Here is a 72,089-nt window from a genome sequence, read left to right on the forward strand (position 1 = left end):
AGGCGCTGACTCAGTTGATAGTCAGCGCCTGGTCTGTCTTCTTCTGGGCCGTCGCCATTTTGCGCCGTTTTCACCTTTCTTCACGTGCCACTCTGCTCGTGCGCTATCTTTAGTGGTGCTTTCTTTTACACTCTCTTAACCACTCTTTATAAGCTGAGACACGGATCCTAGGAAGCCGGCCCAGATATGCGTTTTCAAAACCTGGTTCGGAGAATGACCGGAACCGTGCATGACGGGAGATACCTCGTCTGCCGTTCGCGTCTTTTCCCTATTTACGGCGGTTACCACTTTTGCCCATCTGCCGCGACATTCCGTCATCAATTGGTTCAGCATCGCTGTCTTTTCATATACATCATCCAATCAATAAGAGAATATAGAAAAGCATCCTGGTTTTAATATGTTCGAGTGCACCACCTGTTTGCAACTGGCCCGTTCACGCGGTGCCGCTTCCCGCGTTCCGTTGCGTTACGAAAGATTACGTCTTTTTACGTCGGGGGTCACCGGGAAATCCGTATTCACTGGAAACCATATTTGAGGGCGTTGTTTAGAGCACATGCTCAAAGCGAGCTCACATTAATAGCCTGCAAAGACCGGCAACCTTGATGGTGTTAAATGCACGCTCCAAAAGGATTGCGGAAGCTTGCCGTCAGCACGCAATCAGCTGCAGCGCGCACGGATATGGCCGCCAGTGAATACTCCCTATACAGCGTGGCAATTAGTTCGGGGAGTAGCATTGCACGCGGCATTGGAAGCACGCATGTCCCCGTCACTCATATAACGTAACATAAGAAAACGCCAGCAAACGCTCCTCCTTGAATAAGCCTTTAGGCGAATCGTTTGGAATGCTTTCCTATCGGTACGGACTGTAAAATTCATCAAGTCTTCACTGAACATAGGATTCCTGTGTTCTGAAGCGCGAACTCTTGTTCCCCGTGCTCCGAGGTGCGCATGCTCTGCATCCCACCGGCGTGTTACAAGAAGCACGCTCTCAGCAACCAAGGCCACCACAACGCACGAGTGTCTTATAATGAATCCCATCCGGCATTGGTACGCGTTTGCCTGCACTATACGTAGACGACGGCGTCTTCGCCGACGTTGCGCACTTGTCTCTTCCTCGCGCGGGCAAGCCGGCGACTGTCGGCGCCACGGCGGCGGCAGCCCAACCCCTCGTTGCTTTTACCGATATGGGGCCATCTATTATGCAAGCGACGGCTCCTCGCACCGGCGCGAGATGAGCGCGTCTGCCTCCCGTGTCCGTCCTCGTTGCGAGTTCGTCACGGCCGCCAAGACGACGCGACCGCAATGTACACGCCAGCGCTCCAGGAGGACTCATCACTCAGAGTCATCGTTGGGAAGAGGCTAATGCCTCCTAGAAGACAAAGGCCTGTGCGTGACGTCATCGTTAGTGGAGTCCCGACCCGCCCTAAGCGTAAAACGCGCTGAAGCTTCACTAGAGTGCGACGCGAAGCGGGAGACGCGAGCGACTTGGCGTTCGCGCGTGCTTAGCGTCACGTGCATTGTGAGACGCAGCACGACGTGATGGCGGCGACGCTGATGCGAGGTAAGTGGCGCTGCGCGGAGCCACTAGTTATGACGTTTGTAGGAGAATCGGGTAGGCCTTGTCTTCTGAAAAGGCGCCGCGAGCGAGGGGCTTCCGATCCACCACGGCCTGGTTTGCTAGAGCGCTTTATTTATTCATCTACACACCACCACTTCTGTTCGCGATGTCGTGAAGCTACCGCCAGTGATGTTGTCCGGTGTTTCGTCGAATTCGGCAATTCATCGATCATCGGTCCCGCGGATGCGTTGATCATTTGTGTGGCGTAATTCGACGAAGAGGCGACCCCGTCAGATGTTGCACTTGGTCGAATTGATTCGGGAGTGAACCTGTGAATTACACAGAGTGGGCAAGAGTGTCGTACAAGGGATTTGGTATTCGAAAAATATAGGACGTTTTTTGTTTGAATTACCATAAATATCGATTATCCGTCACCGCCGGCTCAGTCTTCGCCAAAACGCAGTGGCCAGAGGTTGGAACCAGATGTGAAAATGTCAAAACTTAACGTTATCTGGCTCAAAAGTTATAAGCAAACTCCGAAACCCTTTTTTTTTTTTTTTGTAACAAGAAGGCCTTTAGCGGGTCTTTTGAGTATATAAAGATAAACGGCGTTTGTTACCAAAAACGGGGCCCATTTTATCGCTAAATATTTAAAATGTCGTTTAAAAAAAAAAAAAATACCGGCACGTGGTAAAACGCCACACCGCTAGCACTACATTTGTTGCAGACGCAACAAATGTAGTGCGAGTTCGCACACATGTAATTTTTATTTCGCTGTGAGAGAAAATGAAAAATGTTTACAATTCTCTGCGATGCCGAATTAGAGCGCAACTCGTGAGGAGGAGGGGGGGGAGGGGACGGAGAGGAGGGTATGCCCCTCCTCCTCGTCTACCCTCCATCCCCTCACTCCCTCCCCTCCCTCTTCCGTCGCGACTCTAGTGACCTCGTGATGTCACTCGTGACCCTAGTGACCCTCGTGACGTCACGTGTGATGTTATTATGGGAAACGTGCCATAATGCAACGCGCGGTTACGACGACGGCGACGGCGACGCCGACGCTGCTCAAGCCGGAAACGGGTGCCTAAGAGCTGCTCTCTTAAATCCGAGTTTTATTTTCTCCCAAGCACCCGGCACACTGGAGGGCCCTTCAATCGTACAAGAGCAGCACACGATGTGACAACTTTTTTGGAGGCCCAAAGGGGAAACATGGGCCGGGATTACACATATGGGAAGAACAAGAGGTGGTTGTCTATATTATATCTTTAAGCCTGTGTTCTAGCCCAGCCCACTTTTCACACGCTTTTTTCCAGGTAGGCCGACAGCTTCTAGATGACGCTGGGTCACCGCGAGATATAATTTGCCTTTGCATAATTTTGGTCACCGCAAAATTTAATTCCCCTCTGTGGAGCGAGCGAAGATAGCGTTCGTAGACGGCTCGTCTGCTAACGCGAGCACAGAACGCGGTTCGTTCGCTACGAAGGGTCATTAGCAAACGAAAATAAAACGAGAAACCGGCATACGTCATCTTCTAACAGACCTCCCCCCCCCCCCCCCCCCATTAAAAAAGAAAGGAAAAGAAACTTGATTTGGCAGTGTGCGATCGGACGCGGGCCAAATTTGTCATCGTCTGCTATTTCCCGTGGAAATTAAGCCATTGACAACTCGCGTTTCTTTAGCGAACACACAAGCTGACATCGACGGGTGGATAAAGGAGTAAAGGAGAAGCCCATCAGAGGCCGCAAGACCTTTCTCGCTCCTTGGGAGTTGGTTAAAGGGAAGCTGAAACACTTCTTGAAAAAAACGAGTTAGAGGTGAATTCTGGCGTATTTTTATCCCGTGAATCTGAATATCACTTTTGTTTTCCCCGAAGATGCAACTAAAAGCGAGAAAAAGCGAAAAAACATTCGACCAGTCGTGACGTCATACTAGGATCTTCGGGCCTCCAAGCGCGTGTCGCTCGTGTGTTCAGCGCGTGCAACGGCAAGCTTGCCAGGTATATTTCCCCGCACTGACACCAGTCGTGACGTCTCTTTCTGACCTTTCTGAAAATAGCAAGAGTGCGCGTGCATAGCTTTGACAGGCGCTGAAGATGCGCGAGAGCAGATATTCTGAACGCTCCTAGTGTGACGTCACGCCCCGGGAAGGAGGGGCTTCGGCGGTACTTTAAAAATTAATTTCTGAAGCCTCCGTGCACCAAATTGAAAAATAATCTTGATATTCCTGATCCTGGAGGTAGAATGAAGGCCAATGAAATGTTTTTTCTCAAATAGAGAACCGCTTCAGTTTCCCTTTAAGCGTTCTCACCAAAAGTTGTTTGATTGGTTCCGTTAGTTGATCGGGCGCAAGCCCTGACGCCACATCCAATCAGGGACCGAAAATGCTCTAGCTCTCACCTCAACCAAAGTCTAACCACCTAAAATGTATACATAATCTTGAAAAACGGTATCAGGGCATGGGCGCTTGTTACGGGGTTCGATTTCGTTCAAGGTGCGATCGTGAAACTTCGCGGCAGTGAATTGGACGGGGTGCCACGTGCAGGCTGCGCGTAATCAACCAATGAGACGTTTCTGAGCCGTTAGCGGGTAGAGAATTGGGCAAAACTTGGGAGAGCGGGGGCTCTAAACCCGTCAAACACAAAGTTGGGATCGAAGTTCACGGAGCGCGCCGATTAAACTATCACGACGATGACTTCGCGCTTTTGTCGCCAGCGTCTAATCGGCGCTCTCCACGAACTTTCGGCTCCTCCTTTGTGTTTGCCGAGTTTAGGGCCCCTGGTTTCACCAACTTACAAACAGCGAGAAATGTCTCCCTGCCTCCAATGTGATTGTTCTTTGCGCTCTTTCGACCGATATCAAATAGTGTACGGCAGCAGAACCACTCAGGGAAGGCAGACAAAGCGCGGATTATCAATGGCTTACAACACTGAAATAACAGACGACCAAACTTTCAGCCTGCGTCCGATTTCACTTCGCCGCTGCACTGGTTTCGTTGCATATCAATATTTTCCCCGGTCGGTTCAGATACGACGTACGGCGTGATCGTTTTTTTTTATATATATATAACAGTTTGCAAATGACGTTTTGTAGCAAACGAACCGTGTTCTTCGCACACGTTAGTAGACGAACCGTCTACGAACGGTCTCTTGGCTCGCTCCGTGAAAGTCAAATGAGATCTCGCAATCACCAAAATCAGACTCCACAAATTGGACACGAGCACTTTGTCAACGTTCGACGAAGACTCGTCTCCTCACTGATTGGACCCGAGTGCCAGCCGAGCTCCGACAAAGCCTTCGTGTCCAATAGACTACTCCCGTAAATCCGTCACAGCGCGCGTCGCATCCTGAGAACCTGTGGGCCAGGAGCGGAGCGAGTACCGATTTAGCCTTCCACTGACTCCCGCAACGCATTATAACGTGGTATTACGCCGCGCTGAGGCGCTTTGAGTACCGAAAGTCTATTCATGTCCCGCGTTTGCCTCCTTAGGTGACGTGGAAAGTTCAGCCCTATGGCCTTGAAACCTATGTCCGCCGACAACTTTCTGTAGATTATGAGAGTCCCTGAAAAGTACTGCTTGTCTTTGAAGCTCCAGTCCTCTAGCACGAACTCCATGCCTTCCGTGGTGCATGAGACGCCCAAACGCTGTCCAAGGCAGAGCGCTCGCGGTGGAGGCGAGAAAACTTAAGCTCCTTCCTGCCATTCTTGCCTTGTATGTGACTATGAGCCCGTCCTTCTCGGCAAGGGGGAGCTGTAGCGTCCACGAGACGCGAACACAAGAGAGACGCCTCCGCTAGCGTCCGTGACACGCGGATCCACGGGCGTAAAATACAGCGTATGTCAGCGTCCCTCAGCGTCTATTCCCGGGTACTGGCAGAGCGTTTGAAAGGACGAAACGCGATGCACAACGGAAACACGACCTAAAAAGATATACGATTTTGCTCGCCAGGGGCGCTGCTCAAAATTTGAGATCTACAATATACCTTCCCAAGCAAAGGCTTCTGGCCGGTGCCATTTTCAGCGTTGCTTTGCTCGATTTGCGAAGCGATGAACATACGCGTGCTGGGATGTGGACATCGCAAGCTGGGCCGTACGCTTTGTGAATATGAAGAATGCTCGGGTGCACAGCCATGATGGCGCTCAAGATGTGGAATCTTGCGTGCGCCTATGGCTCTGAGTGCACAGCAGCTGAAAACTTACATGCGCGAGGGCAGCAAACAACAGCTCTTTTTGGCCATCTCTAGAAGAGGCATGAGCCTCATGATGGTGCATGTCCGCAAACCTATGGGGTGGTTGCAATGCGAGGCTCGACCTAAAATGGGCCGTAAAAATCGGCACCTGCACGTATCATTCCAAATTTTTAGTCAAAGATGTATTTCACGGGTGGGTTTTATTTTGTAAAATTGCAAGACGTGGCTTTTTTTATTGTAAAAAAAAGAGGGCCCAAAAAAAACTTGCCAGGGTCAACGGCAAACGACGACGCAGATGACTGATTATAATGACGGGGTGCGTTTGGCGCACGTATTGCTAGATAACCTGCTTGTTCCGGCCAAGATTCTCATATAGGAAAGCCAGGGTTGACCGTTCATCGGTCTCGTTCAGCGACCGTTCAGCGTTCAGCGCGGCGGCACGTGGAAAACAGGCGTGCAACTCTGGCTTCCGTAGGGAGCGTATACAGAAACTCTATTTCCGTCTTACTTGTAAAATAATATCGAAACTGCCCGGGTCGACCGTGGTCTATTAAAATGAACATAATATTTTTGTAATGTGTATTTGGTTTAAAATTAAATGTGGACAATCATAGCAAAATTTGAAGTAACAAAAATTGAACAACGACGGCGCTCCTGCTGCCAACGAATTTCGTCTGCGTGTCGTCTGCTTTTATATCGCCGATGGGCTACACCTTCCGACGGTGCTCCCGACACCATCTATCACTACGTGCGCCAAACGCGCCCTGCCACTCGACTCGGTCGTCTGCGTCGCCGTGCTCCGTTGAAACGGCAAGTTTTCTGACCCTATTGTTTAACAAAAAGAAAGCTAGGCCTTGCAATATTAGAAGGTAAAATCTACCTCTGAAGTACTGAAGCACACCCTTGACAAAAGGTTCACATTGCTACGTGCAAGCGCCGATTGGTACTGCCCACTTCAGATCCCGCATCGGCATTTCGGACACCCTATATTTTTGAAGGCTTCTGCGTTACGGCTGAACTAATGTTTGAGATACGGTTCATTCCTGTACTTTGTCATAGTGCGGGCAAAAACAGTTGTCAAAATACAAAAAAAGACGCCACAGGTTTTGAGTAAGCACCTTTATTAACTGAGCTTTTGGGGGGGCATGATTTGAAAGACCCCAAATTTGAAGATGGAAATTTATGTATAGTATCACTTATGCCCTGGATGGGGACTTTGTGTGTTACTGACAACGTAAATAATCATTCCAATGCATTTCGTCAGCTGACTATCCTGACTTGCTAAACTTGAGAGGGAAGAGCAAATATTGAAGAACAAAGAGAGTCAAATCTAAAGCCGGTGTCACACTGCTATGCATCGCACAAAAGACAGTCCGCAAACACGGGTCACCAGAATATCCGTGGTTCGAGTGCGGCATTTGAAGCACGGATCTCACGCGGACTCTAGTTCGAATCTGTATAGGGAGTATTCACTAGCGGCCATAGCTGTGCGCGCCTCTGCTGAGCGCGTGCTAATGGCGAGCTTCCACAGTTCTTTTCCAACGTGCATTCCATACCATCAAGGTTGCCGGTCTTAGCAGCCTATTAATGTGAGCTCGTTCTGAGCATGCGCTCCAAACAGCACCCACAAATATGGCGTCTATTGAACCCTCCCTATACGCAGACTGCCTTTCGTATACGATGTATGGAGCTGTGCGGCTGAAGTTTCGCAGCGCACATGTAGCGCCGCTGCTCCCCCTGGCGAGGCGCGCCCATACTTGTTTGAAGTACAAGGCGCAGTCTAAGCGGGAGGCTGGTGCGCTTGTCGTGCTGACCTGGCGCTTCGTAAAATAACGTACCGTGCGCAAAAGGGGCCGGGCACCAAGTATTAACGTGTAGTCAAATGTCACAGCATCGCATTAAACAGGGAAATGATAAATGGTTCAAGAAAGATCGCCAGAAGCAGGAATCGCCAGCTGTGCGGAGGACAGGGTTAATTGTTGTTTCTCTATCTTCTCGCATAAGTGCAGCTACGCTTACTTGTAACGTCAATAACGACTTTTCGTAGATCGAACGCAAAAGCATCCAAGAGCTTTCTATTACTTGGGGTAGCCGTCACTTTAAGGGCGGACTAAGCCCGCCCTTAAAGGACCGCTCACACTCTTGCGACCGAGAGAGACCGAGAGAGACCGGTTTTTAAGCCTCTTGCGATCTCTTAGGACCAGCTCCGCTGCATCGTATCTGGTCCTAAGAAGTCGAAGGCTTGAAAACCGGTCCGGTCTCTCTCGGCCGTACTGGGTTGCAAGAGTGTGACCGGGCCTTTAAGCCCTCAGAGCTGACGTTTACGATAAGTACCTAATGTAATAGCTACGATGGTTTTTCGGTGTTGTGGACAAGAGAAACCCGAATATGCATTTACTGTTTTACAGCGGAGCTGTTAAGGGCTAGTTTCCCCAGGATTGTGTCTTCCACAAAGAAATTAAACTTAATTTGGCCTAAAGTGCATTTGGAGCTGCCAAGAAACGATATTCGGTTTGAATCTTATTCAACTTAAATGCGCATACTGACGTAAGTATACACTCATGCCCTACGTAAATGAGAGAGAAGCTTCTCCGTTGAGGTGTAATCTCGAAGATAGAAGCGAACTATCGGCGATTTTCGTCGCGTGTTTTTTAAACCTACTTTTACGACTTTGTCTTTAGACCACCAGGAGCTGTGAATATTGCTGACGACGCCTTAATATGCACAAATAAGCAGCAAAACATCACCTGTAAGGTGTGTACGTTGTTATTCTCTGTCTTACTTTGCAGAAAAACACCGAAATCGCACTTGACAGAACTATAGCTTACAAGCGCTCGAGTAACCTCAGCTTGTCGCGGCAAAACGAAGTCGCCTAACCCTTCGGCTTCTTAGCTTCGCTTGTGAAGCCTCCATAGTGCGCCGCACCTAACTCGTAACACCCCTTTAGCCCCTTCCCAAACAGGCCAAGTGCCACCCTTTTTCGGAATAAATTTGTTACTACTACTACTTTCTTTCTCTCCTTTTTCGTCGCTTTCTTTCTCATTCTTTTTCTGGGGCCGAAAATTTCCGCGCCCCAAGATTTGCCGCGTTTTACTCCCGTTTTTCCCGCCTGATCGAGGTTGTGCCGGCGTATCTGTCGGAGCAATTCATTACGCCGGCGAACCGATTGCTTCAGCGTCGCCTTGTCCTGGTTTCTAATAATTGCCAAAATTCTAAAAAAACAAAAAAAAAAAAAAAAAAAAACACGCTGCTGGCCGTAGTTGTATTTTGCCCCCGATTTTTACGGCTGAAACCATTGATTACGGCGCAACTGACCATTTTAAACCTCGGCTGAGCGGGCGAACTACAACAGTGCGAACACGTCCCTAAAGCTCACGCAAAAAATTGCATAAAAGCAACGATTGCCTCCAACATGGATTCCGGCGGGTTCCGGTGAGATTTACAGAGCCGGTAGTAGCGTTCCATCATGGTCTCGTGCAAGAACCATGTAGACAATGTGGGGGAAAGAGAGAAAGTTAAACGACGCTTTCTGTTTGAAGTCATCAGAACACTCAAGGAATGCGCTTTTTCGCTAACTAACGTCAAAGATTGGGGCGGGCGTCCCAAATCAGGCCTTCTAAAAATATTTTATTTTCTCTGCAAAAACGCGCTTCTTATGCTTGATATTTCTAGGGCTATCCCTGGGAATCATGTTCGATCGTTTGCAACAATAAAAAAACGAAAAAGAGAAACAACTACCGGTGTTGGAGTAAACACGTGACATTGCGGTCACGCGTTTTGCACGCAAGTGCGTTTGAGCAAGGTCTTACGACGCATTGTTAAGCGACAAGCTGCTTCCTGTTTCTACGGGTACCCAGCAGAGAAAGCGGACGGCCGACAATAACCGAGCCCGCCGTAAACAAAGCCATTGTTTGTGGTGGCGGGGCTGTGTTATCGACAGTGCCGACTGTACCGTCAGCTCGCAAGCACGGAGCTCCTCTTTTGTCTGCAAGGATTTTTGAAAGCCCTTATTTCCATACCGCCGGTTTTCTTTTGTTTTCACCGATAGATCGTGATAAACATTCACAGACAACCAGAATGCAAAGAGCACTACAAAGCCCCGAAATATTGGTTACGAAAGTAATCCCTGGAGAAACGAACAAGGGGACAAAGGACAGACACAAATTTTCGTCACTTTTTGTTCAGCTCGCTGGCACCTTTGCATTTAATTGCATTATAAATTGGTTACCCCGTGTTAGTTCTAACTTGGAAATAATGTTTCACTCCATATGACGCAGATATCGACAATTTTCGAGATTTCTAAAAGCTCAAATCAGCATCCTTTTTCTCGTTATATACAATGCCAATTTTTTTTTTTTTTAGATTTGCCCAAAAAAATGAAAAAAAAAAAAAAAAAAAAACCTGGATTAGAGGACAGCAGGGTGGATGACTAGAGCTAAGATAACAGCCGTAATTACAAACATTTAACAAACACACGTTTTCCATTCAATTTGAAAGTCGTCTCGTTCATTTAAGTAAAAGTTCTCGCCATGCCTGTTTTCTTTTTCGTACTGATAAAAAAGAGACATTTTGCATTAGTAAGTCTTGAAAACGGTAAATATACGGATTTCGATAAAATGGAAGTCCAGCTAAAAAATGCTTTGTTGTCCCTATTGCGTAAATCATTCAGCATATCTTTACCTTGTCGAGTTCTGCCAAAGATCTCCTTAAAAACAGAAAACTAAAAAACGAAATTTATGCGTGTCTTCGCACACACAAAGAACGCCTCTTTGATTCAAAAGTAGCATTACCCATGTAATGCTACCTTTTTTTTTCAGTCACCTAAATGTGTTTTACATGAGACCTAATAATTCCTCAGAAAGGAGAATAATAATTAATATGGTCCGTGACAGCTCACAAGAGAATCGCAGAGCGAATGCTGGAGATGAGGCAAGCTTCTCTCCAGCGTTCGCTCTGCTAAAATAGAAAGAGGTGGAAAGAGCTTTCCCTCAACTCCTGAGGCTGGTTCACACCTTTGCAACAGTTTGGTTCGCATGCAACCGAAACAACCGTAAAGCGGGTTTCACATGAAGCGATTTTGGCCCTAGAGCGGCGCGATTTCTGCCGTCGCGGCGCTCGTGCCGCAGAATTGCTGGTGCTGGCCAGAGCGCCGCGACGGCAGAAATCGCGCCGCTCTAGGGCCAAAACCGCTGCATGTGAACTAGGCTTAAGGACGAAAACACCCCAACAACCGTGACTCACGAATTGTTTCGCCTAAGCTACCCCTTGCATCGCTTGCCATGCTGTGTACGGCGAACACTTGTCCCGGTGACTTTGTGGGTACGGTCGTTTTGAGTTACATGCAAACGCAACCAACGCAGATGTATGAATGAGCTAGGGTGCCTCAATGTCCTTATGTTTAGGGTGATGCCACCTTTCGTAGTACCCGATGACGACAGCACGCGCTTGCGGGGAAATTACGAAGAAATCGAAGAAAACAAAATGCCGCCGTAGCACCGTCAGCGCCACAAACGCGTGCAGGGGCACGTTCTTCACGCGCTTCTGAACAAGGGAAGAAAAATAAAAGTGTGAGACAAAATGGCCAGATGTCTCCACCCTAAGCAAAGCGCACATGAAGGAACCCTAGAACCAGTCTTTAAACTGTCATCGACTTTAATCCTCAGCACGCTGGTTAAAAATGGTTGTCCTGCTTAATCATATTAAATATCAAAATTAAATGTGCAGGTAATAATTTCGTCTTTTTTCCCCCGAATGATATTGACCGTGTTTGTCAGTTTACTGATGTACAAAGCTTTATATGCAACTGCATTGCATTACCTAGCTTAATTTAGTTGCGAGCTTTTTGAGCTTCTTTCAGCTCTTTCTCGTATGTCCAATTTTAAATTCATTTTTTGGAGTGAATGAAACTTAGTTCATTTATAGACGCTTTGCAGCAGCTGTGCATGGACGCCGCCATAACTGACCTTCAGTTTTTGTTTCCTCTTATTTCGTTCATTTCACTTTATCATTACATTGGCAGGCCAGGTTACTGCCATATTAGATTCAACTGTGTCCTTTGCTAAAGCATCGGCCTTTGTAGAGGATCGTCAACTACCGTTTCAGTTGCTCGACATCTCGGTATGACAAAAAAAGGTCAGCAATGGCGGCTGTAATTTGGCGCGTGTGTAAAGCGTCTATACACAAGCGCTTCGACCAAGTTTTCTTTCGTCTTCTTTTTATGATAACCTTATCGCCGATTATAACATTCGCGTAATAGGATCGCGCGTTATTCACGTCTCCAGGTGGACGCTCGCGCTCCCGCTCAGCGGGCACGGCGAAACTGCTCGCGATCATGGCTTGCAAAATGTCATTTCCGAATGCAAACAACATTCTTCACTGTCCCAACGTAGTGCTGCTGGCGGTGTGAGATTGTACCTTACTGAAGAGTTTTAGTATTGCGCATAAAATGCGTAGAAGCCAACGCAAGTTGTGTGCGTTTGCGTTAGAGTTGCGTGCCCCACGTTGTGCGTGCGCCTCATCGCCAAGCGCCATCCAAGACTGCAATTTCGTGCTTTGCGCAGGCGCAGTGTGGAACAAACAAAGCTGACGTCATATTTGTTCGCGCGTTTGAAATTAGATCATACGCAACCAATTATATTAAAGCTCAAAAATTACGTATTAAAATATCTGAATTTTAATATTATTATTATTAATACAAATCACGGCAATGTATGCCCCCCCTTAACGCCAAGATCACGAAAATACGCCATTTAATCATAATAGTCTTTCCAGAAAAGTATCATTTTTTCAGCATATGAAAAGCTCTTGACACAGTTATCAAGATAGACAAACAGTCAAACACTGGATGTAATATAACGTCCTATGCGTCACGCGTTGCTATAAAAACACACACACTTCAGCTGTCTCACTCGGATTCCGTATTTTGGTTGTTGCAGTGAGAACCAACGTTTATTAGTTCATACGTTTTGTGGACATATCGTAAAAATTGAATTTATTTTCTTATTCGTGTGGTGGGGATAATGTTAAACCAATTAATCATCTAAATAGCCAAAAACTCATTAAAAAGCCCGCAGGTCATTATTTTTCATGACAATTGTCCGAGCGAGAAACGGCAGCGAGAACGCACAAATAGCACTGATTTGTTCAACAACTACAAATATCAGCCTGGATTGAACATGTATGTCACAAAATAAAGTTTCCGCGAACAACTTCTCTAACTAAATGATTACGATGTGAGACACATCTTGAGTTATGAAAGAATTCGAAATTAAGACCTCTACCGAGAAATTAAATCCAAAATAGAGGTTGGTTTCGGTTTCGCTCCAGAATTAAAACGCGCATCCTTGCATAAATATTACGCTAAACACCGTTCTTGTTTTCAGGATAAAGAGGTGACCTGCGCTCATAACACCTTAGCTTCCTCGTATTATTAGAAATAATTTGTGTCGCTCAGTGAAGCCAGCACACAAGGCAGGCTCAACAGCGGCACGCATCTCCGACCCTCACTATAACCGTCATCTTGGAAAATGAGTGGCGCCACCTATAGTTAGTTGGAGTCGCGAATAGGGGGAGAAAAAAACTCACTACATACGTTGTTGTTTTTTTTTCACGAAGAGTTTGTTTTAGTAAGTTCATTTCAGAAATATTGAACTGTCTATTTGAAATTTCAACGTCGGATGCCGAGTCTGATGACTGGTAATTCTACGCCCCGTTGATCATCCATAAATCCGCTGTCACACTGGTAATACTTCAAAACCAAATACAGTCAGCAGTCACCACCTGAAGCGTGTTTCTGCCACATTGCTCGCACAAATTTGTATGTGGACATGTTCTAAGCACAGATATATATGAAGGAAACCTGAATCGAATACTTTAGGGTCGTCCGCAAGTAATTTTGTGATGTTTACAACAAACACCGTTTTTTTTAATTATTATTTTCCTTTTGCACGACGTATGAACGATCTGATTACTGCTAAAGAGAGGTCTGAACATTGCTTAGAGTAGTCACGACCATTAATCGCGCGGTAGCGGAACTACGATTTATATATCGAGCTGTTCTTTAACATTCGCCCATCTCCTCAATCTCGCACACGATTTTGTAACGGAGGAGCCTTCGCGTTTCTACGGGATCGCACCAGAAACTATCTTTCGGGCGCGATGTCATTTCTTGCCATCCTTTCGAGAAGAAAAAAGAACAAGAAAAAATTATGTCCGTGGTTCTGTTTTTTTTTTTTCCGTTTCAGGGAGTGCGTGACGCGGCTGATCGGTAACGTCACGCCGTCGTTCGTCCCTCGGCTAAATGGGAACCGACGCGGGAACAGCGCGACTACGCGCGGTGACGACGGACGGTCGATGCACGGAGCGCCCTCTCGTTTCGCACTCCTCCCGGCTCTCGCGCCATCCACGCGGTCCTTGAGCCTCGTCCTTGAGCCGCACATCGCAGCGCTCGTACGCGGTACAAAATACAGTGACGTCACGCCGTCACGGGCACTGTGCCACGCAGACGTTGAAACCGTGGCCGTTACGTCAGCTCACATGACGTCACGAGCAGGGGCGGATCTCAGGGAAGGGGGGGGGGGGGGGCACGGGGGCGGCCGCCCCCCCAAACAAAGTCGACCCCCCCCCTCCCCCTTTCTCGGAGGGCGCTTTGACATGGGTGGACCCCCTGGTGCACACGAAAGAATGGAAGAATAGTATCCTTACAAATTTTCCGCCCCTCCCCCCCCCCCCCCCCCCCCAAAAAAAAAAGAAGAAAGAAACAAAAACAACAACAACAAAAAACACAAAAACAACGGAGTTCTGGATCCGCCGTTGATCACAAGGCTAATCAGCTGGCGAATAAGGAAAAAAAATTACGAAAACCCATTAGTTTTCATTCGTTGGATCTCTGAATACGCCCGTTTGATCGATAGATAGATTCGTGACTCAAGCCAGGGACGTTTTGTCGCGAAGAACGCTCTATGGAAGCCTAAAAACGCTGAACTCAATGGAGCCAATATGGGGCGAAGAACCGACGAACTTCGTTCGGCAGTCCGTTCGCTTGGCGCGTGGCGCAACAGGCACTCTTGAATTGAATTCAATTGAATTTATTTCCGACACATTAGTGTCGAAGACACCGGACAGAAAGTTTTCATGAGGAGACTTGACAGGGCCTGGTGGCCTTGTAGGTACATGACATCCTTTTTAAATGAAAGCAAAAAGGAAACAAGAATATGTATCTAAACGAAATAAACACAGTGATTTTTTTTTTTTTTTTTTTTTTTTTTTTTTTTAGCGGGCATCGCGACACGGTCTTCGCTGCAGGCATCGCAACAGGGTTTTTTTGCGGAAACGTTGCGAGCATGTTCTCAGCATGTTTGTTTCATGTTTGTCTGCAGACAGTTTTGGATGGCCAATGTCACACGAAGAAACATACCGCGAACATTATCCGTAGACTGTCTTTCCTATGGTGTATTACCAACGCGATCGCATTTTTCTCTTTCTTACCAATCATAGTTTAAGAACTCTGTTAAAACTCGTTCGCTTTCAAATTGTAGCTGCTCACTAATATAATTCGTTTTCCTTCTCCGGATTTTTTTTTTTATCATTTACTAGTTCCCCCTCCTAAAAAAAAAAAAAAAAAAAAAAAAGAAAACGGCAATTTACAATTGAACGTGTGCACCAAATTTGAGGGAGAAAACATAAAATATCTGCATACAAAACGGCGTAAAGGAAGCTTTAGGAAATTTAAAGTGCAGGTTAATTAAGCGTGCTGGTGTATGTTAAACATGACCCTAAATCTTGGGACTGGAATGAAACAGACAACACAGAGGAAGAGACAGAAATCAACCAAAAGGAGTGATGTTGTATATCCCACACCCCTTTTTTTTCTATTCCCCCTACTACGCTTTCTGCTTCACTCCAGATTCAGGGAATTATTAGCGTGTTAAACAAAAAAAAAAAAAAAAAAAATGAAAAAAAAAGTAAAAAGAAATTTAGGCTGAGCGACGTTGCATTTTGTTTACCGCACCAAGAACGACAAAACTAGGTTATCCATCGTCACCTTACGATTCTTCTTCTCTCTGTGTTTACGTAAATACTTCCATTTTGTACAAAATTAACGAAACGTGCAAAAAAAAATTAGAAGACCGATATTAAACATCTGGTCTGGAGTCTTGGGCCGGTATACATTAGTGATAGAAAATAAGAAAGAAAAAAAATCAGCGAGACGATACCGACACCTGTAGCATTTTCTTTTTGTTTTCTTTTTTTTTTTTTTTTTCCCGGGATCTCCCGTGAGCTCCTCCGCGTTCCCGTGGCTGTGCGTCCCAGACGGAGTTAGCGCGAGCAGTGGAAGCAACGTCCGCATCTGTCTTTCGGACAATTAGGCCCCCGTCTCCCGCGGTGTACCCAAGATGGCGCTGATGACCCCGCCTGCTCGACGCGTGATTGCCCTAATGCCGACCGCGCTTATTACCACCGCAGCTTTCGAGGGGGACCCCGAGACTTGCACGCGGGCCTCATATTCGCCTCCTCTCATCTCTCTTATCTCTTTTTTTTTTTTTCTTTTCTCTTACCACCTTACTGTCTGCCTAGTCTGTTAGCACCTATTTTTCTCTTCCACAGCATTTATATATTGTTGTACTTCTCAGTTTCGTTTCCTTTATTTTTACTGCTCATGTCTATCGAGAATTTTATCTGGATATATTTTGCTAGGGAGAAAACATTCCGCTCCACTCATTTGCATCAGACAGTGCGCCTACAACGCCAAATCTCCGCCTAGCGGTGTGGGGACGCAGGGAGAAGACTGCCGCCTGCTGACAGAGATACCGGGTTCTCCGAGGCAGCAGAGACGGCTTTCTTGACTGACACTCGAGACGCCCACGGCGACAGATGGCGGTAGCCATCGCTCTTCATTAAAGGGGCGGTGCAACGATGTTCAATTGGAATGTTTTTTTTTCCCTTTACACGAGCACTAGGGAGACTCAAGCTTACTGACACGCAACACCACTGACCAAGAAACACCCTTGTGGCGGTGTAATTTCAAGGAGAAAACCGAGAGGTTTATTTCCATCTCTTTTTCGCAAAACTTGATGGCGTAGCGTGGGGTCGCAGTATCCCCCAGTGACGGTATTTGGACGTGGCTTGGACCCGAGCATTGCGTGTGGACTCGATTTGGGCTCGTGATAATCGATAGATCGACAAGCACTCGGGTAGTGGCTCGCTTTCAATCGCTGCAATGGCGACAATAGCCGAACCATAGCGATGTCTGGAACTCAGCTCCTGTCCTGTGCTTTGGCAACCTCAGCTATGGTGGCTATAAGGGGAGGTGTGTCGAATAGAAAATCGATAGCATGCCACTTGTTCATGACGCCGATGGCACCGGTACCCTGCGCCTGGTGCCATCGGGCGGCGCACAATGGAACCACGCGTAAAAGCGTAAAAGCGCGTCTTGTATGAGCACGCGTAGAACGAGACGCTCTCGTGCCCCGCGCATTCGGGTACAGCACTTGACACACTTTATGTTACGCCCCTTCGAGCAGAAATGCGCCGGTATCTATCCTCTGAAAAGTGGCGCCATTCATTGTTGTGGAAATGCTGGAGACACGTGCCGCGCACCACTTCTGGGAAGAACATGGCTTCTGAAATCTAGCTCAGTGCTGCGCTGTGCCGCCATGATCTTCCCAAGGGCTGCACGTTGCACCTGCCCCGTGCATCGACGCACCTTGCGCTACTTTTAAAACATGAAATGGCTTTAAAGCACTTAGCAATGACCGCCAGTGGATACTCCCTATAGGGGTGGTCACGACTCCTGCAAAACGGGTGGCACCTAGTGGGAAAACACTGAACTGGCCGAAACAGGTCCTTTCGCGATTTCTGCTCGTCTCTCGTGGCTTCTGTGATTACAGGTCGTCGGTGGTTTGCGCGATAGAAGAGTTCTCCAGGTGACTCTGTCATAGCTGTAGTATCAGCTCCTTACCCAGGTTGCTCCGAACGCAACCTACGTAACCGCGTGAACCAGGCACTCTGCGTTCATCATCGTTCACCAGCACCGTGGAAGGACAGTAGGCGGTTCTTTCGTCGCTTCCTCGAAGAAAGTAAAGCCCCTAGAAGATCGCTTACGCCGATACATCGGCGCAGGTTCGAAATGTGGAGGACAAAACTCTGTGCAAACCACTTTGACTCCAATGCTTGCTTGATGATGCCGCATCGTTGTGCGTTGAGCTGGCACATGTCACGCCACGACATGTTTTAGACCGCCATATTTGCCCGATAGGGGCATCCCTTATAAGTGGCTGGAGTGGTGAATTCACACGGGAGATCCTTTTCAGGAGGGAATGTGCGTGACTCGAGAGACATGCCAGTGTTATCAGGCGCATTTAGCGGTCGAACTCTTGTCAACAGTGTTCGGTGCACACAGACGAGAGTGGAAAAAAATAGAGGCTTACATGAGACGGTGAAACGCGAGTATGGCAGAAACTCTGTTAGATGCAGAAGGTGACGAACCGCTTACACAGGATGCTTCTTGACTGACGGCATGCAACACAAAGGACGTGGAATCAAATATCAGTATTATGAGGAGCGGCTCGTGGACGCATCGATGAGTATCAAAGGCTCCTTCGGGTGCCTCGGACGAACTGCTCAAAAGCGCAAGTCACAACAAGTTGCAATCCCGATGCCACCACCGGCATCTCGCTGAGCAAAATATGTAAAGTTGCCAGACACTCGGTCAAAATACCGCCTATTGCAAAGAGGTCCCACGCCAGTGCGAGGAGCGTTTGTGCAGCCCGAGCAAAAGCTTCCCATTTCCCCAGGGATGTTCCCATCAGCGCGGCTCCGCGCAAAAAAGCGTGACGTTGTTACCATGGGATGTGCCATAGCCTCCTCTATACTCAGAAGGCCTGGCTGTTCGACGACAGAGCCATAGAGTGCCCGGTCGCAGATTTTGAGCGCGAGGATCTGGTAGCAAAGCATGAAAGAGCCGTTTCTCAGGGAACCCAGAGCTCCGGGGGAACCTGGACGTGAGCGCACAGCTTTTGCAGCGGCGAGTTCCCGAAACACACTTGTTCACTCGGCCGGACAAGTGTGTTTCGCCATCTCGCCGCAGCGGGGCGCCTGTCAGGTGGCTCTCCTGATGCCGCAGCGTTGAGAGACAACTAGGAATTTTCTTATTAACTGATGGCAAGGGGGTTTTATAGCCTCACTTTCTTTGCAGTGCGGAGTGAATATAGATTTCACATTTAAGTATTCTAAGCTTAAATGGTAAAACAAAATGGCTAGGTGGCGTAAGCTACTGCCCGATCCAAAGGGCTCAGCCGTATTCATCCATACATCCATCCATCCTCTTATCCGTTGTCTGCCGCTTCACCTTTTCCATTTCGGCGGCCGCTTCTTGTGGCGATCTGTTAGGCTTTGTCAGTATATAGGTGGCTATGGATGTGCACCCCGAGGAGCAAAGAGGGAAATATCACCCTCGTGTGAATACCCCTTAACCAAGAAACTCGAAGCGTGAAATTCAACCAAAAACGTTGCTTCCAAAAAAAAAAAAAAAAAAAAAAAACTCGAAACTGGTGCACGTTCAGCCGTTCCAACTACGCAAAACTCACCGGCTCTAAGGCCATCGGAGTTTCGCGAGTGAGATGTATTCGCTTAGTAAAGTAGGCTCGCAACCTCTCCCCCATACAGTCAATCCATTCTTTTATAGCAACTGATAGTTTAAGAAATGCAGAGCGCGGTGAGACCATGTTATTATCGGACTCCAGCCAATGACTACAGCCAATAGCAACGTTGAACGACCAATCACAAAGCCGAATTCGTCAAGATACGAAGCCGGGCGCTGCGTCGCACTGATTATACGGCACGCAAGTTCGCCTGCTCTTGGCGGGCCTTGTGCGTTTGTTTACCTTCAAAATGCGTCACAACTGGATTTTGCGTCTCCAAGGTCTCAGCCACTGACAGCTCGGCTTGGCCGCCTCGTTCATCGTGAAGTCTTTATATCGGAACTGCGATTGGCGTTCCTCTCTTTTGCGTTCCAATGCGGCAAAAAATACGCTTTTGGAAACATTTTTTTTCGTCAATTTTTTATCTCTTTTGCGGCATTCACGTCCTACAGTGTTTCTCCATTTACCTTCTCTCTTTCTCGTTCTCTTTCTCTCTGTGTCTGTCAAACGTGGTATCTCTCCCCCTTCCTCCTTATTTTTCATTCTCCTTAACTCAGCCTCCCTCTGTCATACTCTCGTCGCGGCTAAAGTGGAGTGACTTCATTGGCTCTTTATAGCGTCTTTGCTGCCGTGGACGAATCGGTTTGGACCAATCGCGTTTGAGTTGAACTGGAACATGTCGTGATCTCTTCCCCCCCCCCCCCCCTCCTCCCCAATTCTTAGATATTCGTCGTATTATTTTGAAGTACTCTCTAAAAAAATGAATTATGCGCGTTTCTTCTCCGCCCAGCGCACGGATAATGTGTTGTTTGATGCGTGTCGTCTCTATAAAACACTGAATTGAATCAGCACAATCTGCCGAGCGTGCGCAATTGCGTGATTCGAAATGGCTATCCAAGCAGGACAAGTCGCAAAGCGTATCATGCATAATAATAATAAAAAAAAAAACCCACAAGAAACGGAGAAGGTACCGAATAAAACATAATAAAAATACGCTGTTTTTTTTTTTGGTAAAGAAAGTTTAACGATTGTTAACTCGGTCGGCTCACTACCTCATGTGTCCTTTGTCCGCACTCGGATTCCGTGTTCGAGCCAGGCCTTATTTAGAGACTCGTTATTTGCTTATCGTGGTTCGTGGATCGCCGTGATTGGTATTTCTCGCGCTCTGGGAAGAAATAAAGATGACGATGTTTTTTTGTTTCTGTTCTTTTAGAGTGCGAGTGCGATATTTCACGACTGCAATGTGAATCACCACGTAGGTGAGTCGGCGCGTCATAACCCCCCCCCCCCCCCCCATACTGAAAAAACCAAAACAATAAACATGGAGACGATGAATACAGACGACAGATCACCGTCTCGACTGTGTTCATTGTTTATTTAGCTATTTGTATTCTAGATTCGTTGCCCGTCTATGTTTTTTTTATTTATTTCCAGTGTGGCGCTGGTGTTCCCTAAACAAATTAGATGTTTACAAATCTCTGTAATGCGAAACTAGAGCGCAGCTCATGAGGAGGAGAAGGGGAACGTATGCCCTCCTCCATAACCTCCTTTCCTCCTCCTCCTCTTCCCTACCCTCCTCTCCTCGACAGTTTCCCCACTAAATTTAGCTGGAAAATTGACGTCTGGTGACCTCAACACCAATTCAATTTTACGCTAAATTTAGCGGGCCGGTTACGCTGACGGCGACGTCGTTATACGCGGAAACAAACGCCGAAAAGCTGCGCATTAAAAACAAATAGCGATCGTTTTGGATAAACTATCTGAGGTTTCTGCAAGCTCTCTAAGCCGTGGTGACACAGCTAATAATACATCGTACGAACGAGAAGTCTGCACACAATGTTTAAGACGTGTTTCTCTCTCGTCGGACGGTCACATGTCATACGAAAACTGTCTGCGCGGACATGTTACGAACATGTTCGGTGCAAACACGAAGCGAACATGCTTCGAAGGTGCTCAAGGCGTGCCGGCGGACAATTCTGTCGTCGTGTCTGCTGCGAACACCGGATCGTATCCGCCAACATCGTGTTCGCCGCGTACGCGTTGGTGTGGCGTAGCTTCGGGCTGTTCGCGCGAAACAATAGAGAAATCAGGACCAGTGCTCGAAAAAGCATCGAGTCTCCTCGTGGAAAGAACTGGGGACTCGAGCGATACTGCGGAATTCAATTTATATTTATTTCTATCGTGTTCAGGCAGTTTTAGAGCGCAGCTCTTAGGCGCCCGTTTCCGGCTTGAGCGGCGTCGGCGTCGGCGTCGCCGTCGGCCTAACCGCGCTGTGCATTATGGGAAACGCGCACGTTGCATTATGGGACATTTGGCATAATGCACGGCGCGGGAGAGAGGAAGAAGGGGAGGGGGGAAGGTGGGGAGGAGGAGGAAGGAGGAGCCGAGGAGGAGAGGAGCACGGGATGAGTGAATGAGGAGGGAGGAGGGGGTACGGATCAGGAGGAGGGGCATACCGTCCCCTCAGTACCCTTCCCTCCTCCTCCTCCTCAAGAGCTGCGCTCTAATTCGGCATTACAGGGAGTTGGAAACGTATTTTATTTTTTACCCTCCACCTTTTTTTATTTTAATACACAAAACGGATAAGAGGAATCGTGTAACAAAGCTCGGTGACCGCCGATGTTCTGCCAGATCCGATTCAATTTTGGCTGCATTATGCGAAGAAGCATCGAAGTAGTGCCGCCCCTTCAACCAAAATCGGTACCGAGAATTCGAATGCACCATCCGGACGAATCGTACTACTAACACTGTGACCGAGGATAACAATAAAAGGGTCGTTAGGACGAGCGCGGGAACGCTTAACGAGATAATCCGGAAGCCAACAATCGGCTTTCCGTTCGGGTAATCCGATGCGCAATTGAAAGAAGAAAAAAATACCCCGCGTGTGCAACTTTTGAGCGAGATCGTTGGCGGAGACTCGCAAACAAGCTTTGCTCGGACCCGAAACGAAGTTGCTTGGAAGCAGCAGCGATATGCCGCTCGGGTGGATATCAGCCATTCTGCGAGAAGAAAAGCGAGACGGACAAAAACTGCGGGTCGCAGAAGAAAAGAATGAATCGCTAACCTCGTAACGATGATTAGATTCCAGCGATGGAAATATTCCAAGTACAGTCACTAACGTAGTTTCTGCTTATAATGAGGCTAGTAAAAAGGTACTCTTTATGAGTCAGGAATATATGTATACGGCAGGCATGTTGAGCGACAAGATTACGATTTTCTAAGTTTGTTTCTTTGTGTATATATTCGTATATTTATTTATTTATTTAGGGCAATACCCTCTGGGCCAACGGCGTTACAGAGGGGAGTGGGATGTGCACGAAATTATAATATACAGGGTGTCCGCGAGAGAACCGAACCCTGTTTTTCGCACCGCAAAAGTAAACTAGACATCGTGCGGAGAGTTCAAACTCCGTTAGAACGTAGCCCTGCCGTTCGAACAAGATGCCAAAGTTTCAGCACCAACCGTTACCTTATGCAAAAGTTACGAGTGATTTTCTGAGATCTTCAATGGACGAATGGGGCTTATTTTCGCCCGTTTTTTGTTTTTGCAGCCATATAGAGCACTGTGTATTCGAGAGCTCAGTCGGCCGCCATTTTACCATTGAACTTTTCAATGTGTTTCAGGGTTGCCAGATATTTGGCGGCAGTGTGTTGTGTCGTAGTAGGGGATCCCAAAATGTTTGAAGGCAGGGAATAGTAAGCGGCCACAAGCGTGTGAACCAGCCTCGGGAACGCCAGACACGTCCGAATGGTCAAAAATGGCTGCTCGCAGATGGCTACTTTCTGGAATGGTATGCATATTCGACACAAATATGAATGGCGGCAACTATAATCGGAAATATGCAGATGAAGGAACCGTACTTGATCGAATGAACTAAAGTTTACCGAGCAGTCGAAAGATAGAATCTTTGACGGAGCTAGGATTTGAACTCCGGGTCTCCTACTATCCCGTCGGGTATGCTAACACCTACACCACTCCGACTTTTTAATGATTAAGAAAGCACTTTTTTATATACGAGGATTAAAAAAAAATCTTCTTCCAGAACTTCACAAAAGGAGTCCACATCGTGCGGGATAACAACATCAACCTTGCACGCTCTTTATTATCAGTAGTACAAATCCCGAAGACATCTAACCGTGACGACCGCGATCGTCCAATAGACTCCGAACCAAGTCACCCTCTCACTCACCTACATACATTTTGGGAAGAAATCACTGTCGCATTCACAGTGGCCTCGTGGCTCATCTTTGCCACCGTGTCTTCAATGCGCGCTTACGCGTTAACGCTCCAAGATGCGCCCAGCCGTCCAGAACTTCGCTGCTTCGTCGCGTCTACCAAACAGCTGACATGCACGAAGCCGTCGCAGAAGCGTTGCCACGCGAGTTTGGCTTTTTTCTCGAGCCTCTAAGTGGTCAACTCTAGATCGCTAAATCGCATAGAGGTCCAGCAGGACCGAATGTTTCCACGTCCCGCTCGCAGCGTGGTCGCCAAAATGCAAAAACATCGCGTTTTTCCATACCACGTAGAGGTTCATCTGCAGTTCTACTGGCACTTCTGCCCCAAAAGGCTCCGCGTTGGTACAATATAGAAACACGTGCTGTATGTAGCGTTTCTGGCGTGGTACAAGGCAAACAGTTCGTTAATCATAGCTCGTCAAACCATTTTTTTAGGAGCCACGTCTTAACGGGCAGCGATTCAAAATAAAAACGAACAAAAAAAGATCTTGGTCGCGGTTCTGACGGGGTACCTTCGAAGCGCCAGAACACATCGCTAACCACCAGCACTTCCCCAAACAATACAGTACATCGGTGGTGGCATTCGTAAGTCCAGGCTGTTCCAGTAAAGTGTCTTCCTGGTGAGTTTTAAAAAAAACTCTTCTGAAACGCGGTCATCGAAAAAGACTTTTGCCACTGCTATTTCTCTGTGAAACTTCAAGACACGTGACCGGGAGTTCCCAGTGTCTCCTTCTAGCCACGGACCCAGAAAACTTCCGCCAAAAAATATCAAGCGAAAGAAGTATCAGCAGTTTTTTTTTTCTTTGACAAAAAAGGAAACGCTGAAACATCAGCTTGTTTTCAACATTTACCAGATCTAAGCAGCCTTCTCTATTACTTAAAAGGCAGCTTGTCGCCCCTCACACGCTGAAAACAAAAATTTGCTGGTGCAAAGAAGAGATGCTCTTTCGCAATGCCACTCTGGGAGCTTGGTAGCATTTGCGCCGCATAGCAAACTGTCGAAATAAAAACGGTGCTACAAATAAATGCACGATTGAACAAAAAGAGTTACTTTGCGTCGTGGCCCAAAACTTTGCTTCGGATCGGCTGAATGTCTAAGCCACCGCTCCTCGCGTTTAATTCTTCATAGTTTAAACGTATAAGTAGTTCGTCATACCCGTCATTCGGTTCAATCCAAGGTAGGTCTCAGGCTTGGTGTCCCAGTCTCCGAGCCACGCACCTGCAGACTTGTCCGAGTGTATCGCCGCACCTGAAGCACCACAAAAGCCCGTAAAGTGCTGTGACCCCGCGCGCACTTGCGTTCGCGTAGAGCACACCATCGCCACATTGTCCGCGAGCACTTTAAGCGAACCTGACGACAAGGTCAGCCCCCTGATGCTCGCGTCACCGATCGTCGTCCTGCACAAGGGTTCCAGGTACAACGCGATACTGTATCGGCGGCGACATTGGGCAGCCCTGACGAACGAAGCGCCGCCAGCGGAATCTTGAGCACCTACACCATTTCGCACACGATTCGTATCGCGTGCAGGTTGGTGCCCATGGTCCGTCCCTTGATTCTGTACGCCTGATGTTCTCCGACGACGTCCCACGGGCTTCATTCAAGCGCTTTGCCACAATCTTGTCAACGATATTTGCAATCACTGGTCAGCAAGCTGATGGGACGAATGTGGTCAACTTTCGGGACTCCCTCGGAGTTTTTCTTCGGGATCAACATCGTGACCGCCTGGCGCATGGACGGAGGCAGAATAGCCCGCGCTTAAACACGTCGCCGAATACGTTGCGCAGAATCGGGCTTAGCTGGGTTGAGAATGTCTTACGACATCACTCCGTCTTGTCTTTCTGATTTTTCTTTTAGAGCGCAGCTCTTAGGGGCCCATTCCCGGCTTGAGCGGCGTCGGCGTCGGCGTCGCCGTCGGCGTAACCAAGGTCACCCCAAGGTCACGCGACCCCCCAAGGTCATCCCAAGGCCACCCCAAGGTCACGTGACCCCTCCCCCAGGGTCACGTGACCCCCAAGGTCACGTGACACCCAAAGTCACGTGACCCCCCCCCCCGAGGTCACGTGACCTCCCCGATGACGTCATCGTCACTGATGACGTCACCGGCATCCGCATCGTCATCATCACGGATTACGTCATCAGTGACGTCACTGATGACGTCACCGACATCCGCATCGTCATCGTTATCGCTGATGACGTCATCGGAGTCCGCATCGTCATCGTCACTGATGACGACATCAGTGACGTCACTGATGACCTCAGCGGCATCCGCATCGTCATCGTCATCATCACTGATGACGTCATCAGTGACGTCAGTGATGACGTCACCGGCATCCGCATCATCATCGTCATCATCACGGATGACGTCATCATCGGCATCGTCACGTGACCCCCAAGGTCACGTGACCCCCCCCCAGGTCACTTCACCCCCCCAGTACCCTTCCCTCCTCCTCCTCAAGAGCAGCGCTCTAATTCGGTGTTACAGGGAGTTGTAAACGGCTTTCACTTTTTTTATATGTCTTATTCATGCACCGAAACAAAACGCATCCAGGTGTTCTGGAAGCGCACGCCGCCTCGGGGAACGCGGTACGACGTACGCTTGCTGGCACTCGCTACGTGCTCGTTGGGCTCCAGAACTCCTCTCACTGTTTGTCTCGATCGTCACGTGCACATGTATTTTTTGTTTATGATCTTTGGAGGCACGGTATTATCATCATCTGCCAGAATTTTGGGGGTACGGAAAATGAATGTTTTCACTTATTTCTTCGTTTAAACGCGGTCTACGTTGTGCCGGCAGCCCAGAAATACTGGCCTAGACTAGTGTTTTGGAGCTGCAGGCAGAGCAGTCAGGAAAAGTAATTTTAAAACGAGCTGACAGATTTCAGGATTGCGTCTGCAGGTGGCGGTCTGTGTATCCCTGTGGGAATGCCGCCACGTCGTGAGTTCCTAAAAAGCCGCGCCTGTCGGCGGAAGTATGCCACTTTCAACACCGTACCTGGTCTCTACAGGGGAACATATTCGGAAATATGGAGATAGATGAATCATACTCGATCGAATAGATCAAAGTCCATGAAGCCGCCGAAAGACAAAATCTTTAGCGGAGCCGGGATTTGAACTCCGGGCCTCCCAATATCTGGTCGGGTATATGCTAACTACAACACCACTCCGCCCATGAATTTCTCGTGTTTTCTGCCTGTCCTATTAATGTACCGAAACAAAGGTACCCAGCCAGAGGTATTCTCAAAGCACACGCCGCCGTGTGACTCACTGTTCGTGAACCAATACTGCGTTGTGTACGTCGCGGTACGATGCCAGGAACGCGTATTAAGGTCCTATGCTGCACGTCGGGACCAGGCGAGACCTAGCGACCGGGACAACGTCGTCTGCTTCGATTGGTCCACGGCGCTCGGAGCAGACGACATTGTCCCGGTCCATAGGTCCTGCTCGGTCCCGACGTGTAGCACAGGGCCCTCGTACAGATGCGTTTAGCATCCGATACTCCCACAGATCAAAAGTGAACCAGAAGGGGCAACAAACGACGTCACAGAAACCGGCGTGTCATGCTGTCAGGCGTCGCGATCCTGGCGGTTGGTGTTGGAACCTGCGGCAAAAAAGTACGAGCGAACGCGAAGGCCGCTGCCGTCACGGCGTCCCAACTTCTGACTGCCGAAGCTTCCGTGGTCTGTCAAGTTGGAGAGTGAGCTGCAGCAGAACAGGCGTCTGCCATATTCACCTCCGCTGCTCTTTCAACGCCACGATCGCAGCAGGCAACAACCTTAAACCATAGCCTCTTCTATACTCACAAAGTCCGGCAGTTCGACAACGTATCCAACGAGTGCCCGTTCGCAGACTTGGAGCGCGAGGATCTGGTAGCACAGAGCATCAAAGGGCCATTTCTGCGGGAACCTGGACTTCAGCGCACAGCTTTTGCAGCGGCGAGGACCCGAAACACACTTGTTCGCTCGGGAGAAGTGTGTTTCGGCGTCTCGCCGCAGCGGGGCGCCAGTCACGTGGCTCTCCTCTCATCCGTTGTCTGCCGATCTACATTCATCATTTCGGCGGCCGCTTCTCGTGGCAATCTGGCAGGCTTTGTCAGTATATAGAAGGTTATGCTCAAGCTTTTATGACGTCATCAGGGGGAAGTCAATAGAGCACTTTTTATTTTTATTTGACGCGGTATACTCGTCAGTCGGAGGCGAGTTCCACGCGCAATATTTCTGGCAGGTGCTTGGGGCGGTAGTGATCCGCCGGAAACTATAGACGGCAGCGCCTGGGGGCCGGAGGTCGTTTCACGACTCGTCTGCTCGCCATAAAAGAATCACCGTACCCGAGATTGATTTCATTTGACCACTCGGGACCTGCGAGGTAGGAGCGGCCACCCCCGTTCATTGATCAGTCCGACACGTGACTGTAGATAGATGATTAAAAGCACTAAAAGACGAACGACAAGTAGAAGGACAACGTACACCCTAGAGTGCTACTTTCACCCGGTTAATTTAGACCATTTGAAAATAGCGCTTATGTCGTTCTTTTAAGCTTCATGGTGATTTTATAGCGCTTTAAATTCTCTACAATGTACAACCAACTCGCCCAAATTAATCACATCGACGCGTGATCAGCGGGGCAGTGCATGTGCTAGTTTATTTGCTGCTTGTAAGTTGTAACTGTTTGCTTACTTTTCAAAAGGATTATTAAAACTTGGAATGGTTTTGACGTAACCACCTAATCCCATAAATTTGTTCTCCGTCCATCCGTGCGCGCCTTTCCCTGCTAAATATAGCGGACAAATGAACGTCGCTTACCCTGACGTCACTTTCACGTGACGTAATGGCGCGGTGTCACGTGGTAATGCAACGTGATACCATGACGTCACGACATCAGGTCACGTGACATCGTGCCCTGAGACGCAACCGACGCAAATGTGTGAACAAGGCCTTATACATCATATAAGAGACAGTCTCAAAGCATCAGTTACCGCGATATCCGTGGTTCGAACGCCGCGTGCCAAGTCTGTCCTTGAACTCGTTGCCATGCAGCATTCGAGGCACATATCTCGCGGTGACTTGCGTTCGAATCTGTTTGCAGACTGTCTTTTTTGTGATGAATAAGCGGTGCGACCCCGGCTTAATGCTAGGCCAACACTCGCCGGACAGTCTGTTCGTAAACATGAGGACGACACCTTGTAACAACATTCATGGCACTTCCCTCCCATTCACCACTAACAATCATACGCGCTTGTGAACAACCGATGTCGCTCAACAAAGACCGGGTTGCCCAACGAACATTTCGTTTACGCCTTCAAGCAGTGTTGGTGTCATGTTGGGCTAGTCCAAATCGGTTCTCAAGAAGACGTGCTCACGTGCGAGCAGCGCCACTCTCCTCCTAAGGACAAAAATGTCTGGCAGCCCCCTCTTTCCTTTTTTTATTATTTGAGAAGTGCTAGAAAAAAAGAAAAAAAAAAGTCGACTTGGTGCTTGAGTGCCGAGGTTAAAACACTTTGCCTTAGACCACTTGAAAAGCGGTGGTACGTTGGACCAAACTCTGGTAACAAAGGGGACCCTAAGGAGGATGACGGTCTAAACCTTCCCCCCTCCTACACACACACACACGAACACACGCACACACACACACACGCACACACACACACACTCACACATATTCACGCGTTCCCTGCTTAGCGAAGCTCAAAGCTGAAGAAGCCAACAGCGCGTACTCGTCGCAGCAGATAGCGACGTGCGCATTCGTAAAAATCGGGGAAAAAAAAAAGGGAGACGCGTTCACGACTGAACGAGGTTCGGAAACGACGTGCTCAATCGATACCCATCGGCCCGACAAATGGATATATTTTTCTTTTTCTTTTCTTTCCTTCTTTCATCTTTCTTTTGCGGAGCAAACAAGCAGGAAGCCTCCGGTCCGTGCGCGCAATCACCAGGCGACGGGATGGAAATGGGGAGTCAAGGACCGTTGCGAGGGAAGGGTGGCGCAAAAGGGGAAAGGGCGAGTGACGCCAGGCGTGACAGAGCTTTGCATCCGACTTCCGGAGCGCGTCTCGCTCGCTCGCTGGCGTCCCTCATTTTCCCGCGACCGAATCAGCGGAACCGACGCGAAAGCTGCATAATAGATACTTCCGCTTCGCACGGCCCCTCGTATAGTTCGGGGTGGACAGAATCGCAGTGTTCTGACCTTCGAATTCGGGAACGGAGTGTTGGTGTGTGTGTGTGTAGTACGTACGGGTCAATTCCTGGGCGCCCGTTTGCTTTCAGTGCTCTGCAATACAGTACCGGGATTTTTTTTTTTTTATCTGCTTGGAAGGGCACGCTCCAGTGAGCCAGACAAATATGTAATAAGGGTAAAATGCGGTAGGGCCTTATTTTTCCGGGTGATCTGTCGGGAGAAGGTTCTTCAAGTCGAAATAGTGCTGAACATTGAATATCACAGTCTGAATCGGCTTCGCTTTGTGTCCGGAGAAATTGAGCTCGATATTTATTCCTAGAATGTATCTCTTAGTTTTGTTTAGAGAGATACCCACATGATAGTTAGCCTTTCTGTGTGTGTGTATCTCTGTTTTATTTGTAATTTCAACAAAACAAACGCAGTGATGTTTCTGGCCTAAGCCGTTTTGGAGCACCTTCTGGAGAAACCAAAACAGAGTTTTGGAGCAGAAAAACTGGCTTTTGGAGCAGCTAAAACAGTGCTTCGGAGCATCGAAAGTGGCTTTTGGAGCAGATATTCTTTAAAAAAAAATATTAATTTTAGGTGGTGGACAGACGAAGGACACATTGCTCGCCGCAATCAACCAATTGTTGTCAAGATAGACCACTAATGACATAACACATTTTGGAATGCTCCAGTTAAATAATACGAATATATCGGACGAAACTGCACATATTAAAATTTATTTGAAAATGACCAGCTTAGTAGTAAATAGATAGCTTTAGTAGATCGTTTTCAAAGGCTCCCGCCACAAATAGCTCCCACCACAAATAGCGTGACCCGAAAACACGATCTACCGAAGCTCTCTATTATCACATCATTAGGTTGACTAGTAATATAATAAATGGAAGCAGTCTGTAACTGATGCAACACCTAACTACTGCCGTGCAATGCGAAATTGTCGCGCGAGCGGAGATGGCTGTTCGATCGAAACCATTCCACTCTGCTCCGTCTCCAACTAATTCCCAAAGTTGTATGCAAAATGTAACTGTCCAACATACGACAAAAAAAAACAAAAAAAAAAAAAACAGTCTAGCGGCACGTGATTTCCAGTCCGGCGGGCGAAATACAAGCTAAACACAGAAAAAAAAAAAAAAAAAAACTTGAGCGCATTGATGCAAGACATCGCGAGTCAGGGTCAAAAAGTTCTCGGAGCGCTTTGTGCAACGACTGAACTCGAGACAAATAAGCACGCTGTGCGGGTTCAGCATGCGGACATTGCCTTCTTTGCTTTATTTCACTTTTCTTCTCCAACATCTTTCGCGGCCGATTTCTCACCTACCGGGGTACGTCTCGAAAGAAAGCCTACCGATAGAAACCTAGGCAATCAACACTTCGACGTAGCACCCTTACAAAAATATGTATGGACACTTCTAGGACGTTCTATAGAGCAGCATCCATAGGCAGAACAAAAGGCATCTATAGGCAGAACAAAAGGCATCTATAGGCAGACTGCGACCTCTGTTGCCTCCGTGAAGTCGTTCTATGGCTGCCCTATAGAATAATGGCCAATGGACGTTCTATGGACGTCCTATTCTAAGGATGATGTATGGTCGTCCTGTACCCTCTCTATGGCAAGACGCCATATAGAGTCCATAGGGACTGTATAGGGTGGATACACAGGGTCTTTACGGTGTCTATAGGGTGCCTGCAGAAATCCCATCTGAAGTCTACGAAAAGTCCCTCGGGAGTTTACAGGGAAGCCAAACAAGGTCTACACAGGGTCCTCATGGGGTCTGCAGGAAAGCCATACAAGGTCTACAGGGAGTCCCTACAGGGTCCGCAGAGAAGCCTCTCAGTGTGCGGGGGTCTGCTACGGGGTCCGCACCGACCAACGTTTCTAGAGAAAGTCATTTGGGAAACTGCTAAAGAGCTTGCTCTGAAAAAGCGGCACCCGATTTGTACTCGAAAACCAAACTATTTGCGATCGCAACGCCACCATTCCTCCCGCAGCAGCCACACGGATAACTGCACGACCGCGTGTGCTGGTTTGGGACTATCGATATTCGACAGCGTGTGACTGTTCTGCTTTGGCTTTAAGCAGCCATTTTGGCGCCGAAACATATACGGCAGAAGAGGGGTTTCAGGGACGCCAACCCCCGTCTCCAAGGCGGACGCGCGGCGAATTGCCACCGAAGTTAGGACGCGCCCAAGTCGGGACGCGCTACCTGAAGTCGCCGGTGAGGCATGGCTGTAAAAAAAATAATATTAATTGTGCCGCAAAACCCTGTAAGCTAAAAGTGTACGCAAACATCACGCTCTTGTTATTTTGTGCTGATCTCCAATAAAAGTTTCTACAAAAGGAGCTTTTTCCAATTCGTTTTTACGCGAAAACGTGCTCTGTAAAAGTCATTTTAAAGAGTGTAGGGTCCTTAGGGGTCTGCAAAGAAGCCATACAAGGTCTATAGGGAGTACGTACGGTGTTCACAGGGAAGCCATACAGGGTCCACAGGGAAGCCATACAGGGTCTACACGGGCTCCTTCTGGAGTCTGCAGAGTAGCCATACAGGGTCTGCACGGAGTCCCAACGGGGTCCATAGAGAAGCCACTTTAAGCGATGGTGGTACCGCGGTGTGAGAATCGCATTCCCTAACTCCTGGATGATTGGCCTCATAATAAAATGGCTTGCCTACACTTTACTGACGTGAAAAAAAACAAAGTGAGGCTTTGATATTGCGCGTATATAGCATAACTAGAATTACTGACGCGTCGCGCGCAGACCCTGCCTAGTATACCGCTGTTTTACCACGATCATCCAGATGACCGTAATTTTGATAAGCACCAGTGCGCCCCCTATGGGCTGTCAAAGTTGCGAATATCTACGGGGCCGCAGCGACCCACATATACCTACCTCCCACTGAGAAAGTGAAAATATTATTCCGGCACACACTGTCTTTAAGCTAAAGGGATGTTTGTAGTAGCGAATTAAACAAGAAAAGGTTGTTGATGAACATGCGGCAGTCCTTGCGTTTCAGTTTGGAAAGTGCCATATAGCTGCAGCGACGTGGGGATGGCAACACCCGACGCCGCGCGACCATGGTGGCTGGCAGGCAGGGACCAAATATATTTTGGCCACGGCCGTTGCTTTCAGGAGCGAGCGCTTCAGCCCATAAAGTAACCCCCGCCGCGCAAAAACATGGTTTCGTTTCACAGTATGACGGCATGGCTGGTGCCCAGCACGCTAGCGTCGGAGCGTCCACACACGTCCACGTCTATCATTGAAATTTTTTTCTAAAAAGACGCGAGGCGAGAGACGGCGGGAAAAATCATGCAGGACCGGATGAACGATTGATGCAGGGTACTTTGTGTCGGATGGCTGCTTGCACCACCTAGATCATGTGTGCTCAATTACGGTGCTCAGTTTTGTTTCAGTTTTCAAAGGCGACCAAAATTGGTCCTTTGGCGCAGGCTTGGCGCAGATTACCCATATCTTGGCAAAATGTAGCAGGATGTAGCAGGGTTAGCCCCTTGGCGCAGTTTGGCGCAATTGGCGCAGCAATCACATCACTGCAAACACAAGAAGCAAAAAAAAAAAAATTGTTGGAGCAGTTTGTTTGGCGATTTCTGAACTTTTCTACGGTGTCGCCTTTTGTTATTGCGTTTTGTCGTTTGTCCGCCAGATGGGTAACTGTAGATGAACCCAGAAAAGTACGAAGCTTTGTTATGTCATCGATCATCAGTGCGGTGGATGAAAGTAACATTTGCCCTTGTTTTTTGAGCATCTGGAAGCTCGTTTAAGTTAACACAGCATTGCTGGCTTTGCGTTTTTTCAATGAAAACTCCGAGAAAAGCTTTGAGCACAACCCTTGTCTGCTCGAAACACTTTCAAGATGAGTGTATGCCCCATTGGTGATTTGCGTATAAAGATTTAAAGAAGGGAAACAAGAAAGGCTGACTTCGAAAAGTAAACTTTAAAATTTGTCAATACAAAAAAAAAAAAATAAAAAAAAATTGTGACCAAGCGGGCATAAATTAGGTATGGTTTTCTTGAGTTCATTCAAAATAGATTAGAAATTATTCATCCAGGCTTGTCTCTGCGTTGGCTAAATATGGACCTCGAACGAATCGAAGCTGTTGTGCATATTTTGCTATTTCGTCAGAATGTGCGAATATTTCTCCAAGAGCTGTATAAAAAACAGCGCACAAAACACAAGGGACAAAAAAGAGAAACAAAAGACAAAGAAATCGCTTTGTTCGTCTTTGGTGTCCCTTGTCTTTTCTGCGCTGTTTTTATACAGCACGAATCACCAACTCGCCCAAGCCTCCATAATAACAACTTTCTCCAAGAGGTACTGTTGACCACGGCTACTTGCAAACGCTTACTGAAAACAGAATTAGCCTGTTAAAAGGCTGAATACGTGCTCTTTCCAAGTTTGAGAAATCACTGCATAATTGTTGAATAGAGTTATTAAAGCCAGTAGTTATTTAGGGAGCTCCCTCCTCTACGGCTTGGTTGTTCTGAGGCAAGAGCCATTGAGATTTCTGGAATTTCAACGAGGCGGGTGTTACAAATATGATGCCCTTATTTGAAGTAATAGACCCAAATATTAGACCCCGTAGTTCCTAAATTAACGTAAAAGGGAAATAAAAATTTGCTTCTTGCTCCGTGCCCATCCCTCGAGTTGGGACCCCTCTCCCAGCCGCTTCGTTTTCCCTTCGCTCCATAGCAAGTCCCACGCATATTGTTTAAAATACTTATGCCCTTCCAGAAGTTGAAACAAAGAAAAAAACAAAAAAAAAATACGTTGAGCGTAGTCTTTGTTTTTGAGGATCGCTCAAGAACGCAGTCTAAAACGCAGATGGATAGCCAAATATTTTAATGAGCCAAAAAAAAAAAAAAATGGTTACTGGGGCAGTCATGCTCTCAAACTTCGGTGCGAAGTACACTGAGGCAAAGCGAACGCAGTCAGCTCTGTGGCTCGTGTGTTACACTGACTGGGTGTCGTGTTGTGTTCCGCTTAAAGTCACGCCACACCCGTCCGTGAGGCCTTCGTTCTGGCGCGGCGGCGTGCGTCGCCCGGGAACCCACTCGGAGACGCGCTCTCTTTAAAAGGCATTAATAATGCAGGCCCCCCTCGCCCCCCTGTTGGCCCCCTCGCGACGTATCCTGCCAAGTCCGCTTCCAGCATTTCACGTCACCCATCTTTTATTCACGGTCGCTCTTGTGCGGACCGCGGTTTTGCCCCCCCCCCCCCCCCCCCCCCCTCTTCCCGGTGGTATGACGACGACGACGACGCACTGTTGCCTCCAGTGCCTCGGCGCCGCCGGTGTCGGGTGGCGACGCCCGCTTTCTCACTCGCAGTGAGGAAGCGAGAAGGTCGATTGCCGTCGTTCACCGATCATGTTCAACTACTTGTACTAGAAATAAAAAAACAAAAAAAAAAACAATGCAGTCACTTTACTTTTATTTCTTTATAAGTACGGGATATGTCAGCCGAATACTATGAGAAAACCGTCACGGAAGAGTGTCACAGCATGACGCCGTATGACACCGCGATGACATCGCGGCGTTACCGGACATTGTAATTTCGCGTGACGTCACGAGGCCTTTTGAGTTTGTGACCTTACGTGACGTCATCATCTTATGTAACACGGTGACGTCATGCGACGCCATGACGCCGTGTGATGTGTCAGTCATGTGACCTCATGACGTCACATACTCACACATAGCGTGTGCCCGGATCATTCACAACACATGCAAAGCGCCCCGGTCTTTGTCACCACGATCGAGCTAGTGTAATTTTTTTAATGGGCGTTTAGTGGGTGAATTGTGTTGAGGCTCTTGTCGCGGCATACAAAGAAAAAACTCGCTGGCCTAAAAAAGTTTTTTCAAACATCACGAGTTGTCTTTTTTTTTTTTTAACATATCAGGGAAAACGGGCAAAGTTGGTAGGGGGAACTTGAGACAAACAGTACAGGGAGCAAAAAATAGATCGACATATTTAATTGTCAAGAGGGATTTTGTTGTTGCTTGCACTACTGTTTACACTTATTTTTCAATTTCGTAATGACAGTCTAGAGCGAGCTGCGCTCATGGATATCGCAAACTTTTATCGAGCCTGAAGTCACAGGTTCAACCCCAAACTTTAGATTAAAAAAAAGAAGATATTGTCAAAGTTGAACTTCTTAACAGTGTTGCCCAGCTTCTACAAAAACGTTTCAAATATTTCAGAAAAATAATTTAGACGGTAGTGTCTATTTTACTCAATATAAAGCTAGTAAATGCGAAATATTACACCAGCTAGACATGGCAGCTTTTCTTAGTTAAATGACGTCAACTCGTTTTCAATTTTCACGGATGTGCATAAAAGTATAACTTCAATCGAACTGTTACCGAACTTTGCTACGAAAGTTTGAAAAAGCCAAACCTAGTTCAACTCGAACCTCGGCGGATTCGCAGCGGAAACAGTAGGCTCGTTCGATGTACCAGTAACGCCCTACTCCAATGTGTTCTAACCTCGCCAAGCACAACCCACACTTGGAAACTGCGCCGGTAGTGAGGTCGAAGTTTTGTCACAGTTCGCATTTCATTGGTACCTTCACCACCTGCACCGGCATAGAAAAGTGTGGGGCAACGCTGAGACGCCTTCTGTAAAACACTTTTTTGTCTTCTCTTGGCTATTTTTGTATCTTCATGGATAACACTCCGTGCAAATGCCGATTTTGTTTACCCTAATGACAAATTTCCAACGACAAATGTAGAGAGCTTGTCTCCAGGAAGACAGAGATTCCGTTGTTGTACTCTGATTTCTCAACCGAATTGATCTTTTTCAGCTTAAACGTGGCGCCGTGAAAGATGAAGCTGCAGTCCGACAAATTCGCATGCACGCATGCGCAAAGCCAAACAAAGCCGAAAGCCCGGAGACAATGTGGTTTATGGTACATTAGAGTTTTTTATACCGCAATAAAACGTTAAGACCCTTTGCAGAAAAACGACCAACAAAAAACGAAACACACGGACGTACACACACACACAGACAAACAAACAAAAAAGCCTACAGGACTTATACAGTGCGAACAAAATCTAAAATAGCACAGTGAAAGGAGCCCAGAGGACCAAGAAAAGTTTCTTCTTCTAAAAAGCTTGCTCCTCCGTCGCGGGTATGCGCGCGTTTTACGACGTCCGCCATCTTTCTTCTCGTGATTTTACCTCGATGTTTCTATTCTCTAGGTACCACACGAAAGGGGTGAGAACGACAGCCATAGCCGTTTATGCTGCCTTTCTTTTTTTATTTCTTTTTTTAAGGTTACGTGTCGTAACTTTTTCCCCTCTTTTGTACGTTTCCGAGAGAGAACACGAAAACAAACAACAACATAAAATAATCAATATAATATAGATAACAGACAGTTCCTCTCGAAAACACAAAAGATGTAAACAATATATATAAATATATATATAATACACTATTCTGCACCAGAGCGCCACCTCATGAACGGTGTCGGTGATCAATCGTCATTCTTCGAGGCAACTTTACGCTGTTTACATTATTTTTTTTGTTGTTTTTCTTTTTGCGTCTCACGATTTACGCGCTGCTGCAACTAATGCTGTTTCTCACAACGCGATCTCGTTCTCGCTGTTTCTCGCGGGAAAACACGAGAGAGCCAACGACGACACTGCTGCACCGTTGGGAGCGGGGGAATGCTCTGCCGCGTGCTAAGTAAGTGCCGGAGACAAATAAAATAACAAAAAAGAAAGAAGTACACTCACAGAGGGGACAGGATAAAGCTAAGAGGGTAGCAGGCCGTCGCGGCTTAGCGCCATTTCCCTTTTCGGCCGCGCGGTGGTGCTCGCCGCGGCGTTCTTGCGGCGCCACTCTGCGGATGATCGCGAAAGCTTTTTGGGCGGCTTAGCATGCATGCATTATAATCCCAGCCTACACTCCGTCTGTGTAAATATGTTTTCCTCCACTCTCGCTCTTCGTTCTCCTTTCTTTCTCTGGCTTTGTTTGTTTGCTTGTTTCAATGTGTAGGGGCGTTCTTTCGGATATGTTTGTGTCTTCCACCGCTCTTGATCAGAATTAAAAACGGCGTGAATACCTGTTGTTGTTATTTTTCTGTCATACCTGAAAGTTATGGTTTTTGTTTTTATTTTTTTACGTGACTTTATGTAATGCATACGTTTTAGCGTTATCTATTGGCTAAACGTGATGTCAACTCATAAAATCGCCAAAAACAAAATCAAATTAGGCAAACAACGGAACATGTCAGTAAACATTTAAGGGCAGGAGTGTATATGCCATACCACCTCTACACTCCTTCGTTTAGTCTGTAAGGCTTCTCGGACCTCATATTCATAGAAACTCAGGGTTGCCATGATCGGCAGCTACATTTGCACCAACATCTATGGCACATAGATAAAACACCGAGAATAAACTTAAAATAAACCTAAAATATCTTTGGGAAAATATCTTTTCCAGTTTCCACTCCCCTCTGTAATGCATTCTTGTCATGAAAGGGTAAATAAACCAAATCATGTTAAAGCTTTTAGAGTTGATTTCGTTTTTAAATTCTTTTGCCAGTCATTTAGGAACAGACGTTCGCCGTTTTATTATTCGTGTATTTCTCGGAATACCGCGATTAAAACAAGAGCTGGGCTGCGCGATTTCCCCAGGAGCCGAGGTGTTAAAAGATTGTGTCAACTTATAGGCCTTAAATAGTTTAAACAACGTTTCAATAAAAAAACAACATCAACCGCAACAACAACTACAACAGCAACTAAAGAGCTGAGTTTCTAAACGAAATGTTGGTCGTAATTTCGACGCTCTTTATGCCACTCTATCGCGAGTTTTCCGAACCTACTTCTTATATGACTTTATAGGTGTACCACACGGCGAGCGCGTTCCAAAAGCCAACGTCGTATACAGTTATTTGTTCATCGACCAGATATCACCCGTTTGGTTCGTTCGCAATGCTGTCCCAACGTCGACCTCCCGTTTTACATATTGAGCGGGCGCGTCCTCTTTCCCATATATCTTTCTGATGTCGTTGAATCGTGAAAGTGCATTCGACTTCGCACTGCCCTCGAACCGTAAGCTGTGTGAGCGCGGCGGAAAGCCACGCGCTGACCGAACCGACTAACCCTTTCATCACCCGAGGCTTCGCTCTCCGCATGTGGGTGTGGGCGGGAGCCTGACCACGTGACAACGGAACGACGTGCGATTGGTTCGACGAGCACGTAGCTTTCACTGCCGTGTCAGCTCGCGGGAGGTGATCGAAGCATATATAGCGACCGAGCCTTTTGCACCCGATTCCAAACAGGACGCTCCGAGCGGGGCATAGTCGAGCCGAACGGTTCGTTGGCGAATCACCTGAGGTTTCCGGTAGCATTCCTTTCACACGCCAACAAACATTTCTCACTAAAAAAAAAAAGAAAACAAGGTAGGCAAGAAAAAGGAAATGATTTTCATCGATTGGATCGTGGGCCGACCGTGCGATGTGAAAAGTCCATTTTCCCGTTTTGGGGAGCGAAGCGGAGGGTCTTACACGGTGTGGCATCGACTTTTTAGAGAAAGCTTTCCACCTCCCCCCCCCCCCCTCCCCCTACCTCCCGACCCTTTCGGAACACAGCAAGCCGCAATCAATATGATACCGGTACAAATGTTTAACCCAACGGGCCCTCTTTCGCGCCGCCTCGTCAACTGTGTTTTGGTGTGGTCGTTGTTGCGTTTGTTGTTTTGAAGCACCTGTAATTATCTGTTTGTCTTCGGTCATGGTTGTTGTTTGCCTTCGAAAGTCATTTACGCGGTGGTGGCAAATCAATTAAGTTAGAGGAAAATCTTTTCTTTGTGTGTGTGTGTGTGCGCGCGTTGTTTGTGCGCGGAAACCAACCTCTAGACAACTGTAATTTTACGGACGTTTATGATTTTTTTTTTTTGACCATACGCGCGTTTGTTTCTTCTGTCATAATGGTTTCGGTGACGAATATCGTTCGGTAAATAGAGTATACTGCCATTAAAACAGCGTTGAATATGCGCGCTTGCTAACGAACGAAACCTACTTTGATGTATCGATTACCAGCTCGATTATAACTTCGCGTGAAAGATGACCAGAATGTACTGGTTTTTCAAGCCGCACCGCTCGTGCATCATGCATACGACACTGTATTCGCTGGAGACAGGATAGCAAAATTACTGCCCGACACGCCTCAAGGACTTTTTGCAGCACGTTTGCTTTGTACATTCGTACTAAAATTTGTACTTGGCGCTAACAGTTTCGGTATAAGGCCAGTGTAACAGTCAGACCCGTCATACAAGGAAGAACCAGATCTCCGCCAATGTCTGCCGATTGTATTTTTTATGATCTATTGGCTGTGTGACCGCAATATTATCGGAGGAGCTTTTTTTCCCCTCTTTCTTTAAAGTTCTTTTTTAGTTTTGGTGAATAAATAAACTTAATAAAATTGATATCGTAACGCGATTTGAACACTAGTGGCTGCGTGGAAGAGACATGAAGTACGCATCTTCTTTAGGCGCACTTGCACGTGTGCCATGGTTGAACGCGTCGACCCTGACCCATCTATTTGCAAAACTGCCCCATACGCTTAAGCCTAGTCTACGGGGATCGCGACAGCACTGGGACGGAATCATCATCCGCCTAGTCAGTCATAAAACGGACGTTCAATTAACTAGAAAGTTACGCGCGCGGTATTGGCGAGAACTCAGCTGTTCCCGTCCCCACAGCGAACGGACAACAACCCCCGGACGTCCCGGCGCCAAGGCATTGCCCGCGTCTCTACACGAACGCGACTTCGCAATCGATCTCAGCGTGACCTAGCGAGTGGACCTTTCCAAAAATGTGTGGTGCATTTAGCGTCTGCTTTACGCATTGTGACGAAATTGACGTTGGTTTAACAGTTCGTAATTTGAGAACGCAGAGAAGGCAGAAGGAAAGCAAAACAAAGTATGTGATAACCTTCTTTTCCGTTCGCTTTATTTAAATTTTTTTTTTTCGTGTGTGTTTCTACTTTTAACGTAAAGAAATAATCCATCGTGCCGCAACCAGGATATACGAAGCGTTCAAGCCGCCACGAGCGTATGATGCAATGGGCCCACAATTATTCTCGAGTCTTGTTGCAATGTCTTCTCGGATTTTCCGGAAAATGTCTATTAAAATCGGGGCATGGCGAACCGTTAAAACCGTCTCCTTGTATTTGACTCTCTTTGTACTTCTGCATTTGCTCTCTCCTTTCAATTTCTACAAGTTCAGCTAAGTCAACTGACGAAATACATTAAAACTGTGATTTAGCGCACATAGTCCCCATCCGCGGGTCATAAGGAAATTCAGAAATTTCCACTTTCAAATTTGGGGGGTCTTTGAAATCATGCCCCCCAAGAAGCACAGTTATAAAGACCCTAGCGCAAAACCTGTGGCGCCTTAGTTTTAATCCGACAACTTTTTTTGCACGCACCATGAGAGAGTACAGGGGCCCTAAACTCGTCCAACACAAAGTTGGAATCGAAAGTTCGCGGATCGCGCCGATTGGACGTCGGCGAAAAAAGCGCGAAGTCATCGTCGTGATCAACCAATCGTCGCGCTCTATAAACTTCGGCCCCAACTTTGTGTTTGGCGAGTCTAGAGGCCCAGGAATGAATTGTATCTCAGCCATTCGTTCGGCCGTAACGCACAGGCCATCAGAAATTGGTTTGGGAACTTAAACACCACCGTGAAGCCCATTGCCTCTGCTATGGAGGGGAAGAGCTGTTGCTTGCTGCCCTCACGCATCTAATGCTCCTCCGGCTGTGCGGTAAAAGCTAAGGACGTACGTAAGCTTGCGCGTCTTCAGCGCCATATATATCAGTTCTGCGCTCGCGCACTCTTGACTAAGCATAGTTGTAACCCGAGACTGGAGATACGGACAAGGGACAAAACACAGAACGACAGGGACGACTGTCGTTCTGTGTTTTGTCCCTTGTCCGTATCCCCAGTCTCGGGTTACAACTATGCTCAATTTACACCAGCTAGCCTGCACCCTCACCATTGCTTCACAACTCTTGACTACTTCGATACACCGTTCCAACCTTTACAAATCCACGGCCCCGCTTGCGATCTGCACATCCCAACACGCTTATGTTCGTCGCTTCGCTAAGTGAGCAAATCAACCACCATACGCACGGACACTGAAAATGGCACCGGCCAGAAGCCTCTGTTTTGAGACGTCCACAAACCTGTAGCTCTCAAGTTTTGAGCAGTGCCGCTGGCGACCGAAGTCGATTATTTCTTAGGGCGCGCTTTTGTTTTGCGTCGTCTTACGTCCTTCCAAACGCCTTGTGAGTGCCGGTGAATAGACGCCGAGGGTCGCTGACATACGCTATAATTTATGCCCGTGGATCGTGCATTATGGGGCGCTAGGACGCTGCGTTCACGCCTGCATTAAATGGCCGCGTGTCACGGACGCTAGCGCAGGCGCCTCTCTGCGGTCGCGTCTTGTCCACGCTACAACGCCCCCTGGCCGAGAGGAGCAGGCCTATAGTTACTGGCAAGGACGGTAAGAAGGAGTTTTAAGTGGTCTCGCCTCCACCGGGAGCTTTCTGCCTTCGATAATGTTTCGGCGTCGCGTGCACCTCGGAAGACGTGGAGTTCGTGGTGCAGGCCCAAAGTTTGAAAGACGTGCCCTGCCGTTCTCACTCTTTTAGTGACTTTAACATTCGATAGAAAGTTGTCCGCGGTCATGAATAACAAGGTCATGGGGCTCAACCGTCTACGTTTAGACAAAGCGGACAAGTTCGCGTAAAATTATGTCACTAAAATGCCCAAATGAAAATGCCAGAAATAAAAAGGCAAGCTTTTTGTTGCCCCCCACCCCCTTCCCCCCCCCCCCCCCCCATATATACACACACACTCCTCAAAACAAAAGAAAATGAAAGTCGTTTACAAATCTTTTGTAATGCGAAATTAGAGCGCAGCTCTTGAGGAGGAGGAGGAGGGAAGGGATGCCCTTTCTCCTCCTCCTCCCCTTCACCTCCTTCTCCTCCTTCTCTGCTTCTCTTCCTCTTTCCTCTTCTTCCTCTTCCTCCCCGCCTCCTCCTGCCTACTCTCCCATCCTCCTCCATACCCTTTCCTCCTCCATACCCTCCCCTCCTCCCACAGTTTCCCCGCTAAATTTATCTGGAAAATGGACGCCAGTTGACCTCAACACCAATTCAGTTTTCTCGCTAAATTTAGCGGGGAATTGAATTGGTGTAAGGACAGAACGAGCGGGTTGGCAGGGATAATTGAACTCGAGGAAGAAGACGAGAAAGAACGGGCAACCAGAAACTTATACCCAATGGTCTGTGACTCTGTGACGTACCATAATGCAACGCGCGCGGTTACGCCGACGGCGACGGCGACGCCGCGGAGCCCGGGAACAAGCGCCTAAGTGCTGCGCTCTAAAAACGAATTTCTGGTTACGCTATTGGGTGGAAGAATCTTGCGAAATCGAAAGCTCTCTAGGGGGAGCATAGAAACCTAGAAACCCGAACGAGCTGAGCACCTAATACCCCTGTCAGACGGGCTAGTTTAGTGTCACTACAAGCGAGTGCACTTCGTTCTTAGTGTCATTTCTGTAGTGTGCCACACGGCTCCTTCCTGAGGAACACACTTCGCTTGGAGTGAGTTTGACGAACTCACTTCGCTCGATCGAGCGCGTGGAATCAGTAGGAGTGTTTCAACAGTAAAACATAACAGCACAGAAACCAAAAGCGTTGCGTAAGTCTTATTTTATAAAGAAAAAGAAATTCGTGAAAGAGACGGCATGTAGAAGAGTGGCATTGCAAAAAAAAGTAGTGGGGTGGACTTGGAGTTTAGGCTTACCTGAATCAAGATTAGCGCAGTGGTGAATTAATAAAAGACGACGACAAAGTCAGTCATTCATGGCTGTCTTGGTTAGCAGAGAATGATAGAGTCTACTTTTGTTTCAGCATGTAATTATTTGAGACGACACGATAATTATGATCTAATTAGGAAGTGTCAGGGCCTCCTCGTAGACTTCCGTGGAACGAAGCGGAACGCCAAAGTTGGATATGCTTCGTTCTTTAAATTGGCTTGCGATGATCGATCAGAATCATCCAATTGGCGTAAAAATCGTTCATTAATGCAACGTTGTTTTAGAGCACAGCTCCTAGGCACCCCTTTCTGAATTAAGAGGCGTCGGCGTAACCGCGCGTTGCATTAAGGGCTGTTTTCCAAAATGACGTCACACGTGACGTCACGTGTGACGTCACGAGGGTAAACCTTTCCCGCTAAATTTTGCGGTAAAGGTTTTTGCTCAGTTTGGCGGAAAATTTTTCCGCTAAATTTAGAGGAAAAATTATACCCGTTTGACGTCACATTTAAAATTTCATATGACGTGTCATGTGACGTCACACGTCAATTCAGCGGAAAAATTTCCCGGCTAAATTTAGCGGGAAATTTAGCAAATTGTTTACGTTAAGTGGGATGGGAATAGGAGAGGAGGGTACGGAGGGGGAGCAGCTGGCATACACTCCCCTTTGTACCCTTCCTCCCTCCTCTCAAGAGCTGCGCTCCAATTTGGCATTACAGAGAATTGCAAACGTCTAATTTTTTTAACGTGTCTTTATTAAGGGGTATCGGTGGCCGAGTGGGCTAGCGCCCACCAGATCGGAGTACGTGGAGAGAAAGCTCGCGCTGGAGAACCCAGTGATCCTGAGCTCAATCCCAGCCCTGCCCGAAGAACACACTTCCAATGAAGTGAGTTCGGGGAGCACACTACGCTCGCTCCTGTAGACCGAGTGTGTAATCTCGATAGCAGTGTTCAAGGAGGAAAAATAATAGAAGAAATTAACGCTGCGTAAAATTAGTATTATTTTGATAGGAGTAATATTAGATGCGCACTTGTTTTCTGTTGGCAGGAAAGTAGTGCATTGTAGAAAAACAAGCGGCTAATCTAGTTCCCAGCCTTGGCCACTGCGCGACGGCCAGCGACGACCAAGAGGCACCTGCGAAACTCCACCAGGAATCTGAAGGTGGCAGGAGAGAAGCGAAAGGCTTGATTGAAATGGAACTCGCCCAAATGGGGCAAGGTGTCTTCGAAGCACCGTTCGTTTCCCTGGAAAGTCCACCGTTCTCGACTGATCACGGGTAGGTTGTCGGTCATGAGAGCGGCTACGGTGAAGGCATTGGCCTGCAGCTGCTGATCGATGTCACTTGACAGACATTCTTGCCTGTGCGTCGGCATCCAGGTCCAGCTGCCTCTCATCTGAAAGGCGTTGGGCTCTCCCGGAAAAAAGTGAACCAACCACGCGCTTCCACTGTCCAACATCGCGGATATCGCCCTCCATCTCGTCCTCCACACACTCCATGGTGTTTCGTTGTGGCGAGTGGCCGCCGTGCGAGTGGCCAAGTGGGCTCGCGCACACCAGCTCGGAGCACGCGGAGCGAAAGCTCGCGCTGCAGAACCCAGGAATCCTGGGTTCAATCCCTACGTCTGCTCGTTTCGATCTATACTCCGTTTCACCTTATGTTGTACCGCAGACAAGGCTAGAAGCGCGAGCTCATAGTGTTGGGAGCTACTCTTAACGCACGAGAGCTTGTGCCGCCGGGATGTGCCCTGAGCAAGGAGCTCGCGCTTGTAGCCTTTCCTGCGGTACATTATGAGGTGAAACAGAGTATAGATGAGAATTGTACCGGCGTGCGGACGTGTATCACTAGCTTGTAATGGCTGATCGTAATGATCAAGTTGGATTTAAATTTGGATTAAAGCTCGTGACTTAGCGAAACAATGTGTGGTAACGTGTTTCTAATAAGACGACGAAGTTATTTATGAGAAAATGCGCATGCACTGTAATATTTTGCGTGCCCATTACTTACCCATCGTCATTGCCATCATTTTGGAGTGACACTAAGTTTTCCCGTGTAGCACCAACACACTTGAAGTGTGTTTCGGCGGGCTGAAGTGCACTCGCTTGTAGTGACACTAAACTAGCCCGTCTGACAGGGGTATAAGTTTCACTCGACTCGGGGCTTTGCTCTATACTAGGAGGCAATGAAACCGGGTTTAGTGAACGCGGTCGATTTCTCTGTCCCTTCCAATAAACTCCCCCCTTAGCTACGAGAGCATTCGTCTTGTTTGCTTCATTTTTTTTTATTATTTTGTGTTCTAAATAAGCGTCCTCCGTTCATTCGCGTCGTGCGCTTGACGCGCCTTGCCTTAGGCCTGCTGTCAGGACCACTTTGGGTTGACCGAAACCGGGCGCGGTATCGTCTTTCATCGCAGATAATCTCTTTTACGAGCGAGGATGACAGAGTGACGGCGACGTCGAGATGCAATATCTGGCGGTTTCGCGTATTTGAGTCCCGTATGATTGTCGGAATCGTGCCTCATATATCCTTTGAGTGTTCGAGTTAGCTTCACATTTCTATGTCAATCGCGGGAATGTGTTTCTTTTCTTTTGTATTCTTTGGTACGTTCATTCGTTTGTTCACTCGTTCGTTCTCTTATTTATTTGTTTCTTCACTCCTTCGTGCATTAAATAATTAATTAACTAATTCGCTTATCCATTAGCTCATGTCTTCCTTCTTTTCACCAAGCTTCTGCGCACGAGTGCACCCTCGACCTTCTCCTGAATTCTCGTTGTAGACGTTGCAGCGCGAGCTTTCGCTTCAGAGCCGGGGCAGCATTCGCGACAAAATTGAAGGAAGTAAACAGTGCTAGGGAACCGTTTTTGCACGTCCCGTACGGTACAATGGGCCCTCCGGTTCAAACTGCGCATGCGCCAACACAGAAGACTCGCGCATGCGCAGTTCGTACCGGAGAACCTATCGTACCGTATGGGATGTGCAAAAACGGTTCCCTCACACTCTCTGTTAAATGTACCTTCACCGTGGATGGATGGATGGATGGTAATGTCTATACCCTTTGTAACAGGCGGCAGCTTGTGCCACCTAGCCTAACATTTTGTCATCCCTTCTTTTTTTAAAAAAAATCTGTATGAATTTTGTTATAACAGATCTTTCCTCTTTTTTAAATTGAATTTATTGCTTACTTTTATTTGTATTTTTTTTAAGTCAGGGCGCAGCCAAAGTTGCCTGCTGATGGATCCAATCAAGCGGTGCAAAAAGTGCAACGTCACGCTGCTGGTCGTTATTTCGTTGACTGCGCTCGGACTGACGGTAAAACCAAGTCCGTCACGTTTTTCATTGACGGCCTAAACGAGCAGCCTAAGTTTTGCGATCGTAGTTCATCGCGCCTCGCGCAATTTTACGTTATTTAATTATGCCTCTAAATTATCCAACCAAAATAACTGAGCTTTCATCACAAAATAAATTCGAGAAGCTCAGATTTCGGTACACATATTTTCGTTTCGTCACTCAGCGAAACCTTGGAAGTAGAAAGCTACTACACAGCTACTAATCGTGACGTCACGCCTTTTTCGGTTCCTCTCCTTATCAATATCGAGTCACTCTCCCGAGAGACCCGAGATGTAAGTCGGACAAACTGGCGGATGTCTCAACGATCGGCTGCCAGAGCATCTTAACAACAAGAACAAGACCGTCTCTGGCCATCGATTCGCCGACGAGACTGTGGTTGTTATTGCCCCACGAAACGCACTGTGTTGGCAAGGACTGAGGACCCTTTAATAAGAGAAATTATTGAGGCGGAGTAGGTCGCGGGACTCGCTGATAAGTGGGTCGGCGCCCACTTTCGTTTTCTGATCTGCCAAAGAACTAGACCCTTGGCCAAGTAGTCAGCGTGATAAGCGCAAATTTGCTGGATGCTTTCTCGTTTTCGTTTTTTGTACGATGGTCTTGTTTTGCACAAAGACGTAGAATAAAAAAAAAACGTGACTTGTAAGTTATCATTCTTATTGTCCTTCTATGTGCCTTCTCTTTTTTGTCCTTGTCTGCAACGTGCTCTTGCTGCTAATATAAACCCGAGATGGCGCTGGGCGATGCGACAAGACCGACGTGATGGCAGCTCGCGGGGCGGTGATAGAGGAAGCAAGGTATAGATGGCGTGGAGGGCGGAAGAAAGAGAGCCCTAAGGAGACAGCATCTTGATCCCGTTACGTCACGGCTCGCTCATCTAGAGTGAGTTCCAATGCGGGCATTTCGAGAGGCGTTTGTTACGCTTTATTCTTGAAATCGCGAGTTGATAAACCGCGGACACTTCTCAGAGGAGGTCCCGGTACATGCCACAAGCTTTCTATGTGAAGCTAACGACCTGCAATCTAGGCTGGAGAGGCCCTTTAAGAAAGGCTGCGCGTGGTGAGTCTCGAATGTCTTATGCATCGCTCGGCAGCCAATGAATCGTGTATTAGCTGATAAGAACGCCAAATAACGAATGACGAGGTGAGAAACGCCAAGATGAAAGACTGCTTACGTGTAGAAATGCACAAGTATTCGTATATGCCGCGTATCCCTACAAGCTGCGCGCCCTGCTCTCATCAGCAGAGACCGACCGGTAGCCGCTGCGGTTGCCAGTAGGCCGGGCTCTGGACAGCGGCGGGTGCGCACCCTGCCGCGGCGGCGCGCGGGAACAGCGCCACCAGAGGCTCTTCTCTGTGGGGTGGCGTTCTTTGGAACTACGCGTCGCAGCCATTTTAAGAGCCGTTATGTTAAGGGAATTTCTCTGCCGTTTTTCGCGGTTACGGACAACCGCCGGCTCCGCCCCATGGCTCAATTAATGCTTTCGCATTAATAAGTCACGCCCGGTGTTTGTTAAAAAAAGTCGCTGACTATAGAACTGGTATAAATTCATCAGAAACATGGTCGTGACAAGCTATAGCTAACACGAAAAAAACAGAGGGGGGGGGGAGGGGGGGGGGAGGGGGGGGGAGGGGGGGGGGCACAAACGTGATGAAACGCGATACGCTCGCGCGAAGCCAATATTTCCCTCCTGGCAAAGACCGGGCTATATTAAAACCGAAGCCGCAAATCAGAGATATGTATCTAGATGGCGGAAGGTAATATATTATTTATACACAATCTGCGTACGCCGTACCAGTTGGTTTGATCCCTGCGCACCTCGCGCTTCTGTTTACCCTTCAAATGCGCCCACGGTCTTTTGCCCCCCAACCCGACCTCGACCAATGACGACGCCGGTTTGGTTGCCTCGCGGATCGCTCGCTCTCGCGCATTCTCTCAATCGCCCTGTGATTGGCTTGCCCTTGCGCGCGTTCTAATGCGCCAAAGGTACATTTTGGACCGCTTTCGTGCCGTGTATACGTGAGTTATACTTTCCGCTCGGAGCATATCAATAAAAAATATGGTTTGCTACATTGCGTAGGAGCGAGAAAAAAACAGCAGGCAACACAATATGAGGCTATGGTATTTTTCATGAACAGATTTGTTTAGAACAGAAGGTCACGCATAGTGGGCGACGCAGTAATCGAATTCAATCTTCGCAACTGACCTCCTTTTTTAATAGAAACATCCTGCTGTATTATTCCACCGTTCAACACACATAAAAACAAAAAAAAAAGTGCCTTAATATTTTTTTTTTACTTCTTTGAAGAAACAGTTTCTGAATTTCGTACTTCGAAAGTTGACTGCAATCGGGTCTTGTTTTTGTCACAAAACCTATTATCTCAAATCGTCCGCGAAAGCTATTCCAGAATGCTACGACGAAAAATGTCGGTGAAGAAGTTCTCAAAGCGGAGATGTTTTGAAAATTATTTGCTTTGATCCTCTTTATTTCTTTGGAAAATATATTGACGACTGGAACTGGTTATCGACAAATGCTGTAAATAATGCAAATGTGTCTCCTTCTATCGATAATATTTTTACTATATTCAAAGGAAGCTATTTACCTTTAACATGCCTACCTTCCCGCTTCTAACCCACCGATGGCAGTACCGAAAATTCTTGAAAGATAGCTCACCTAAAATCGAGAGCATATCGGGTTGAAAGTTAAAGAGTGGGAAAATTTTCGGTGTGCAATCGAGAAAAATTGAAAAAATAATTTTTTTAGGTAACGTGTTCTTGCCAAACTTGTTATCGCAGCGAGGGGCAATGAAGCAAATGACTACTTCTCACTCAGCAGTGTTCGCTTATATCCCGCCATAGCTAACTAGTCGCATTTACGACGATTTCATCCTTGATTCTAACACTACGATTACAAAAAAAATAAAGAAAAGGTTGACATTTGATGTTAAAAAAAAAAGTAGCAATTCAATTTAAATAATAGGGGTGGTGCATCTTTCGAGATATTAGGGTACGTTTAAAATATAAAACAAAAATGAAGAAGAAATATCTGCCACGTAAAGCATCTTGCGCATTGCTCGTGGATAATGCTTCGTTTATAACGCCATACACCGTAATTTCCGGGCTTGAGCCCGCACGCGATGTATGGACCGCAAAAACGAACTTCCGCTCTCAACATATATTCCTAGTTAGTCTTCGGGCCCGGTGTCCGCATCCGGTGCCTAGTCCGCCCGTTAAACATTATCGCGCAAAGGACAACGATAATAATCCTTGAAGAAGGATAACAAGGGGAGCAAAGGACAAGCACGAATCTCCATATACAGCTAGGTGACAGATACGCGACTGAAAAAAATCTGCCTGGTCGTGGTATCGAACCAGGGACCTCTACATTTCCAGAGGAGCGCTCTACCGACTGAGCTTACCAAGGGTTAGACGTCAGTAGAGCAAACGGGTTTCAACAGCTGCCACCACTCTAACACGAACAAGGGTGACGGCTTGCATTTTAAGGTTATGATGATAATGCAGTCGATACAAACGTGCGGCTCGCTTGCGCCTTTGCATTAATTGCTTTATTAGCACAAAGTACACCTTTAAATATGCCCGCTTTATTAGCGAACACAACAAACTGGTGGCATCCAGAAATTATCATTAGCTTACGTTTTCATTTACCAGGTCCATCACGTTTATTCCTAATCAACAATCTACAAGACAAATAGTCCATATCAACATGTTGTAGCCCGGGTTTGCGCACAGCAGATGTAGGACCGCGCGTGCGCAGAAAGCAGAGTTGCGTGAAATGAAGTGTCTGCATATGCAGTGGATGGATGGATGAATTCGGCTGAGCCATTTGGATCGGGCGGTAGCTTACGCCACCTAGACATATTGTTTTACCATTTAAGCTTACAATATTTAAATGTGAAAACTATATTCACTTCGCAACGAAAAGAAAGTGAGGCTATAAAACCCCCTTGCCATTAGTATGCGCAATGCTGATAGCAGCGCCACCTCGGTGCCGCGACGTCAGCTGTGCCGCGCACTGGTCTTACCGGCGCCATTTTGTTACACCCGGGCATTTTAACAAATTTGGCGTGGTAAAAGAGGAAGAAAGGACGTGGACGATTCCGATAGCAGCCGACAAACCGGCCTTTTCCTATGTTTGGACAGTACCCACTGTAAAGTATAGTTCGCGTTCCTAGAAGATCTGGGAAATGTTCTGTTGTGCTCTGTTGACTCGTTTCAATAAATGATCAGCCAGCGTATTTTCGTTCAAGTGCTTCAATACCGATGGCGTCCACTGGCAGTAATATACCTCCTCAACACCTGCGTCGATTGCGTCAGCAAGAAATAGAACTAGAACTCTTCAGTTTTAAGTACAAAAAAGCTTTGCACGTTTTTTTTTTTTTTTTTTTTTTTTTTTCAGCGGAGCTGTTAAGGACTTATTTCCCCAGTTTCGTGTCCGTGGACAAATAAATCTCGACAAAACCCTCTGGAGAGCTACCGCCATCTATGAGCAATGGCGGCAACCAGACAACCGGCTTGTCATTTGTCTGGTTGCCGCCGTCGCTCATAGATGGCGGCACATTGTAGAGCTCCGCTGCTCTTCTTTCTTCACTTCACTTATGGTGAAAGTTTTTTTTTTCCTGAAGCACCAAAACGTAGCATTTTTTCGCACTCCGTGGTTAGAAAGATTTAAACCCAGAAACGGTTTCCCTACAGGTTCTCAGCCATGTGTGATCTAATTTTGTTAGCCAAGGAAGCGTCGTCATGTTCAAATTTACTGCTCTTCTTCTATTTCCTATTAATAACAATAAACACCATTTGCAGAAACCGCGCTGGAGGTGCACTCGCATCGTTGTGCAATCGGCGATGTATTGAAGAAAATGGCGCACCCATTAGTCGCTTCCCAAGCTGCAATAGCAACGCGTAAATATCACAAAAGATTATTTTGGGTTACACCAGAAGCATCCGCGGTAATGTGAACCCTCTAATACCCAATTCAGACGACTATAAAAGCACCTTTAGCTAAGGGACCTTCACGGTCGGCAGCGAATCAGTTGGCGACCCTCAGCGCATGGCGTCTGCTTGAGGTCCAAAAGCTTGAGCTAATTCACCGACTGCAAAGGGACGTGCATTAAAGTTACATTTATGCTTATCGTGTGGATAGGACATGAAGTCTTCATATCCGAGCCTTGCAGGCCACAAACTTCTGTTCACATTCGTTCGTTACAAAAACGTTGGGCCTTTCCATTCTCGTGAAGAAGGAAGGACTCGATACACTGCCGCAACACGCACGCGCACGAGTCCCGCTTCTTGTCGTCCCACACGCCACCGATAGTGGATACGTCTCCGGCGAACCAGAGTCGGTCGCACACGGCGCACGTGACACCGAACGCGTAATCCACGAACTCTCTCCGGAACCTCGCCGTCGCACCCGGGAACTGTTCAGCCGGCGTGGAGTGCAGCCGGCACCGGGCCTCGCGCTTGCGCTTGGCCTCCGGGGCTTGATCGTTGTCTGTGGCGTTGGCCCGCCGGCGCCCTTTACATCGCTGCTTCTGTTCTCGGGGGCAGCTTTCCAGGCGAGCGATGTGCTCTTTGGCAAAGGAATCTGAAGCGCTGGACGCAGTGGAAGTCGAGGCGATAGCGGCTTTGCGGTGGTTGCGGACCCATTCGCGCTGCTGCGTACGTCGCCGCTCCTTCCGCAGCCTGTCTCCTTTTCCCGAAAGGGCACGCGGCCGACCCATTGTGAGTCCAAACCGAAACTGATAAGAGCGTAGGAGCGTAGGAAACAGCGCGCACAACAAACGAGGACGAAGAAACAAACGTGACGAGCACTGCGCTCGTTACGTGTCGTCGTCGTCTGTTTTTCGGGCTGTTTCTTACGATGAATTCTCATCAACGCGCCCAACTATAATTCTTCTATGATAGCTGGTAAGGTTGCCGCCATCTACGAGCGACGACGGCAACTAGACTGGTTGTGTGCTTGCCGCCGTCGCTTATAGATGGCGGTATAGCTGTCCAGGTAGGTTTCTGTCGACAAACCTGACACGATCCTGAGGAACCTAGCCCTTCACAGCTCGAAAAAATAAAAGTTCCATTGGTCCAAAAACTACCCATTTCGAGCTTTCAGATTTCAACCTCCTCAGGCTGAGGGCAAGTCAGAAACTCAGGGAAAGGCAAAGAGAAGGTTGAAGCGGGAAGGGACGAAAAAGAGAAAGAAAAAGGAAAAAAGAACGACGCTTGGATGGGCCGCAAATGGATGGACGCCGTGACGCATCCTCGCGTCGTTTCCTCGCTCTGTTTCAACGCCGTTCACGCGAGGAGGCCGGTAATTGTTTTTTTTTTTTTTTCGGACTGCGAACCGACTTTCTGTCGTGGTCGAAAAACACACTCAGAACGAGAGAGGGCAAAAGAGAAGGGGCGAAACGAATGTGAGACAAAAGAAATAAAAACTACAAACAAAATGCTATAAATATTTTTTTTTTATTTGCGCGTTTGGGTTTGTACGTCGATATGAGGCCACGTGTATGTTTGTGCATGTGTGAACGTAACGCGGCGTCGCTTCGCTTCCCTCTATTGGCTTTTCTATTACATGTGTTTTTCTTCGGTTTTTGGTCGCGATCGAGATGACTTTTTGTTTGTATTTTGTTTTTCTTTACGGTTAGGAAGGGGAAGGGGTTGGTTGTGTCCGACATCGCTGTATTTTGTTATCTCCAATCGCCGACTTTATTCGCACGCTCGTTCGGCCGTCGAGATTTTGTGTCGCCGATCGAAATCGAGGGGTTTTCTAGACACGCGATAAAAACATCCCAGTCGCTGGTCAGTCGGGATTGGCGCACGCTTTAGTTACTAAAAAAGTCTACAAATTTTATTCTATTTTTTTTTTTTCGGAGAACGGAGGAAGGATATTAGCCGAAGGAGATTCCAGCGAGTGACGAAGCTCGCAATACGATTAGGTCGGAAAAATACGATATGCGCTGGGACTTCTGATTTACTGATTCGTGATTCGCTGAAATTCTTCTATCGTTCGCCATGAATGGCTGTCTTCGTGTCCTGCAAAAAAACAAATTTACCAACTTTTTTTTTTAAGTTAGTCTTATCGACTTCATACGAAAAACCGGGTCTTAGTCACAGACAGTGTGATACATTTCTCTGTGGGCGCGTCTCGTGCGTGTTCTAACCATGTTTGGTTTACACGTGCTTCGAACATGTCTGCCAACAGGTTTTGTATGACCAATGTGACCGTCCAAACAGGCAACAAGCACCCCTCAGACGATGTCTACAGATGGTGTATTATGTACCGGCAGTCTGATCGCGGCTTTAAGCCGGGGTTACACTGCTTATACATCGTACAAAAGAGAGCCCGCGCATCATACAGATTCGAACGCGAGCCACTGCGAAATCCCTGCTTCAAATGCCGCGTGGCAATGAGTTCGAGGAGAAGCTTGGCACGCGGCATTCGAACCCGCGGACATTGCACTGCCTCTTGTTTGCAGACTGTCTTTTGTATCATGTGTGAGTGTGATCCCGGCTTTAGTGTGTGGCACTTTATGGCCTTAGTGTGTTCGGGCGCGATTATTGTCCGCTATTGTCACGTCCAGTTGTACATGTGTCCAGCCCATTGGAAACACATATTGTAGATGTCTCCGGTTTCATCAGACATTATTCAGAGACCCTAAATTGTTGAATGCGCGAGAAAATATTTCCCAGTACTGTTTCAATAAGGAAAAAAATGAAAGCCGTTTACAACTTTCTGTACCGCCGAATTAGAGCGCAGCTCTTGAGGAGGAGGAGGAGGAGGGGTGGGTATTGAGTCGACGGTATACCCCTCCTCTTTTCTTCTCACCTCCCCATCCTCCCTGCTACTCCTCTTCGCCTCATCTTCAAGCGCCTCCCCTCCTCTCCTTCTCGTAATCCCTCTTCCTCCCCTCTTCCCTCCTCCTCTGCCCCATCCTCCTCCCTTCTCCTCATCCTTTCTCCTCATGCCTAAATTTTTGAATGCATGAGAAAATATTTCTCAGCAGTACGATTCATTAAGGAAAGAAAACATCAAACGGTGAAATTAAACAATCGTTTGGAGATGGTGTGGAGATTACCGACGGCAAAGCACGAACGGGCTCGGCCCGTTTCACGCGATTTCTCGCGAAACTAGAGTGATCATTAAAAAGAGATTTCGACGCCCACGAGCTCAGCGGCATTACAGTGTAGCGGCATCCTGCCCGAATTAACGCACTCGTCTTCGTGATCCTTACTTTTGATCCTTCCCCACTGCGTTACACCGACGTCGGGAGCGTTTTCACACGAGGCTCTAGAGGTGCCCGGATGAGCCTATGAGCAAGAATTGAGCATGTGCAACGTCATGCTTTCTCCCCCATCGCTAATTTCATATCGCCGTTTTTTTTAGCAGTTTTCCTTTGAGCGTTTTGTCTGTATGCATCTACTCGTCCTTCGTCTGTCTTCGCGTGGTTTTTAATTTCGAAATGATAGCAATTTCGAGTCATCTGATTGAAAACAAACGTACGGACGCCATTCTTGTTTAAGCTAGTGACACTCAAATCCTACCATGATTTGTGACAAATCGCCATTTCTTGACACTAAAATTAAGAAAAAAGCACAAACAGTCGTATTTTTTTGCTTATAATGTGCGAAGAAACGAATGGGATAGCTCTAGCACTGTCGCGCCATGCGGGCGAAATGGTGCCGTCACATACCTGAGGACGGTGGTGCGGCGTGGTTAATTTGCATAGCCGTCGTGGTTAGCGTCGTGGACGCCACCGACAACCGCCACCAGTGGTCCCTGAAGTAAGTGTGTAAGATCGCGGTGGAAGTTTCTAAAACCATTCAACATTACGCGTAGCGACTGGATACTGACAAAGTGGGATTTCGCCTAACGCGAGAAATGTTTGAAAACAAGTCTTTCAAGCAGACGACACGAAGACTCTCCTTTCGTCGCGTCGTTACTGGCGGGATGCGGGGGCTATTGCTTGCAAAGTATATCGGTTACGGAACTCGTACAATCTTTTTTTTTTTTCGTTCTATTCGGTAAGACATTTCTGTTTCACTTGGAACAATAGACCTTTTGAGAAACATGCCGCGCTGTTCAGGGCGCTGAAAGGGATGCCGGGAACGACATGTACAAGACCGGCTGTAGCAGACGACGAAGGCGACCTGGGAGGCGACGCAGGATATGAGGCACGTGGGCGAGGTCAAGCGATAGGGGAATTGGTGGCCGAGTGGGCTATAGTAACACGTCTCAGCACGAAGCGTGGAGCGAAAGCTTGCGCTGGAAACCTCCTATCGACCCCACCGCTTCCACCCGTTTCGATCTAGCTGAGTTTCATACTGCGTGATGCACGTTAAAACCCCAGGTTAGTGGTTGTACTGCACTAGCTAAACTTCTCATCTACAGACGAGCGACCGGCCACCAGTTAAGGCGTACCAACATCAAGGCTCTCTTTAAACATGCAAAGCAAGCCAATTTTTCTAGACGAGGAACTACGATACTATCTCTCTCTCTCTCGCTTGGTGTCGCGTGGTGGAGGGGTGTAGAGGTGAAGAACGTACAGGAAGTCGTGTTTTGTGGGCATTTTTGCAAAATTTCTATCACGGCGCACGGATTCGTTATTATCCCAGAGTCCGAATATTCTCGATCTACCCCGGGTTCTAGCCTTTTATATAAAAAGCTATAAAATGACTGAAGAGGAAAACAAAACATTGTCACCTAACGTCACATGACAATCAGGAAAACACCTGTTCACGTGACCTCACATAACACGACCACGTGATTTCAGGTCACGTCACGTAATGGTGTCACGTTACCACTGTCGCGGTGACGACTTCACACGAGCAGCATAGCGTAATCGGGTTGTTCACCTGACGAAGTCACGGGGAGCCTTTTAAGACTCCGATGACTTAACGTGAACAGCGCCGATGACGTCATGCTGATGACGTCACGTGAACACCATGACGTCACCGGCATGGCGTCACTGCCGAAACTACATCCCACGCATACGAAAGCGCTGTACAGTGCCCCCATAAATTGGACGCCTTTCGAGAACGAGCACGATAATCGATAAGCAAACGTGGGCCCTACGTCGCGTCGAAGCCAACTCGCTGAGGCATCCGGACCAGAAGTGTTTACGATCGAATGTCGGGCACCGTAGCGTCATCCCCGCCGACTCGCGCCTGCTAACTAGAGCGCCCAGATCTAATAGAGGCATCAATTCAGACCACCGAGACCGTTTGCCATTTGATGGCGGACTCCCGAGCCTAGGGTGCCTTCATGTGCAGAGACATCTGGCCATTTTGTCCCACACGTTTCTTTTTCTTTTCTGTCCAAAACCGCGGGAAAGAGCGTGTCCCTGCACGCGCTTGTGGCGCTGACTGTGCTATGGCGACATTTTGTTTTCGTCGATTTTCGTCGATATCTTTTGATCAGGTACTAGAAAGGGTGGTATTACCTGAAAGAGAAGGATATTGAGGTACCCGAGCCGATATTGTGGCCAGTGCGCGTGTGTTGCGCTTTCGCGTCGCAAGGAGGAAAGCGGGCGGGAAGGCGGGAACGCCCGCAGACGACCAACCACCCCCTTTGCCACCCCGTCGCAGCCAGTGTGATGGATCGTTTTCGAAATTCAGTCTGGCAACTTTAATCCCTACCATCGTGTCAGTGTACGGCGTCTGTGCCGAGCTAATGGTGGCCTCCTTGAGGCTGGCGAAGGATGTTAGAGATGTAACTGGAATGAGGAAGTAGAACACGACGCCCCAATTAAATACAACGGCTGCGTTACCTTTTACTTGAGAGTATACATTTCAGTCAATCTTTTGGCTCATGGGTCAGTTTTTAGGTTCATATCACCGAAACTGAAAGAAATCAAAGAATAATTGAAACGATTGAGAGAAAAAAAAAATTCTCATCTGCCATTGACGTGCGGAAGTAACGGTGCCTGATGAAATACAGTTTTCACGACCGCCATTAATTTGTCAAAAGTGAAACTGCTTTTTGATCTACCAGGTGGAACGGATTCCTTTAAAACGATCTATACTTTCTTGCAAACCGGCCCACGGACCATGTGACACGGATCGAGAAGTCGAAAACACTCGGTGATCCAGGCACACCGCCGCTAACAAGCCGAACGGACAGCTCGGCGAAGGCTGCTCTCCTTGGGAGACGGGCCCGCGGGGGGACACGGTCGACACGGGTGCCGCCTTGTCAGCGTGGAACAAGGCGCTGCGGAGACCATTTATCTGCGCGGCGGGGGCCAGGCAGTAGAACGGATGGCGAGACAGGGGAAGACGTCCCAGATTGCAGACGGTGTGCGTCTGCCCAGATTGATGACCCCGACTCCGGGTCGGCCCGTTCGATACCGCCGCGGCTGACCAATCGGCTCAGTTCGCGGTGGACTAGCCTTCACCTGCACACTCCCTGGCGGCCGGGGGACCTTTTTTTAGCCTTTCATTTTGCCCCCCTTGCTCTTCCTTTTAGTGCCTTGCCAGTTTTAATCTTCTCTTTGTTTTGGTCTTACCCTATCCGCATGCAGCCGACGCGACAAGTTTATGGGACCAACCAAACAGTAAAAAGCGCACCAACATGGTGCTCTTTTATGTTTGTGCGCGCGTTCTATCGTCGCTCAACCGGTACTGCATGTACAGGGAAGGGCCCAATGATTCGAGCTTTTCACGCGATTTGATTGATCCGATCAGCTCGAATCATCGACTGCGGCAGAATGTAAGGCGAAACGAAGTGTAGGAATGCTCCTATAATCCAGCAAAACAGTCGGCACGTAGCGGGAAAACAGTGAACTGAGCGGAACAGGTCCTTTTTGTGATGTTGTGCGCGTCCCTTGTGGCTTCCGTGATTACATGTTGTCGGTGGCTGTGCGCTAAAGAATAGTTGTCCCGGTGACGTTGTGGTCACTGTCGTATCAGCGTTCGCCCGGGTCGTCCCGAACGCAACCTACACGCTACCGCGTGAAGCAGACATTGTGCGTTTATCGACGCTCATCAGAGTCGCACTGCTTCCATCGCTTCCCCGAAGAAGGCCGAGAATCTGGAACTCTCGCTCGCTCCATGGCACATCGACGCGTGTTTGAAACTTGGTGAATAAAAATCGGTGCAAAAACCACTTTGCGTCCAGTGCTTGCCTGTTTGAACACCCGAGCGTTTTGCGCGTTGAGCTGGCACATATGGCACGGCACGGCCTATTTTTGGACCGCCGTGTTCGTCCAATAAAGGCGACCCCTATAGATCGCAGAAGTCGCGAATACGGCAGTGCAAGTTTGTTCGGTCATCGGGCACCTCGTGCGTTTGTCTATCCGCCAAATGCGCCCAGGGTTCTTTTCTTTTTTTTTTTAACGTGAAATAATTTTTGACGCTACCCCCCAGTCTTAAAATTATGTCCGTCCATCAGTCCGTCCGTCCAACAGTGCATTTTCAGCTAACTTTAGCGGGAAAACTGGCTTCACGGAACGTCACCTGACATCACGTGACCTATACACCTTGGGGAAATCGACGGCACGAGACCTGCACGTCAACTCAGTTTCCCCGCTAAACTTAGCGAGAAAATGCACGTGTCTTGCGGCGAAAACATCGATTCAGTTTCCCCGTTAAATTTAGCGAGAAACTGACGTCACATGACCTATAGACCGATTTAGTTACCCGCTAAGTTTGGCGAGAAAATTCACGCCTTGTGAGCAATCCGGTTTCCCCGTTAAATTTAGAGGGGGAAATCGACGTCACGTGAACCTATACGACCAATCAGGTTTTCCGCTAGATTTAGCGGGAAAATATACGTCACGTGACACACCAATTTTCTCACCAATTCACCTAATGAAATTGATGTATTGAAAAACTTTGAAGGTCAAGCTCACTGGCGATTTTTGCACCCGGCCTCAACTATGCGCAGAGCAAGTCGTCTGCTTCTTGCCCAGGGGTTCCGGTGACGTCAGAACAATGCCGAGCTCTGATTGGCTTAAAATGAAAGAATAGTGGGTAGAGCTCAATGCTAGATGCTTTCAGCTCTACCCACTATTTTATTTGAATGAGCCAATGAGAGCTCGGCGTTTTCACTTCGTCACAACCCGTGCAAGAAGCAGACGACATTTGCGCTCTTCATAGTTGCTGACAGAATAAAAACGGAAGGGAAGAGTGTTGGTTATTGTCTCGGCGTCCAGCGCGAGCTTCTTGCCTTCGATAATACTTTGGCGCCTCCCGAACTTCGAGCGTGCACGCGTAGCCTAAGCAGGGTGGAAGGCAAGGAGCGCTGTGCCGGCGGCCGAGCGTTGGAAAGAGACCCCCTTCCGTTCTCGCTTTGTCAGTGATTATTGGGCTTCTTTTGGTCACTGGCTGAATGAGAAGGCGTGGAAACTTTTTAGAAACCTGCCGTTGGCTTTGGACAACGAGCAAACTATTTCGGCGGGCGGTGTATATTTTCTTCGCTTCAGTATGCTTCTAATCGATGAATTAAGCAGTTTTTGAGTAAGATTGAATACACACCAGGTTAGGCTTTTTGTTTTTTTTCAATGAAAACTTGCTGAAAGCAAGTGTTAATTGAATTTGTTTTAAAATTGAGAGTAAACGTTTTTGGTGGTAGCTTAAAAAACGTCAGTCTAAAAAGAGTGGCCGTGTCAGTTTACACGACGGCGAACGTATTTTCTACATGGACGTTCAAGTTTTATGATCTCACTTTTTTTTTTCTTCATGCGCACGGTACTATAAGAGTTCGGTAACCAAGAAGAAACACCCCTCTGTTCCTCCCGCTTCCCCCAAATAAAAGAAAAATTGAGATAGAAGCAAAAAATGAGTTCGATTCGCCGGAGCTTTTCCCAGAGGGCGCCACGGTCGACACGCTTCACCATCAGCGCCGCCTCGCGGGGAAAGACTGCACGGGATCATTTATTGCGATGAGCTTGTCCTTTCATCGAACTGTCTCCCACCATAAGTCCCGGGGGAGAAATTTGGGCGACCTCACGCACGCCTCCGCCACTGACCCATGACGGCGCTGCAGTCGCTTTCTCCCTTTTTTTTGCCGTACAGATCTCTGGCTACGCGGCAAGAGGGCCCCGAGCCACATTTATCTACGAGTTTCTTTTATTGCGTACGATGGTTATATGTTTCTAAGTGGGTCCTTCGTGTAATTTATCTCGTTTTTCTTTCGCGGATGAGGTCGTAAAAAGACCATACTTACCGCACGAAACGTATCCTTCCTTGTTTTAGTGTCGCGCGATCATTACGTTAAAGGGCTCTTTAATAATTGTTTCTGCCTATGGTCGATCGTGCCTCGGAGGCTGCCAATACATTGTTCTAGCCATAGGACATAGGATATACACCCTTCTCATAAATATGCTAAGTGTCGGGTGCGACGTTCGTTGTCTCTGCGGAGCCTTCCTCGATACTTGATATGTGCTCATTGCGACGAATAACACATTTGGCTGACGCGGATTACTTTCTCTGCTATGAGAAATAGATTGTTTTTCTTCTAAAAAGCGAGTGACCTCCAGGCACCACGCCAGAGAAACGCTAACTCGGCAGCAGCTTGGCAATTTTAGGGGCCTAACTTGGGTCTAATACGGTTTTGCTCCAAGGCGTTTTTAGTGCCAGAGTACCTGTCTCTGGAGTTTCTGTAGCTTTTATCTGGTTCGCCACTTATTTGCCAAAGTGTCACACTTTGGCAAAGAGAGAGATGCCAAGTATGAACCGATAAACCAGTAGTGGAGCCAAAATCTGGCGCGTGCTTGGTGATTTAGGCCCAAAGATGCCAGATGACAGCCAAAATACCAGCACTGAAGCCTAACGGGGGCACTTGCTTGATCAACCAAGACAGTTGCTAAGCGGGTCTAAAGCGTTTCTAATATATATATATATATATATATATATATATATATATATATATTTAGACAGTGTTAGGTTCGTTTGCTATAACACTAAGATACTGGTTTACTCTGTAGATGAGAAATGTTGCAACAGAGCGTGTACTAGCCCGAGGTCTTTAAAGTACATCACGCAGTGTTGGCACACGGCCGCACGGCGGTACGGCCGCTATGGCGCTCAAACAAATCAAAGCAGGCAGGCGCCCAGATTAAACCTATAATTCCATGGCTCTGCAGTACGAGATTTAGCTCCACGTAGTCCGATGTGTTTTGCGTGGGCACTAGGATTTTCTGCGGCATTTCAGAAGAGGGGAAGAGTGCGCTTTGTACGCACAGCTTTGGCTTCGTCGTCACAAAATGAGGGCAAGTCTTATAACGCTGTTACGCGAGTACAGTTAACCGCAGGTAAGCGCCACTGAAGTTTGCATCAATTGTGGTTAAGTATGCCCTAGTAACAAGAGCCCAAAAATGTAAACAAGACAAGGTGCCTGATTGAGGTTCAACCAAAAACTTTACTAGGGGGAATACATTCCACTCCTCTCAAATACAATAGCCTCGGCGCGGACAGGTTTTCTGAGCTTGGCAAGAGCCATCTATCGTCGGGGAGGTCTCGGCTCTCGGGCGGTAAATGATGATATTGATGGTGGTCGTTCTATATACCAAATTCATTGTTGTGGAAATGCGCGACACACGTGCCACGCGTGACTTCTAAGAGTAACATGGCGTCTAAAATCTAGCTCAGTGGTGCGCCAAATACTTTGCTGCGCTGTGCTGCCATGATCTTCCCAAGGGTTACACGTTGCATGTGCCTCGTGCATCGACGCACCTTGTGCTACTTTTGAAAGATGAAGGGGCTTTAAAGGGGTCATGAAACGATTTTCCTACTTCTTCCTCCTTAGCTTTAATCCTCAACTCAAATGCGAATTGTGAAATCACGTCGTCGTGACATTCTTCGGCACCGGTGCGATGACTCCTAGCTTCCACAGTGCTTTTTATGCACCCACCATAGAACTTGTCATTCCCTAGTGACGATAAGTTCTGTCAGGGCACTCATTGGCCACGAACGCGAACCCGAATATTCGTCGACGATTTATTGTTGACGAGTGCATACGTCCGAGTGACGCAGTTCTCGTGTCCGATGCGTGAGCTGGGCTCGGCTGACGTTAGGTTGGCACCGCTGACGCGCTTTTGGGAACCGCGGATGTATCATAGTGAAAAGACGGAGGGCTCTCGAAGGAAAGAAGGTACAAAATAGTCCGCTATTTTTTCAAATGTTCGTACCGAAAAGCTGGCTTTTGACTATCTACCTTCTTTCTTTTGGCCAACTAAACGATATCCGATTAGTAAAGTCCCAATTTAAAATCATTCATCCCAGCCCAAAATTCGTTTCATGGCCCCTTTAAGTAAAATCGGAGACAACACCGACGCAGCCGGCGCGAACATCCACATGCACTTTCGCGTGGACTGAAGCGGACCTCCACACCTTCAGGGCTGGATTCGGCGCTGTTGGCGTTCAGTCTAATGGAAATGAGCAGAGTGGAATGTATTCCCCCTATTAAAGTATTTGGTTCAACTTATCTACATTCTATCTATTCAACGTGAGGGGGACAATCAGCCGCACGGCACGTGGAGGCACGGTGCCGAGAGCGGCGAAGAGGAAGTAAGAGCGAGGCTCGTGGCGGGCGCGAGGACATCGAGACGAAAGAGCGGGTGCCGAACGAGGCCTCCGACGAAAGACCCGGACCTCAGGAGCCCAGGAAAGACCCGGAACACTGCGAGCACATAAGTAGCAATTAAACCATTCTTGATGATAGCCCTCCTTCGCGTGACTTCCTCGGGGCGAATGGAACTCGGCTTGATCGGACGGTATTGACAGGCGACCCACAAACTATACAAGTAACGCGTTTCGATTGGAAGTACTCTCATGTCGTCATTAGCACGGGCCGCGGGTAAAGAAACGTATCCTCTGCCAAGAGCAACATCTTCGACGTTGCGAAACGTGTCTGATGAAGTCCCGCTGCTAGCACGTGAAGTCCCTGAAACTGGTCATGAAAGGAAGATGTATGGACCTTACCTTTATTTTTTTTTATATTGATTAAAGCCCAAGCACGTTGTTTCTTAAGTTTTGCGGTTAAATATTGTGTCTGGATTTTACAAAGCTCGTTTGAAATTCCTATGATTTGGAGATTCTGAAACAACCATACGACACCGTGTTTGAACCAAAGTGATATTTAAAGTGGAACTGATATTGAACTTTATTTAATGTTTAAACAACAAGCTGAATATAAGAAAAACGAATACATTTTTATTGAACAAAAGGTTACGCGCAAACAAGCTGGTGGTGGAATACTGCAAGTCAACTGCAAGACCTCTCCTACCATTTCACAGTTGCCACTGAGAACATGTAGAAGCTGGCATTTTTCGGAATTCAGCCAATAGTACTTTTAAAAAATCATGTTCCCACTTTCATGAGTCTAAGCGCCTGTTTGACCGTTTTAAAGCCGGTGGGTACGCTCATAATTAAAGTTTTCAGTCAGTTGTTGTTTCTCGTATCTGTCAAAAAAAGAAAGTGCCAAAGTGTTTTAAGCCCACAAAGCGTGTGGTTCTTCTGTTTTTTCCACCAGATTTCGCATAATCCAACATCCATTGGGAACAGCTATGGTGTTAGCACTCTGTTCAGCAATGATTACAGATTGAGTCAAATGACTCCGTTTGCTTCCGCTAGAGCTGGTTTCACTAAGAAACAGAGAAAAAGAGGTCAGTTGCGTGCCGGTACAGTATCCCGCTTGATGGTGGATTATGCTACACAGAATAGACCAAGAGCTGTATAAACACTTCCGGCAGTATAAACATACAACGCAGTTATAATCATAATTATCGAGGCAATTGTAAGTTTATTAGCACGCGTCGAACAGAAACTCACACAGCTATGGTGTCTAATGAATATACCCTACTCGGATAAAATGACAAGATTTCTTTTTTTTTTCGGGCTCGTTGTTGAGTCATTTATTTGGTCACCTTCCGGACAGTACGCGATTACATAACATGTGCTTTTTGTTCGTAACGTGTACGTTTCTGGCAGCCTTTGTCGCCACTGCTTCAAAACGACCAGGCGCGACAACAAAACTCACTAAAACTGCGTCGGCTGGGAACTCAGGTGGAGCGTATAGTTGATTGCGACCGCCTCACCGAGCCTCTTTTTCTTGCGGTTCTCAGTCGCCAACTTCCGCACTCTTCGAGCCTTGGGTTCGGACTCCCTCTCGGAGGACAATCACCGATTACGGCCACTTAAAACCCGCCTTCCATTCCGTTCAACCTTCCCCAGTCCGGGAAAAACAAACAAAAAGAAACAACGAGCGAAAGGAATAAGAACAACACTGGTTCTCCCTAAAGCCCCATCACGCCGACCGACGGTCGGAGGAGGAGTGCCCGCCCTTAAGCGCAAATATAAACACCGCGGGTCTCTAACCTCGAGCCGAGATGAAAGAGGGGCTCAAATGGGGAACGGAGTCTGGATCATAGGGACGAAGGGGGAAGCCGCGGGGAGATTTTCTCCCGACTAAGTCAAGCCGAGCCCTCGCTTCCTCGCCGTCACACCCGGAAACAATATAACTGCGAGCCGATGTGAATCCCCGTGGGTCAACAGGGAGAGCTCGCGCGAGACTGGATGGGAAAAGGATTGAGGGAAACGGGGAAGAAATGAGAAAGAGAATAGGGAGAGGAATAACGAGGGGAACGGGGAAAAATGGGGAGCGAATAGGGGTGTAAGTGGAGGGGGAAAGGAAACGTGGGAGATAGGAAAGAACTGTAGGGGTTAATAGGGAGAGAAGTGACGGGGAAAAGGAAATGTTCAGTCGAAACTGGGAAGAAGAGAGAGAGAGAGCGAATAGGAAGAGAAGTGACAAGGAAGGGGAAATGAGGAGGAAGTGAAGATACGAATTGGGAGAGAAGTGACGAGGAAAAGAAAAGGCTTGGGGAAATGAGGGTTGAACCAGGGAGAGAATAGAGAGAGAAATGAGGAGCAAGGGAGGGAAAAAAGCTCTCGTGACGCTTAGAAACGTTGAGAAAGGGAACGAAAGGTTAAAGGGAAAGAATGGAAGGTAAGAAGAGAGGACAAGAGGGTTTGTTGTCTTTAGGGATGGCTAGGCGAAAAGCTTATTTCTGTCTCTCCGAGGAATCACTGTCTTCGGCTGTGTGTTGCAGGGTAGCTTCTTAGTCTCCTTTTGTTTCTTAGCTGCGGGTCTTTTTTTTTTTTTCGTGGGGTGGGGGAAGTGTTGCGACCTTTTTTCATAAAGCAGTCTTTCTTTCTGCACCTCTTCCCTTTCCATCTATTTTGTCCTTTCCACGTAGCTACATAGCCCTCTCTTGAGGTTTTTCCTCATATCTCGGACGAACTCCATTTGTTTTTCCCGTGGCCGAATGATGCCTCATCATTTGTTTGTTGCGCATCTCTTTACTTTGCCTGATACTTGCCCCTTTATTTGCTCGTATAGATAAAAAGCACCAACCCCTGACCTTTCTTCTACCGACGTGTCGTTCACATCATCTTTCTTGCTCTCGTCTTGCGTTTCATTCTTTTTTTTTTTTAAATCTGCTTAGAGCTTTAGCAAGATTTTACTACAACATGTGATATACGATGATCTTCGCGTTTCGTTTTCGTTTGCTGATCGACACGTTTTTTTTGTTTTTTTTCCGTATTGCTCGCTTGCCTCATTTTAATTTTTTTTTTTTTCTAAAGCACGCCAATACACTTTTCTTTTATCTTGTAAACTTTCTATATATATACATATATATACCGAGACGTCTGTTCCGAGTCTGAGTGCATTTCGACCATTGTTGCTTTCCTCTCAGGTGTTGTTTGTAAGCGCGCTGCAGCAACACATATTTCCTTCTCAAACTTCGCGTTCTTTCATTTTATCTTTGTTTTCTTTTACATGCTGTCTGTCGTGAAAGAGCTTTTCTCGCGCTCCAAACTCGGATTTCTTGTTCCCGTGGGACCAAACTCGGTACGCTCCTTTACTTTTTTTTTCCTTCCTGTCTCGTACTGTCTTCGGTTTTCCCCACTTCCCAACGTCCCTACCCCTTTCCCCAGTTTCCAGCGTTTTTTTTTTCCCTTCAACACGCCATTGACGCGACTTCGTAGGGAAATCGCGCCTTATCCTCGCCACGTTCACATCCCTACTCATGGTCCTTTATTATTCATTTATTTATTATTTGGTGTCTTAGCAAAAGTTGTTTTTTGCGACATGGAAAGTGCGCACGTAGAGGACGACAGCGTGTGTAAGGGAGTGGAAACGAGGGAAAAAAGTAGGGAGAAAAAGTCCCCTTTCTCTTCCCTATTTTTCGCTCTTTCTTTCCTAGCTGCCCGACCAGGTCCCCCCCCCCCCTTTCCCCCACCGTGTGTGAGGGAACCAAAAGTAGGTGAAAGAAGTAAAACCAAACAAAAACCTTTCTCTTCCCCATTTTTTCCCGTCTTTCTTTCTTTATCTGACTGCGACAACATTTGCCTTCGGTTCCTGTTATGAGTGCTTTCCGGCAACAGATTGCTTGCGCGCTCATGACCCGGCCGGAAGTACGCGTGTTTGGCTTTGCCCGAGTGCTGTGCCTAATAACGGCGTTCTACCTGAGATTCTGTTTGAGGAACCTGTTGGGATGGGCTTTGGTCTGGGACGACGCTTGACATTGCCCGGTTTGGCACGAATGACATTGTCATCTTTTTTTTTTTTTATTTTTATTTTTGGCGGAAGTTCTTGTAGAGGTACGTATCATCAGGTTTACGGGTCTGATTTTTGATTGTAATAAAAAAAGAAGCGTATATCTAGTTTCAGCGCTGATCCATCGAGGACGAATGAAAGTATTCCCACACAGGTTATGAAGGGGACTACAGCTAATGGAAAGAAATATACTCAAAGTGTAACTTACTGCATGGGAGCTTTAAGGCGACGTCGCACTGCTAATACTCTACACAAAAGACGGCCCGCAGACAGATCCTCAGGTGTGTTTCTTTCCTGTGTGGCGGTTTTGTCACATTAATCATAAAAAAGCATGACAAATTGTTAGGCAATTTGTGTTGCACGAAGTAGTCTCACATGAAATCAAGTCACGGGACGTCAATTTTCCCGCTAAATTTAGCGAGGAAACTGAATTGATCCGTAGGTCACGCGAAGTTACATTATCGGCTAGATTTAGAGAAGAAACTAAATGACCCCGTAGGTCAGGTGGCCTAGGGTCACGTGACGTTGATTTTCCCGCTACAATGCGTGGGGAAACTGAATCAGGGGGTGGGTCACGTGATGTCAATTTCCCGCTAAATTTAGCGGGGAAATTAACGTCACGCAACCTGATGTCACGTGATATATGCACCTATTCAACTTTACCCCACTAAATTTAGCGGAGAGACTGAATCGGTGTGCAGGTCTGTGACGTACCCATAAGGCAACACTGCACGCGCTGCGTCATGGGCCACGCAGCTTCACGAAAGCAGACGTGTTCGAAGCGTGTATAAAGCATACAGGCTTCGAGCATGCTTCAGCCGTGTCCGCAGACAGTTATGTGTTTGAGTCTACAGTGAAAACACCTTGTCTTTTGAATGACACACGTGAGCAGTGTTAGCGCACGCCTTCAAGTACCAACCGACTTTTGGGTACACGGAGAGCAAGTCGTCTGCGTTTTGCGCGAGGGTTGCAGGGACGTTAGAACGACGCTGTGCTCTGATTGGCTCTGATGGAAAGGATAGTGGGTGGACCTTGATTGGCTAAATACCTTATGGTCGACCCACTCTTTAAGACATTCTGACATAATCGCGATTGCTGCACAAGAAGCGGACGATCTTGAGCTCGGAATATATTGATTCGGAGCTCAAATAAACTACTAAACATGGCCAGTTTTTTGCGACAATTTAATTTCGCGAATTTCACAACATGAAAAAAAAAATATATTGTGAGAAATTGATTGTTGCAGTCAGGGATGGGCAGTACTTCAAATACAAGTATTTGAAATACGTATTTCAAATACTTTGTCCATTTTGCACTTCTATTTAATTACAAATTGGGTAATGTCTTTGACGTGTGTATTTAAATACTAAAACGTCGGTATATCAAATACAATTTTGTGGGCGAAAATACATCCATCAAATTTATTGTCACGTCTCATTTGGTCATCCTAAGACGTGTTCAGAGCAGAAAGAAAACTACGTTCTGCCCCGAATGCAGCGTCTCTCAATCAAGCACAAGCGTTTACTGACTTTGTGATTACGGTACTAGTCCAGGGTAAGAATAGTGACGAAATCGACGTTCACAGGCAGACTGGCTAAATAAGTGCCTGTGACAACTTGTGATGCTTTCCAGTCTGATTTCCATCCATACTTTTGCCTGAAACATTCTAAATGCGCGGGTCGTCCAGATTTTCGTAACTGGTGCGAGTTGCAACAATAAAAAATTCTCTGGCTAGTGCTGCGCGCCTTGGGTTCTGTGTTTGTCTCTACCAAAACGTAATCAACAAAAAAGGCTGCTTGAAGCTCTGTACTTTTTCACCTATTACGTTCAAGTTGATTACATTTTTTTTTGTGATTATATGTCTATTACGTTACTAAAGCCTCGCACACTAACTCCCGAGTGTGCGATGCAAAATTAAAATGAGATACCCAGAAACCCGTTGCAGGTGCTCTGAATACGCTGACGCAAATTTTGAGGAATGTATTTGGAAAAGTATTTGGAGGAGACCAAATACATTTGGTTGTATTTGTAGCTTGTATTTAAATGCTTTTTTTTTTGGAAATGTAATTAGATTTATAATTTAATACATTTTTGACGAAGTATTTTGTATTTGTATTTCGATAAATATTTGCATGTATTTTGCCCATCCCTGGTTGCAGTATATCATCTATTAATAGCTATTTCGACACTTAGTGCCCGCGAAATATTCCGCGAAACTACGACGCAAAGTTCACAAAATATCGTGCCCCCAAAAGTGAACTTGTTTACAGTACGTATTTTTGAGCGCTCAAAGAAATCAAAGAGCTTAGGGTTATGTCCGAAACTTTACTCTAGTTCACTTCGGGGTGAAGATTTAGTACCTTGGTAGTCAACAACCTACGCGCGTCGAGCGTTTCTGTCACATATGATACGACTTGCTGGAGTAACTTCTATTTACCCGAGAACGTTGGAAGTTTTGAAACGGTGTGATAGTAAAGTTGACGTTTTAACAAAAAATATGTCATAGGGCTGGTTCTTATGAGATGTACGGAGCGTTATGAAAGTGCGTCATAAATGTTTAGTGGACTTCCAAGCTCACAAAAGCTTATTAATAAACACCCAGAGCAGCTCAACGCACGTTGCACAGACTTTGTCTCTGAGTCATACGCCATAGCGTTCAGGAGCTTGTGTCGATAAAAATCCGGCGTCGACGTCGATGGGACTGAAAAATCCCATAATGCAACCCGTGCAGCCACGTGTGACATCACACGTGACTGTGACGTCATGCTCTATCGACCCGCTAAATTTTCCCGTCAAATCTAGCGGACAATTTTTCCACCAAATTTTAGGGAAAATTTTCCCACTGTTTTAGCGGAACATTTTCTCGCCACATTTCTCGGAAAAAGTCTAATGAAAACTGGTGACGTAATGTGACGTCATTATCCCTGGAAAGTTAGTTCTCTTGTATGCTTGACTGATTACAGTTACAGTTATTCCCACTGGCATCAATCTTTACAACTAGTCTTCTTTTCTCACAGCTTAGTTGACACGTTCACTGCTTTCCCATCAATCACCTCAGCTGTAAAAAGTCTTCTCCTTTTTCCCTTTATCGCTTTGCTCGGTCCCGCAGTTAACGTTTTCCGCAATTATTTCTTTCAAACCCCTATTGACACTTCGCGTCGGCCCGCCGCCGCTGTTAGTCTTCGTTGTCTTTTGTCCCCCCCCCCCCCAAAAAAAAACGACTCTCGACGCCGCGGCCAAACATCGTCCGATACTCTTCCGCGCAAAAAAAAACAGCCGAGACCGTCGACGACGTGGCAAAACGGACACCAACGCGAGTCGCTCCACCTCAAAGATGGAGCGCGGCAAGAGCCACTGGCCGGCTCAGCCACGTCACCTACCGTCAACGAACCACGTGACCATGTCCGGCCTGCATCGACCAATCAGCTGCCTCCAATCTGTCGTGTCGTCGGTGGCCGTCCGCCGTCTCATCGAATCAAGCGTCGGGGAGGTGGCATCACACAGCCATTTGTAATTGAGTACTCGCCCGTTAGCTTCCCGCCTAGTCCACCTTGGATTGGGAAAGTGGGGTGTACCCGATTTCGGAAAGAATCGACCGCTGTTCCTCTAATCGCTCGCTTCGAAGCACAACGCAAAAGAAAAAACAAAACAAAACAATAAATATAACAAATATAATAAACAGGGTCTGACAGAAATAGGCAGCAAAAATAAAGATGACCGAGAGCGAAGACTAGGAAAGGAGGGGGGGGGGGGGGGGGGGTGACAGTCTATAGGTTTTCTATTGTCAACGAGAATGTGCGTTGAAATTCTTTTATGTTGTACTTAAGACGCCTCTAAGCGTTCCTGGCTTGAGGACAGGGCTTGGTGCGATAACCTCTTTCGACGATTTTGCGACGACTCCTTTGTTGCTCCTTCTTACGTAAAAAAACATGTCCTTTTTCTTTTTTTGACGCCTTCATGAAAGATCGGGAACGGTTCGCGTTAACGCGCGCGCAATTAGCAAGTAAAACGAATTTTATCGCGTTAAGGCGTGATCTGTAAGTAAAACGCGTACCTAACATTTAAGGGGCGATCGAGAGGGAGACCCTTTCGTTCGGGTTAGGAGATGCGATCTCGCTTGAAACCCAACAGTCCGGGGCAACGGGCAACACGTGCAAGGTATCAAGGCCCGTAGCATTGAGTTTTGAGCGTCACTTCCGGGAGGCCAGCGAGGGAAAGACAGGCGTCGGGGTTTGGCTGGGATTCAATCAGCGAGAGCGCGAGGCTTAGCCGAACGCTGACGCGGCATTCGAGTACAATCTGGCCTTTCCCTCGTTGGCCTTTCTCGTAAGTGACACTGAAAATCCGTGTGCTACGCACTTCCCACATTAAAGGTGTTACAACGGATCGCTATAACGAACAGATCAAACCACACGCGTGTCGCGATTCGCTCACAATGAGTGAATTCGCACGATTACCAATATTATGAGGTCTAAAAATATTTGGATCGTCTGCGCTGTGACACCGGGCATGCGGTTTCACACTGCTCAATGCCACAGATCACG

The sequence above is a fragment of the Ixodes scapularis genome, unplaced genomic scaffold (assembly GCF_016920785.2).
Source record: "Ixodes scapularis isolate PalLabHiFi unplaced genomic scaffold, ASM1692078v2 PGA_scaffold12__126_contigs__length_90152505, whole genome shotgun sequence".
NCBI lineage: Eukaryota > Metazoa > Arthropoda > Arachnida > Ixodida > Ixodidae > Ixodes > Ixodes scapularis.